The sequence below is a fragment of the Pecten maximus genome, chromosome 5 (assembly GCF_902652985.1).
Source record: "Pecten maximus chromosome 5, xPecMax1.1, whole genome shotgun sequence".
NCBI classification, from domain to species: Eukaryota; Metazoa; Mollusca; class Bivalvia; order Pectinida; family Pectinidae; genus Pecten; species Pecten maximus.
In genome coordinates, this window is record NC_047019.1 from 25,111,106 (window position 1) to 25,174,019 (window position 62,914).

A 62,914-nucleotide genomic window follows, 5' to 3' on the forward strand; every position below is an offset into this window, starting at 1 on the left:
TAGCAGCCAAATTCAATATTATGACTTCTGGTAACGAAGTTGGTCGAGTCGCGTCTGGTTTCGCATTTCGTTCCTCACCTTGGCCGCAACGATGTGGCTTCATCTAACCCAGCCTCTATATTTCTGCTCATAATAATCAATTTTAATACTCTACTGCCCTGAGTGGCTATTAAAACAGACAGAAGGACATTTACATTAGCATATGTAAAACAGATGATATGATGATTACAGTGACTATTTAAAGTACAAAAAAATGTACTTCGTTTACAGAAGCCCTCTGCAAAAGATAGATGTATATCTATAACAGTGCCACTCTGTAAGAGAAAAAAAGTATGGCATGGTGTTTACAGCGACATTCTGTAAAAGATGGATGTATATATATATAACAGTGCCACTCTGTAAGAGAAAAGCATGGCACGGTATTGACAGTGGTACTCCGTAGAAGACATATGATCTATCTATTACAGTGACATACTGTAATGTGTGCAGGTAGCACGTAAGAATTGTTTGTAACTCCTACCCCCTCCTACTCCCATGCATGAAGTTACTTTATAATCTTTGTTTTTCTTTTCTATACTTTCTGAACAACTATCTTTATAATATCTCTATGGACACTGTTTCGTATTTGGCCTTTAGTTGAGCGTTTGCACTTATGAGAGAGGCGTTGCGTTCTGTCCCCGGCCGAGACATACCCGAGTCTATAAAATGGTAGTTGCTACTCTCGTTGAACTCTCAGCAGTTGAGGAACAGAACGACTGGCTTAGTTATCATTATAATATGACCGGGAGTTGTTGAGTGTATTCGACGGTATGCATTAGTGAGATAGCACTATGGGGCACAGGCGCTTGCATAGAAAATGCGATTTTCAAAAAAAAAAAAAAAAAAAAAAATTTGATACGACAGTGGTATGTGTAATCTGATAAGCTCAAGGAGCTTAACAGATTACACATACCACTGTCATATCATTTTTTTTGGTTTTTGTTTTTGTTTTTGAAAATCGCATTTTCTATGCAAGCGCCTGTGCTATGGTGTTGACATCAGTTTCGCGCTATCACAAGGAGACAAACACGAATATACCATCCGTAAGTGGCTGTTGTTTAGGGGTCTGTAATGTCCTTGATTTCAAGTCACATGATAGTTCGACTGACGTGGTCACTAAAGTGATTGCTATTTTAAGATGATATATCTATCGTCTTGTAGTACCTTTAGGTGACATTGACGAACTTTGTCAATGTCTCTCTTCAGTTTTAATCAGCCTCGACTATAGAATGACCAACAAGGGACCACAGTTTGTTCCAATGAGTATGTTACTATTCTGTTGGAAGATCTTAGCTCAAAAGGATGTTATCAATGATAATCTTCAATTTTTTTTTTACTATTTCACCTTCTTTGTATACTTTCTATGGTCGTATGTTTAACTATACGTACTAATATATTTTGTTCCTAAAGTTTGGAATGGTAGTATAAGAGTGGAAAAATCAATTTTACATTTCACAGCATACACAAGGAACATAATTCCCTAAACAATATCAATGGACATTATGGGACACAAATACGAGGGCTGATTGATAAGGTGTGAGCCTCGTTTTGAAAGGATAGTCCTACTATTATCTGACCATATAGGGCCGTGTATCCAAGGACTTGTCTCATTTGGTTAGTTTATATCGACGAGGTAGCGACGAGGTAGCACTCTAAAGTAAACAAGACAAGCGGCTTTTGCAAAATGGACAAAATCGGTAAGGGTTAGGGTTAGGGTGAAATAGTCTGTCATTGCCATGTAACCATTCACGATTGTGGCTTTAAATTGATCGAGCATCTGCCTTATTGACGTGATCTCGCTCCATCAGACTTTCATGTATTTCCAAAAATGAAAACGGCTATTTCAGGCACTCTAACCCTAACCCTAACATGCTGTGGATGACTTTCTGAACAGCCAAGACAAGGAGTTCCATAAATGTGGCATTGAGGCCTTTAAACATCGCTGGCAAAATTGTATAGATACTGAAGGGGTTTATGTTGAAAAATAATACAATATGTCCGGCAAAATTCATATCCTTCAATATGAGGCTCATAACTTATCAATCAGCCCTCGCAAAAGGACAATACAAACCTGAGACATTTGAGGGATGAAATATATTTTTTTTTATTTCTAAAACAAGACAAAAGAATTAGTGATAAGTGAGATGATGTCTCCTATATATAGATGAACTGGTCACCAAACAGTCATGATACAAATGAATATTTGATATTCTATGTCTGTTATTTGTATTTGTCAATAAAAAAAAAAACCCACAAAAAACCCATTTTAAATCTTAAATTGAATAACATGCATACATTACATACATAACTAGACTGTTTGAGAAGGTACAGCGATCTTACTGAAATCATGAACATAAATCATAGGAAAGCTCAATTGAATTTCACGAATGTAAAATATCGAAACAAAATGTGACCAAACATGATAGCATATCGCCGAGATCGTGTGAGGACAGAGATGTTAAACGTGGTGATTTCTTCTGAATGATAAGTTCTGCTGCCAAATCGAATTTCTGCAGATAAGCGTACCTGTCGTCCCATCATCACCATAATGGGCGTCAAACTTTGTCGAGATCTGTACACAACAGCTACGCACTCTAGCTATCTATCCTAACCTATCAAGATTTGATCAGTCGAACGAGGGTATGGTTGAATACCTCGACATGTCCGTTTATAAGGGGTGTCTTCTTGATTTATACCATACGTCATCTTACGAACATTAACTGTTTATCATTTTTACAATCCATTACAATGCCCACCAAATATAGCACGGTCGTAACTCTTTACATGAAACGTATTGAAAGAGGATTTAAAAACGACTGGTTATCGTTAGTATATCTTTGGTACAGGTTGTCACATCTAGACATATCAACATTTACATGACTCGGCTAAGGACTGCATTCAACCAAGCATTCAAAACTGACAGGAAGGCCGTGTTTCTAACCAACGATATGTACTACTATTCAACCATACGAATGCATGGTATATGTTATGACTAAAATCCCCCCTATCAGATACTGACGGGAGTAAACTTATCATATCTCACACTTCTCTTATTGGATTATTTGGACCAATAGCAGAGTTAAGTCAATCATCATTGTTTGTCATGGACATAATTTCTCTATCAAGTCATTCATATTAAGATGTGGCGCACTGTCGCTCTTCGCTTGGCGGGGACGCCAGTACCACATGGCCGAAATCAGCCACCATACATTCTGCAGTCAACATGGGATCGTATTTTTCAATTTTTCGTCCAATACAATAGGCAATGTCTTAGCCATATGATTTTCTTGCGACTGTCCTTCTCTGTACCTCCAGTTCTGTACTATATTTGCTAGGTCTTTGATAGAGGGCCCAGTATAAATGGTATGATCTGCAAAGAGAGAGCAACTCCTAGATCTGTACCATTCTAAATATCTCCATTGATGATATCACTGTATATAGTTTCGGACCAATGCTCGTCAAGCGACCATAAGAGAGGTCATCCTGTGACACACAGATTCAGAAAAAAAATCTGCATTGTTAGGAATTTTCTCTATATGTTTCTGTCCCCTGTGTGTTGTTTTGACATTCAGTTGAAATGATATTTTCCTCCGATATATAATTCCGTATCAGCTCACATTAAAAAAAAGTTTTCATACCGGTGGTGGTCTCCACCCTTACCTACAATTGTACTTGGCCAAGATTACAGCGTTTACTTCTACATGATAACAAGGGTACATTTCCTCGCCTTGGTATGGATCGCCATTACTACGTTAGATGGCTGTATCTTTCTGATTCCCACTCCCTCGATGTGATTTGGGATGATCCAACTAGATGATGTATACCTCCATGACTTGATAAAATGGTTGTACCTTTCTGATCTCTTCCTGTAATTAAGAAAGCCCCACCTGGAAGGTGTTTATATCCATAACATAATGACGTATCTGCAGGTGAACTATGATATTAACTGTGTAATAACTGTGGTATTAACAATCGTTGATTGTCGATTCCCTTGATACTAATTTGTTCGCTTTGCTGCCCTTTTCAGAATCACAAGAAACCTTATCTACTGTCGGGATCAAGATATGCCTACCTGACACTTAATCTATTTATGTAGGCGCACGGAAATACAAAGGAGTGTCATATACACCAATATAAAAGGACACACTATATACAATATATAGAGGATATCTAACAGTTTCTAATTGTGGCTAATAATTTGATATTTTTCACGAGTCCATAGCACGGCGTTTACCAAGACTTATTACAGACCCACGGAGTTCCTCTCTAACGTAATTGTATGAATGCATCTTTGTTACCAACATATTAGTACATGTTGTTAAATGGAATATTTGTGTATATATGTGTCTTGTTTGTAAATTTGTCGTAGTATATTCATTCACAACGTCTTAACATCGAAAACGACCACAGTTTTGCAAACCAGATGTAGGATTTTAGTATGTTAATCAAAACGAAACATTCAGACAGATATATTTAAAAGTCACCTCTGACTTCGAAGCGGTTGCCGATATTACTAAAAAAGAGGAAATGTTCAAATATGATCTTAAATGAGTATTCATTTCATATTGGGTTTTATGATAAGAGTCTTAGAAGTTTTTATTTTAGACATGCCTTTGTGTTATTACATTACGTAGAAAACCTACATTTTGACAGGTTTAAAGCGAAAATGTGGAGGTTAAAATCAAACGGAGGTATTGGATAACAGGCCGATTGTGTGGTAAACTTTGACAAAGCATAGCTAACGATGTTTATTAAATCCGGTATCGAGTCTCTTTTAAATTAATTTTATCGGCAAAAGTACCCCCGGCAGTAAACAATCATCACACCACAACTGTGCGTGTTCTTTGATTTAAAAACTAGCGTTTAGCGGGGGAGTTCTTTTTGATAAAACAAAGGTTCATCTGTTTATTTCACCAATGATATATCAGATTGAATTATTCTGCGGTATATAGAACATAATGGCACATCAATCGATATGTACGACCTGGATACAACCAAAATGACATGCATTATTGATGTTGAATACATGTGTTTACTTTGTATTGTTACGGGGTTCTGAAAACCATCGACAAAATGTTCGTCAGTGAGAAGGCGTCTCTAGAGGGACATTTAATATACAGTCAGGCAACCAATATCATGCTCTGAAACCATACATATCGAATAACAGTTGTTAATCTGACATAATTATCGATTACTTAAATGCCCCGGATTTATTTCACGAACTCGTTATTGGATTAACTTTCAGAGTCTTATATCCATATTTTTACGAAAACTATTCCCTCTATAGGATTCCACGATTGTGTAATGAACAAAAAAATGTAACGTGCCTGCTTCATGTTGCCCACATAATGATTCTAGTACAATGACATATTCAACGATTTGAGTGATGTGAGGCAGCATAGATTTTAAAATATCTTGCACGAAAATTCCAAACCATGTAGTGATAGTGTTGAAAGTGTTAGCCAATCAGCAAATGATAGACGTGATTCCAAACTCGTAAATGACACATCTCTAAAGTCATGGTAACAAAGCGCAGATTGTTAGTGATGATCTTGAAATTGACCACATATTAGTTAATTGGCAGAAATTTTGAGATGCAGCCAGCAGTTTTCCTTCCTAATTACGTGCATGTACCACACCTAAATAACCCATCTCCGAATGGAACCTGTAGCAATGCTGCATTTATTACTCTTCCTTTATCTGGGATGAATTAACATGTGTAAATCTTTTGCGAATAGATATCTACTCGAATTTAAACTAATGCAAAGCAAGTATATCTCGTGTTGGATTTTGAATAAAGTGAGTGTGCTACTTTTATTCTCAATTAGACATATTAAATACAATATTGAAATATGAAAATAATAAATATAATAAATGCGTCTCGAGAAAATAGTTCGGGACGGACAAAATTGCTATCAGACTCCAAGCCAAACCATTATAATGAAATATATCACAAAGTCAAACACACTACGTCTGTATTCGAAGTACGAATACTCGCATACTGTATTGTCTGTATGATGACAATCCCATTGATGTTAGAGACATCAATCATATGTCTGTTTCGTACTTCTAATACTTATCAGTGATGTTAAGGACATCATACAATTATTTCATACCTCATCTACTCGTCAGTGATGTTAAGGGCGTAAATAGGCCGAAAAAATATCGATAATTTGGTGAACTGAAAATGTCTATAGTGGAAGTTATGTTAGGACTCATAACATACACGTTACTCGCCATGAACATTATCACTGGCTCTTTCGATAATCCTGATATCGCAAACTGTCTACACGAAAATTAGTATCTTGGAACATATATATCTACCCAGGTTATGCAGATAGATATGTAACAAGAGCAACATTAATCAACATGTATGTTGGTGTCGTCTTAATCAATATACCCCGAGGTTATTTACTAATGTTTCATTCAGGTAGCAGTGTACAGTAAAAATGCCAAATTCTGAAAAATATGGCACATGCTTTAGATATGTAAACATTGCCAGTTAACCTTACATATAACCTCTAATAAAGTATATATATTTGAAATCTGTACAACATTTGCAATTTTAATAGAGCTCTGAAGGATAAGTAAACTGATATTTTCTGTGATTTTTAGAGCTGTGAATACCATGGTAACAGCTTAAAAAATTCTCAAAAATTGCAAAATATTATGATATTTGACCCAAAATGGCACAATTCTCTACACAATTTTTTTTCTGAAACCTATTTAAAATTAAATATCTCTATCCCAAAGACAGAATTAATCTTGTTTGGACATATGTTGTAAATTAAGTTTTTCCGCTATCTTACCTTTTCTGTGGGCTTCCATTTTGCGCTGTAGGCGAAACTAAATTTCCTGTGTAAACACACGTTCGGAAAATCCGGATATTTAAAATCCGGAACCAATTTATTGATTTTTGTTTTAATAAATGTGAAGCCTGTATGTACTACTTCATACTGGATATACCAATTATAGTGTACATTTATTTTTTCATTTTTTATACATATCATAATACAGGAGTTATTTGCTTAACAAAAAAATTGCCCATGGCCAGGCTGTCTTACTGTGGTGTGCTACCTCAGATATATCCTATACGATATCAACACTTCGGATATACCGTTACTGCCACCTGCTAACATTGTCGGTATCAATTTTCTTTCATCATTCATATGGATGTGTCCTCTTGCCGTTCTGCTATGTTAATGTCTATTTAGGTGTATCTAGTACTTTTTCTGGATTACAACGTAGCCCCTAGTATCACCCAAGAACAAAAGAATTGTATAATGCAATTTGAACCCTTATTCGTCAATACGTCTGCTACTACGTGTGTATCTAAATGCATAATGTTTTGATATTAGTAATAAACTGCCGTTTGCATGCCACATTGTATAAATTCTAGGAAAAGCGATGTCGATTAAGAATATATACACTTAATTTAATGAATTTGAAACTCTTTGAATTATTTATAGAATTGTAAAAAGAATATACATAATTGAAAATCACATTTAAAATGCATTCGGTATCAGAAACAGTATACGCCTGATATAGAACATACAGCATATACATATGCAGGTCTTGTAGGAGTTATCACTTGTAATAGAAGTCAGGAGAAACAAAGAAATAAAATGAACAAAATCGGTCTAATTAAGGTTTGAACTACACTCAAACGTCACGTGACCGCTTAAAATTGATTAATTGACGAATATATGAGATATTGGATAGCCTTAAAAGATCCTGAAATACACGTGCAAATAATGAAATAGTATTTATAAGAATTGTAAGACATGGTATATGCAGGGTAAGGGCCAGTCTTGGGAACTTAAGCTTCGCCAGTTTTTCATAGCCTTAACATTTTGGTAACTAGTGCACATCATAAAATACTTTTTGTTATTTTTCGATATATTACCGGCTGTATTTCGATACTTTTGGTCGTACTGCAGAGTACCAAAAGAACGACATTTGAACGCTGCACTTTCATTCAGAGCATATTGCATCCATATAACGAAGTGGCTTTCCCATGCGCGTGATTTCTGCTTTGTTATGATACAAATATAAGTTATTTTTTAATGTCCAAATGTACAAAAGTGCTATGTACTTATGTTTTTGTCATGGGGAATTACAACATTGTGATACTTTATATCTCTTTTATTAGCTGTCATTAGAATACACATACTTGTCTTTCCTGAATTCCAACGAACCATGTACTGAATAGATAAACATCATCGTGAAAGTAAAACATAAGTGACTTTTTGATAAGATATTCCTATTAAGGTTTGTGATATTCATGATAACATTTCTTAGAATAACAGGGATTATTTCAGAAAGATCCATGTATGCTGTTGGAAAAAGGTATATCAGCACAGAATGGTTATTATTTTTAATTATTTATAATGAAATGTTGGAAACTGCTATAAAGTATTAATGTGTAGGATTAAATTGGAGAATACATATGCTATGATAATTCTATAAACAATAAAGTACAAACTCTCAAATGACATTAAGCCGTAGAAAAAGTGATTGTATAGGTCATTTGAGAACCACAATCAGTTGGTCTCAAATAACATCGATTGTCAGTTTGAAATAAGTAAATTAATATAATACGCCATACACATGCCATGGCAAAACAAATAGCATTACGGCCCGTGATCGATTCCTGCTATGAGCGTTAAGTTTTTAGATATGTTTTGTTCCGGGACTGTAACTCATTGTTTTCTGCAGGACTGTCACTCTTTTTATGTCCCGGCATTGTAACTCATTGTTTGCCTCGGGACTGTAACTCATTATTTGCCCCGGGACTGTAACTGGTTGTTTGCCCCGGGACTGTAACTGGTTGTTTGCCCCGGGACTATAACTGATTCTTTGCCCCGTGACTTAAACTGGTTGTTTGGCCCGTGCCTTAATCAAATTCGCCTCGGTTCTCTATCTCAATGTGTGCCCCGGGACTTTAACTGATTCGTTGCCTCGGGAAAGTAACAAATTGAGTGTGAAACTCAGTTGTTAACTAACTTTTGCGATTCCAAATGCCCGTATGTATTACTAACGGGTTGCTTCAATTATGATGCCCCTCAGTTATATTTATGATGAATACATGTTTCACCTGCCAGAGTACAGGTCGTGACCTATAAATCAACATTACATCGATCTTGATCGCATGGGGAAAAGGTTAAAAATCAAATATAAAATGATATACTGCATTGCGTGGTCGTCGTAGTTTGCTTTAATACATCATCTTTGCATTTAAATCCAGTTACATATAAATATTCAGAGAATCGTCCGGCAGATATTATCAATTATAAAACATCATAAATACGTTTACATTTTCTTCAACTCAAATTACTACCGGAAAATGGGTATACTGGTAACCTATATGGACTTTTCTAAAATTTTACATGATTTATCCATAGCGAAAGTGCTGATTCAATTTACCGCATGTTGTTCATAGTTACACAGAAGTTGTACGGTAATCAGTAATCCCAGAAGTAAACACGTGGTAAACATGTGTTGAATGACTCAAAATAACATTAGTTAGCATGTTTGTGGTTATTTTTATATTGTTTATAAACCAACTCTGTTTACTATTCATATTTTAATCAAATATATACAATAACATTCATCATGTAACACCTCTGGTCGACATTCACATCTTGCTTTTGTTTAAATTGTAGTTTTATGAATGAGAAAACCATATACAGCTCACTATAGTAATCATCACACATCTACTCGGTAATTAAAATGTCACCTACGATGTTAACGTTTGGACAACACCATGGAATGACTGCCAATCTACTCTGGGAGTGGTAATGAAATTACATTTACAGCTCGATCAGCCAAATAGGGATTTCTGGCAAAGGGATATGACAGTATTAGTGCAACAATCGCGTTAAATATATAAAATAAATAAATACAAATATGGGATGAATGTACTAGTATGTCTCGATTAACGTTTGTTGAAATCCAAAATGTTGTTTTAATTTCCACTCAACTGTACTTTTACAGAACCAAACATGGTATTTTGCTTGATAAAGAAGTCAGTAATTTGAATCTAAATACTGCAGGGAACGTTAAAATTGCAGTAATGGAGAAAAATGATTCATTATATAACGTCAATATAACTACGGTAAAGTTACCACAAAATATTATAATCGACTCACAACATATCTGAACCTTAGCACTAGTATTGGTTGGTTTGTTTGCTGGGTTTATCACCCCGTTGACAGGCGGATTCCTCTTGTAGAGGGAGGCCCGTCGCATGCTTTCTCGAGCGAAAAGGGTAAAGTGACTTGCCCATGGACACAACCAAGACAGCACAGACCGGTGTTATACTTAAAATGTACCTCCTGCATAAAAAGTACCCGGATACTTTTTATACTCCTACCAAAACGTACTCCTTGCATAAAAAGTACCCCCTATCAAATATCTTTGATATTAACGTTATCAACCTAAAATAGTCAGTTACAATGTTTCTGACCCCACCCTACCAAATCCCCGCCCCAGAGCCAAAAAACAGATTTTTTTATCCAACCTCCAAATATGACTAAGGATCAACATAGGGAACCTTCATATGCATATAAAAGACATCTCGACCCCCCCCCCCCCCCCCCCCCTATAAAGGTTTCCTATGTTGATCCTTAGTCATATTTGAAAGTTTGGAAAAAAAAAAGAACATTTTTTGGCCCCGGGGTGGGGATTTGGTGGAGTGGGATCAGAAACATTGTAAATGAACCCCCCCACCTTATGTTGTTTATTCATATCTTCACTATTTTAGATTGAGATTGATAAAGTTAAAAACAAAACATTTTGGTAGGGGGTAAATTTTATGCAAGGGGGTTACATTTTATGCAGGAATAAAAAGTATCCAGATACCTTTTGGTAGGGGGGAGGGGGGGGGGGGGGGGGAGGGGGCATATTATACAAACTGACATGGGTAGGGAAACGTCGAACCACACACCTCGGATGTCCAACTGAGTTTACGTGGCCTTAGCTCTTAATAAATATCACAATGGTATTAAAGTTCTTCTCTAGCTGAAGATATTGACTAAAATTTACATTTCCTTCTTACTTATAAATGAATGCTTATTGGTTTCATACATTGGATTACTGTAAAGTGTAGGAATATGACCAAGGACATGGAGTTTATTTTCGATTACCGCTTCAGTGAGACATAGCCGCATATTTTGTTTGATGTTGACACATAAACGTGGTCTCCCTCGCATTTCTTGTTGACATATACATACAAATGTAATTTCATTAAAGCATCAATAAATAACGTTACCTTTGGTAATGTTTTAAGAAAACTGCACATCATTTCACATGATCATATAATATGGTGATTGAACTAAATTTTGTCGTGTTAATGGTGGTATGAACGCAAAGAGATAAAGAAATATTTTGTGCAGCGAAAGCAAAAGTTGCACACTTTGTACACGCGTGTAAAGCTAATTGTCTGTACTATGATAAGTTAGTTAACCTGAAAATACTGAACAGATAGTTTCTCAATTATCTAGCAGTTTTCGTTTGCTTCTAATTAGAACCTTTGCAATTTGTTTTGAAACCAGACCCAAGGGTAATTCGCAGTGATGTAGGATATCCATTTAATTTGAAACCTAAGTTTAACACAAATCCATAAACAAGGAGTTATTAGTGCATTCTGGTCAATGTACGCTCTACAAGATACATCAGTGAGTACTGTTACTCTCAGCGCCGAAGTCAGTGTGGAGTGCTTCCTGTTGGAATGCATAGTATGATGACTGATGACGCAACAAAAGGTGCTGTTACATATGACTCCCACGATGTATTTTGAATGTATTCTTATCATTCCTTCTTAAAATCAATCTTCCTTCTGATAGCAACTTCTATGACACGCTATGCAATTTCACAGCCGACTTAACAAAAGTGACATTTGCTATAGAAAAAAGCCATTCATGAATCTTTTCGAAAAAAAATTCTAAAGAATGGGCAACATGTTTGTCACTTTTGTTCCATTCTCGTGGAAACACGATATCATTCACAGCATAGGTCAAAAACTTATTTTCTGCACCGACGTATTACCGGATGAAATACCTTGATATTTCATCGGTCCGACAACATTTTCTTAAATCATCTTTAAGCAAATTCCACTAGGCTTTCCTAACACAACCAAGCACATCGATTATAGCGCAATAACCCAATAGTCTAAAACATCAATTCTTAAATAACACCTGTTTCCTCCACTTACTGTCGCGATCCTGATTAAAGACAAAAACCAAATAATCCTCCTTCAGAAATGGCTATCACACTAACGTTATAAGACTCGTCAAATGATTAATGGTGCATTTATATACATTACCTGGAAACGCCTAAAGGCTCAGAGAGACAAGAAACAATCGCTCAGATTGTAAATTGCATGGATATAAAACAATTGAAGAGAAAGAAATGAAATAGACATTCATTAATACATGATGGATGCCCTCAAAGTCCTTATATCTAAAGTAAATTCGTTAGTCTGTCGGCTCCTTAGTCAGTTTATATTAAGCATAACTATTTTCACCTGCGCCCTCATATCAACTTACATGTACTCATTTGTTTCGGTACCGGACAAATGTTTATTTCAACAAAGATCATGTATAATTAATTTCCTATCTGAAAAGAGAAAAGCGAAAAGATCCTGAAATAGGTGAAAGAGTTGGCAGAACTCTCCAAATCGCAGGCAGAACAATTCGATTTATGTATATATCATGTAGTAACATTCGATGTATAAAATAGACCTTCTTGTGTATCGTTTTGTATCTATTGATGTGATGGATTTTATTGATTTATTAGTATTCACGTGGACTAATCAACATCAGTTGGCCACACGTACTTTATAAAGTCATGGACAATTGCTGTAATACACTGTACATACATGAGTGGTAATGGAAATAGCTTCCGGTTTACTGTAAATTACGAGTAACCTCTATATTAAACTTTTGTATTGTCGTATGATGATCAACCTTATCTACATCTGTGTAATGAGATAGGTAACAAAGGTAGCAGGATTTATGTGAAAAAATATTAAAATGGAGACATTGATGTGTATGACGGTATTGTGAAATACGATATAAATCATCTGGTATATAGATGTATGATAAAGAAAATGATAGAAAGGCTGACAGAGTGTTATGATCCAGTATGTATGTACTCCATATAGTAAATACACTTAATAACCCCTCACACCACACACTAGTTCACATCTCTAGTTATTACTGTAATAGGAGGACGACCACGCATACTAATTATACATAAACAATTGTTTTGTAAACAAGAATGTCAATTGTCGGTATTGTTGCCCTAACTCTGAAATCTATATATTTATATGGTGGCTTTACACAAGATGTAAACTCATGGAAAATCTATGGAAGGCATCAGGAAGTGACATTTGGTTGTGGGAATGGTACAATTAGATTGACGTCATCATACATTGAAATCCTAAACCGAATTTTAGACATAGCTTCTGAACAGGATACAAAATCAGCTCGAGTCAAAACGTACCCATCCTCCAACCACCTACCTAATGACTCGATATAGTCAAATTGACGTGATGTCCTGTTGGGCTACTTTCTGTTACTGTTGTGGTAATGACATCATATCTGTGTATGGTATTTACCGGTAATAATGCCATCACATTAATGTAACTCATTATTCGGTCAGTAATGTCCGTGCACTAAAATACACCGGGTAAGTCAGATGTACAAGTCAAGAGGCATTTTTGAAAATAAAAATAACACCAGCGAATAGCATCTTAAGATATATACTTCGCGATAACATTAGTATATGTCCTATAATGAACAAACATTCCATCATACTGATGTTTCGCCTTTCAAGCAATGTTTAATTATAATGTGTGAAAATCCACCGGGGAAATCCAAATGGTCATAACAAATAGTTTTCGGTAGGAAAAGGAGGTGCATTACCCCCCATTTTAATCCGACCAACGCACATGTAAACCTGGCGATTTTCTATATTTCTATGAACTGACAGCGACTAACCAAAGTACTGTTTAATTTCATTGAAGAACTCTCGCAACAAAACAAGGTAAAAATCGTAAGTTCTTTTTTATACCAGTGCTAAAATATTTCATTTGTAACTGTTCAAGTACTCTCATTTTATTTACTGTTTTACATAGCAAACTTAATGTAACAATCAAGTAAATACTAGCGATGTCAATAATTATATGGATGCAACGAACAATCCTTCTTTTGCTATAAGCTATCTACTTGAAAACCGTCGGCGGCCATATTGCATTTTTAAAACCCGTGCTTCTGACTGTAAAGAATATCTCGAAATATATTTGCGCACCCTTTCGCTAATTAATGTCCAATGGCGACAGTACACGTTTATGATATCGATTACTTTCACTGTCTTGTTGTCTAACGTCATATACATACGATGTCAAAGATCATGCTACTAATTTTTATGATTATTTGATACATCCATAATTTGTCACCATATTTCGGCGTTTAAACCTAACAGATCAATTTATTTTATTTTTAAAAGAACGTAACGACATTTTTCTAATGAACTATCAAACAGGAAGTTATTAAATATCATCAATATGTACGATAACTCTGGCATACTGAGTTTCACGATAGTAACCTTGTATACACCGAAGTATGAACACGGAGTATCGCTATATTGAAATCGTAGATACAGTAACTGTTGTACACTATGATCCCTAGCAGTAACATAATACACACGATTAGAAGGGCAGGGCATTCCATCATACATGGCAATACCGTTATCATGTTGAATTTCTGTTCCATAAAAATATCTAATAACTCTCTTCCGCAGGGATACAACTACATCAGAATGGCGGGATTGTTTAGATTAGAAAGCACCATTGGGGAAACATTGAAACGCTGATTACAATCGCTAACGTACGACATATTTCAACACCAACAATACGCATGTCCCTGTCAAACACGCTGATTGCCGAGTGATTCCTGACTATTGATTACAGGAAATTGATATGAACAATTCCAAGGAAAAAAGTGTATATATATATCCATATGCTTTATACATCCTAATCGGGGATTGTCATAGGATTGAGGTGAAAATCTATTGGTTGTAGAGCCAGCAGTGATTACCGATAGGTCTATCCTCCGCTGATCGATTGTTCCAATGGTGTGGCCCGCAACACTACCCGCTATATCTCTCTGACGTTGCTTCATCACATATATCCGGCTCAGATTGCCATCCCGTCACATGTTTCTTTCAATAGGCCGATTTTCCGGGTAGCCGTATTTTAAATATATACATATTGTATTGTTCACATGAACAACGTCGTAACAATATTTTAATGTATGCCGTTAATTGACGAAACGAATACATACGACATTAACGGTGGTCTGGCAGGGATAGGGTGTCAGAGAATACTACGACAACTTCGCGATAGGGATAGGTGGGTGTCGGTAGTGCTTATAACCAATGTGGCATAACAAGTGTCCTCACAACTAGACATCTGCTTGACCAACGGAGAGCCGTGCGTGACTACAGTCCGATGCCTACCAACCCTGTGGGTTTGTGATGTGACTTTGTGCGTTTTAAGAATTCCTCAGTGTGATGAATACGTCTTACTTTTCTATTAGTTTTTACTTAGTACTTGTGTTTCTGCAGGGGGCAATATACGGTGCTATGGCCTATAGACAGCGACACCAAAAACGAGTGTCTTGGAGACTCACACTTCTGAGAAAAATTTATAAACAGTTCGATAATGCTGAGAACCTTCTCAGAATTAATGACAGAAGGCATTCATTACAGTATTCTGAAAATCCAGACAATAAAGCGAAGATGTATTTTGATAGTTACTCCGACAACCATTTACCCAGTATAGGTAAGTGTCATTTATTTAATTTACACAGACAACCAGTTATAGTATCGTGATCTGTAAAGGATGTACGTAAACATGCTATCTTTGTTTTTATTGTTACATATCGTCTCTCTCGTCATATTGGTGATGTTAAATAAATATAATATACAATTATGTTTAACGCTGATCACCCAGCGAGTAATAATTACGCGTGAAAGATTGTGTGCTGTAATTTATGGAAGATAGATATTGAAGTAATTGAGGCATTGTATGGTGTAATAGGCGAAGAAGATAAGTGTTGTATGATGTAACATGTTAGGAAGATTAATGTTGTATGATATAACATGCGTGGAAGATTAATGTTGTATGGTGTAATATTCGTGGAAGATTAATGTTGTGTGGTGTAATATGCGAGGAAGATAACTGTTGTATGGTGTAACATGTTAGGAAGATTAATGTTGTATGATATAACATGCATGGAAGATTAATGTTGTGTGGTGTAATATGCGTGGAATATTCATGTTGTATTGTGTAACATGCGTGGAAGATTAATGTTGTGTGGTGTAATATGCGAGGAAGATAACTGTTGTATGGTGTAATATGCGTGGAAGATTCATGTTATATTGTGTAACATGCGTGGACGATAAATGTTGTATGGTGTAATATGCGTGGAAGATTCATGTTATATTGTGTAACATGCGTGGACGATAAATGTTGTATTGTGTAACATGCGTGGAAGATTTATGTTGTGTAGTGTAACATGCGTGGAAGATTAATGTTGTATTGTGTAACATGCGTGGAAGATTAATGTTGTGTAGTGTAACATGCGTGGAAGATTAATGTTGTATGGTGTAATATGCGTGGACGAATAATGCTGTATTCTGTAACCTGCGTGGAAGATGAACATTGTATGGTGTAAAGTGCTTGGAATATTAACTTAATTTGTTGTCACAATGGCGTAAGTTGAATGTTGTATGGTGTAACATGCGTGGAATATTAATGTTGTATTGTGTAACATGCGTGGAAGATTAATGTTGTATTGTGTTACATGCTTGGACAATAAATGTTGCATGGTATAACATGCGTGGACGATAGATGTTGTATTGTGTAACATGCTTGAAAGATTACTGCTGTATGGTGTTGCAAGTGTGGAATATAAATAATGTATTGCAACTATTTAGGAAGAAATTATTTTGTTTCAATATTTCAGAAAGACAAAATTTGACAGCAGGTTATGTCCGGAAAATAAATGCCGTGTTGTGATATGTCAGAAAGATAATTTTGTCCGTCTGTTAAACTCAATTGGTTGTTAAAGGTATACCCTATATAAATGCACCTTCATGGTTTTATAGTAGCTGAAAAATAAGCAATATGTTGTTGTATACATATTGTTGTTTAGCGTCGTTTCATTTCAAGTAGCACTGTCACCTACACCATATACTTTGTCCAATAGACCGTGTTTAAAAGATGAGTTGACAACAAAATAATCGAATTCCATTCCTTGGGGAGTTAGTCTTGAGTCTGAAAGCCTAATTAGACGGCAATGTTAAACTTTTTCTGCTGAAAATCATACATACTGCATATTTATTTCCAATGGTGTCATTAATAAGTGACAGTGAATTGGTGTAAACAGGTACATATCAGTCTTTTGATGATATGACTGGTGCTTCAGATTGTTGATTTAGTCAGGATGTGGCCAAGTGACGAATTAGAGCGCGTCTTCATGTCCAAAACACGTCTATAAAATACCCCTTTCATTTGAGATTTGAGATCATATTTATAATATGACCCAATATACCACTCTTCCAAAAGACTAACGAAGACTTCAACATAGAAAATAGTCTTTCGATGAAAGAATATCAAAGTAACAAAGCCCAGTTTTGTGTAAGGAGCTCTGTTAAAAGCACTTAATAAGAGAGGGCTCACTCAAATATATCAAACGTACTGACTATAGTAGTGAGAGTTCAATAGTGATGTGTTAGCTTTATGCTGTCAAACGCTTGATACCGTCCCGGTTTGAATATTATTGATAGATTATGTATCTGATGACCAATTTTCGACATCTCCAATCTTGCTAGTATTATTATCCCAACAAGCTTTATCGGGAATTTGCCGAAGGTTAAGAAAAAATATGACGGAAATCAAGTTATTTCCTTCGTAATATGTTATTTTAGTCTCAGATATATCGCTAGATACACGAAAAGTAAAGTCAAGATTGTGTCTCTGAATGGGTATTATCCATGTGTAGGAGGACAATCAGAGATATCTTGCAACAGCTCGACCTGTAATTTAGTTTGTGACTGATATACAAATACAGCCCATTCCATATATGAGATGCGTGGGTAATACGCTGAGCAGGGAACGTCGTATCACTGATAATCTGACGTATTCTCGTTACTCTCACAAGAACCCTCAAACAAATTCCATCAACGCTTCAGCGAAAATAGAATAGAACGTTGTCACACACTGTCAGTTAGGTTGCTTGTAAGACAAAACCATGACACCAATTTTGAATCCTGATCAATATGTCTGTAGTAAGGGGGATAAGTAGATACACCCTGTCCCTATCACGTGTCTGTTAGAATCTTCTTTCGGTAATGCAGTTATACCAAAGCGTGACTGATACGACAACACAAGGCACACGGTTAGGGACAATACAAGGAACATAGTTTGGCGAAAATACAAGGAACTCGGCTTCAGGGCAATAAAAAGGAACACGTCCTCAGGACAATAGCAGAAAAAAGGGGTTTTGGAACTGTACAGGACGATACACGAAACACGACTCGGGAACAATTAAACAGCTTTGGAACAATATAAGGGATGGATGCTTCAGGACAATACAAGAAGGGGGGGGGGGGGGGGGGGGGCAATTTAAGGGACCTGACTTGGAGACACACCACAGGGTATATAAGGTTCTTGAACATGGAATAGAGACAATACACCTGGACATGGTTATGTGATAATAATCATGGACATGGCTAACCGTCAAATCTTTTTAGAGGCCACTATTTTGGGACTTATTCGTGGGAAAATCAATGAAGAATTAACCCGAACTTGGTTTATGGCCAATTATCTGCAAACTTTAGGGGCAAATATCTGTAACACATTGAAGGGCTTAAGACAGAAACTATATCACTAATTGCACAGTAACGATGTCAGAGATTTGGGATAGAACTTTTTTTTTAATGAGAATCTGAAGGAAACGCATTTTTTACATGGACTGCAAACTATTGGTGATTATATATAGATGATAGTTATAGTGAGAGTCCCTTTTATATAGCATCTTTGGTTAAAAAAATGTGATTGAATCTTTTTAACAACCAACGCTGTCAGCTCTACTGTCGAAAATATCCCCATAGTACCTCCTTATTTATCTATCTGTTGCATGCGAGACAAAAATAGAAACTTTTAATAGTGAAGTAATGCTGTTATCGTATTTAACTGAGAAAAAACAACTCTCTATGCAGAAACTATTTATACAAACCTTTCACCTCACTTTTTTATATTGTGACTCAATCATTGAACTGAACACCATAGCATAGGCAATGTTATAACACAACAACCCACACATAGACGTCGCTAATTCCTTTCTGCTTGGTTACTGAAGTGTTAATTATTTACAGACTCTCTTATGTCAATCGGAATTCCATGACAATTACCCATATTGACAGATTAAAATCGATTAATACAAATAGAATATACTATTATATGTAGTGTTCAGGTCATGTTTCATTATTAACTTTCTGACAATATTTAATTGTGTTTTGCACAATAACGTTTAATGTATAGACTCCCACGCAAAGCTTAAACAAAGGTCTATATCTGTCCAAACACTACATAAATGCTGCCAACATTTAAATATCAATATCTATAAACCCAAATTGAAATAAAATGTTTAGCACAAGTAGGTTATTTTCTGAGTACCTCAAGATCGATGATGCTCGATACACGACATCCAAGCATTGATGAAAACTACAGATTCTACAGCTTTAATATATAGTTTATTCAAGGCCGGGAAATGCTTATACCTCCTCAATGGAATAAAGCTGGTAATGATGTATACGAATCGGATAAAATGTATATTAGCTTATTAGTACTATATAAAAATAAAGGTATAGAGAAAAAAGTATCTTTATATTCTGTAGCTTGATCAATATGCAATGTTATTTGCGTGTTCTATGCCGATAAACATTCAGGAGAAAACCAGCTGAAATCAAGTTTATAAGTTAGGCTGTAGATGTTTATATGTAATTGTAGCGGTGAACCTACACGTCAAACAATATGTTACAAAAATGTTTTCTTAAGCTTTGCTCGAGATTTTGAAACTTCACAGGATAGATACCCGATTCCGGTATAGATAGTTTTTAAATTACATGAAATCTTTCCTTTTTGATTAACGTTGATCCACATTTAAATGTTGCATACCTCTAAAAAAAAAATCCCATTTAAAAGAAAATGATGGTTTAACACAAATTAAGCATTGGCTATCTTAGCATATGGTTATTCCCATTTCTAAGGAATCTTATCTAATACTGAAATTTACAAGTTTTCCCCAATTAATATAGGAGCCTGCTGATGATCTTAAAATTAGACGAGTCAGACAAGCCATCCATTTATGATCAAATGAAGCTTCACAGGATAGAGACCCGATCCCGGTATAGATAGTTTTTAAATTTCATAAAATCTTTCCTTCTCAATTTATGTTGATATACAAGTAATTCATTTTCCCTATTGTTCATATTAACGAGCTTCATGACCTGGTCTCCATTATTTGTTTTACAAGTAACTCGTAGTTTTGATCCTTTAAATAGTGTACAATAAACATACTTGTTTTGGCGAACACAGATTTTAGCGCATAACCGGATCAAAACAAATTACAGATGAAATGGCGCTGTCACAATTCTTAACACAGACAACATTGTACAGAAATTGAAATTGGTGAAGCCGTTTGCAGCATTAATACATTTTTTCTCCTAAGCGAGATGACTTTTTTAATTTATATATTTATTTTATGTGCTATTGTGATGTTGTCTGTCGACCATTTACCTTTCCTTTATGTGAATGTTTGGTTTAGGTTCGAAGTACTGAACGTGACATCAACATTATAAAATAGTTTAACGAGGCCAACATAAGGTCCGCTGTAACGTGCCATTCCAATGACATATTGATATATTGGCATGCCATTTCTCCATTGTCTATTATTCTGCTTATATGTGCATCCCTGTCATTGTCTAATGTCAAGCATAGGGCATCGAGTCCAATTTTGCTAACAGACGAATAATACGGGCAAGTGTTAACAGAAACATAGGGAAGAAAAAGAGAGAAAAAAAAGAAGTTTTTTTCGAAGAGAAGATATAAAAACACTTATCATCTAATGGGAAAAACAATTCTTACGCCATTCCTGTCGGGCAAACAAGAATAAAAAATCAAACCACGAAATAAGGATGGCATGATTTTGATATACGGCATGTAAATAAAGTGTGTTGTATAAATCAAACATTACAGCTCCTGACAATGATAAAATATATTTTACCCCAATATCTACATCGCTAACGATTTGTCGAAGCCGAACCCTCTCTTCTTGTAAATGTCATTTGATTCACTTGATGTCGCCTAATGCCCATCGGAACAGGAAACCGAGAAACACTATCATCTCATTACCGATATCTTCTAGTAATGTCGACAGTCCGGGAAGCCCTATGCCTTATTTTATATGGATTCAGTGCCTAACAAGCACGGTTTCCACTTATCCGTTAGCTTACATGCAGTCATCTAAATGCCATATCCTATTTTGAACATATTGTTGTCAGAATGTTAGTTACTGAGATTTTATCAGTATACGTCGGCCTGCTCGTGTTACAAAGGGCTATGGAATTAACTTAAATACAGTTTTCCTTTTAGGCTATCTTTCGTTTGGTAAATAGTTTAAAACATTTTTGTAATTATATTTGTAGTTGCCGCATACTGGCTAAAGGCTTATCTAAAACGTGATGATCGTAGCTGACAACTGATGTAGGGATTACGGAAGCGTGTTAGCCTCACGATTTTTGATTGTGAAAGCATTGTATCTGACGGTCTGTTATACAATTTTTTTAACGAAATATCACCGTCCACTCTATTTCTTTTCCAAAATGTATAGAATAAAACAATGTAACATGAAATGTTTACAAAATTCTACTGCATGTAGCTGTTTTTGTTGGTACATTAATTTTGTACCTCTACTATGTATATACTGTCATAACAGTGTATGCTTGTTTTAATGTTGGTATTCAACATTATTCTTGTATGTAAATACCATGCACTATTTATGGATAGTGTCAGTGCCAATGTACTAATTATAGATAGTATCGGTACCAATGTACTAATTATAGATAGTATCAGTACCAATGTACTAATTATAGATAGTATCAATACCAATGTACTATTTATTGATAGTATCAGTACCAATGTACTATTTATAGATAGTATCAGTACCAATGTACTATTTATAGATAGTATCAGTACCAATGTACTATTTATAGATAGCATTGGCACCAATGTAATAACGGTATTTATAGAAGTCATTTATAATGATATTGTTGATATTATTCAGAATGTGCTGATGAGACCCAGATACCTTGTCCAACGCCTACAACAGGAAATATCTATTACTGTATTAGCCGGACAGCCTTTTGTGATAGCAGATTTAACTGCCCCTATGGTGAAGACGAAAATCCTATTGCATGCATGTTCTACAAACTGGTAAGTATCATTCGTCCTATTGTCCTATTGTTCTCTGAATAAAGAGAAAATAAATCTTTGAATTGCACCAATAATCGAATAATTGTATACTGATTTATCAATTTAACAGGGGTTTAAATTAACAATCTATAACCTTTCCTTTTCGTTTCCTTTGTATACCCAAATGTTTAATATGTGTTATTCCTTCAATTATGCTACATTTCGCCACTGTATTCATTTTGCTGTTCTCATATTGATAGGTATCTATGATATATGGTCTACTCGTTCCAAAGTTTCCCTCGATATTGCCCAGTGCTGCTTTCTTACAGATCTATAGGAATTTAAACACTGTATCATTGATGTAATTTGGTTTTCTTTTTCTTTACATTTCCTGTGTTTTTACCCTGATAAGGGCAATTCATACAAATTTGGGATATATTTTTCGTCATATCAAATGTAATTCATTTTCATTTTCCGTTTTCTTCCATTGTTCAATAGATTTGAAAGTAAAAGATGATGCTCTTTGTTCTTGTTTTCCCTTTTCTCCAATACTTTCTAATAGACATTAAATTATAAATATGTTGCTAATTTAATTGATTGCTATTTTGAATTTCATAGATAATTAAATGTTAAAGATAATACGGCGAAGTAATTAACTTAATTTATGTTAATAACGGCACAGCAAGCATTAATTGTGCTCATTAGGGTTATGCAAGGACTGGTCACTGATTGGCCAGCTAAGGTCCATGTTCCCTTTCATATGTAGCAGCCATCTTGGTATATCTTAGATAGCATCAGAAGCCCCAAAATGTTGTCAGTTCTTTCAAAAACCACCCACAACCTACCCGTTCTTAGCTGATTTTAGCGTCTCCTTTCAGTTTTAGCATTTCTATGAATGTTATGATATTAAATAATATGTTATGGCGATTTACCTGAAATTGATCTTCGGTTATTGTACTTATGTAGTAGTTGCTTCTATTGTTTTTGGCGATTTTAGCACAGTAGGTTGGCTTTATGTTTTTTTTATTTTATAACGATTAACGTTTAGAAATACACACAAAAGTAACAATATAACAATGTATATTTGATTCACTTTTACGTTATCGACGATAGATATAAAAGTATAGGCTATGATTTCTTGTTTCTACTTTTTTCTGACAGAAAAGTATAAATTTAAACTGATTTTTGGTTATATTTTATTCAAATTAAGACATACAGTATACATGTATATTTCATGCTAGTAATAGTATAGATACGATGCTGTGATATATTAAACGTATATGTTGCTGTTTCCCTTTTCTCAATTTTTACGTTTTGGCTTACAGATAGACATGAAAGTTAAAGATATTGATGACGTCCTCATGGCAATGCAGGAAACGCATGATACTAGCTGACGGCATTCCAAACGTGACCGAACTGGGCCTGTGCAATGTGTCCGATAATATGTGATTGTCTATGTCGACACCAGTCTGATGTATATGTTATCTGGAAACCGTAAATCACGTGATTCTTCGCCGTCTTGTGATTGGTTATCTGACATAAAAGAAAAATATAATGACATACCTCAATATGCTTCCATTGAATAATGGAATGTTTGGTGTGAAAGGCTCCATAGATGAATCAGTCCAAAACAGTCTCACTCAGACAACCAAGTGATGCTTATATCATCAAACTGATTAACTATTCACTAAAACGAAATTAATTTGGATGATGAAAGTTAATCGATGAAATATTCAGACGAATATAATCTAATGAAAATATCATGAAATAGCTTTGTTCCCGTTACACTACCATTCCTATTGTTTTTGAATTATTCTTCTTACTGAAATAAATTGTTGGAAATTCTGTAGAACAACCTATTGTAACTTCAGGCTCATCAACAGTTTTGTTTTGTTACAAATGTATAATGAACTGATGAAATGTTTATGTTGCGTGAGAGTGTTTGTGATAGAAAAGTCTCTATTGTGCCCTTCAGAGGCAGCCAAGTGAGTAGCATATGCTGTACCGTATGTAACTAGGTGTAACAACGTGATCAATGAAATTGTCGGATATACATCTCAAACATATTTTTTCCTGGTTGAATAAAGATAATGCCGTTATCAATGGAACATGGTGTTTTGTTTATCGTATTCTGTACACGGTTAACTGATTCTAATCGGGAATGAGCGAAACCGACCGAAGAAATCTAAAATACACCCAAAAGCCTAACTGACGTGATTTATCTTTACCGTTGTGATTTTTCCGCCATTTACCGATTTTATCCTATTTTTCCCGTTAACGATTGCAGACGTTAACCCTTTGAATTGCGAGTGATGTAACAATATTTATCGAGAACAGTTTAAAAATTTGAAGAAATCAGGAAATACAACAGAAACAAGTTTAAACAGTCTTAATCACATTCAAGTATTTTTTTCTTTTCTTACGTCCATGCACGTTTATTAATCTTCTGTCACGCCAAGATTGCATCCTTTTGGCGATCCTGCGACGTCCAGAAAAAAACATATACTTGACAATTTGGGGTCGCCTAGAACACTATCTGATAGCCTGTACTTTGAGCGTGCACAAAGTACACGTCGTTGTTTTCCGTTCTGATATGCACGCAATAGGAACCGTGTGACATACTTCTCCTATAGCGCCACAAAAGTGCCATGGGCGTGCACAGAGGGCGCACGTGATCGCAGTGCAGACGACCTGGTTGTCAGTGGCTCTTGCACGGAGACTCATGGAGACCTACGACGGAGACCTCACGACGGAGACCTCGCGGAGACCTCAAGACGGAGACTCCGCGGAGACCTCACGAAGGAGGCCTCGTGGAGACGTCACGACAGAGACTTCGCGGAGACCTCGCAGAGTCCTCACGACTGGTACCTCACAAAAGAGACCCCACGAAGGAAACCTCGCGGAGACATCACGACGGAGACTTCACAACGAGACCTCAAGACGAAGACATCACGAAGGAGAATTCGTGGAGTCCTCATGACGGAGACCTCACGGAGACCTCACGGAGACCTCACGGAGACCTTGCGGAGTAGCACTTGGAAAATTTCACTGCGTCTCCCTTGGGAGCTGACATGGCACTCATTGGTCTCCCACAGCGCTTCTACCTCTTACATCAGCAATCAGTGTTGGTAAGGCGTCTAAAAATGATTCCTCAGATCCGTAACCCCTTAACATTCTTGGTGTAATAAATACATAATTACAAAATGTAACGTTCTCTAAAAGAATAATGCAAAATACAAATGGACAGGACAGGGATATACCACCGTGTCCTGCAGCAGTTAGCGTTACACGTAACGGTTAATTTGGTTTTGTTTAAAGTCCCATCAAAAGATAATGTCACTTATTTAAGTGTCATCTATATATGACAGTGATGTTGATTATCTAAAACCGAGAAAATACACATACAGTTACATAAACCTAATAGTGTTACATGCTAAAATGTTTTTCTACACATGCAGCTTTTCAAAATAATCTATAACTTGTTGTAGATGCTGACAGATTCTACTGGAGAGGTACTTTGTGGTAAGATGTAACAGCGAACATTTACAATTCACAAAAACAATTAAGCTGCAACATAACAATTCCGCTATGCTCACAAATGACTATTACGTATAATAAGAGCATTTGTTTGACTTTGATTTCAATTATATATATGTATAAAGACTTATTTTGTTTTGACCAAAAAATGCAGATGGCGGCTATAAATAAAATCACACAAATATGGCACAGAGGAATGCATTTCAGTTAATAACACAATTCTTTTGGCTGTTTTTAAGACCTCTGATCATAATAAGGAGGATGTATACAAGGCAAGATAGAATCAGTGCTTACATTTATATAAAGTCAATCTGGTCAAACCAATGCTCCTACTTGTACGCTTTACACACTTGTGAGCATGATGGTATGGCTATTTGTGCCATATATGATTTCTAATGTTTTGTCGGCCTTTTAAAAATCCGATATGGACCAACATACATCAGAACTCATGCCATATTGTAAACGGCGTAGCAAATAACATGTCTACAGCAAGTCCCACGGGTAGTCACGATATATACTGTCACTTAGGACATCATCCCCTGTATGTGAGATGCATGCGTGTGGTGAATGTATGTGTCTTGGAGACCGCGGTATGTTCATGTTTATCTCGTTGTGGTTGCGCAAAGCTGATGCCGACTTTATAGTGCCACCTCTCTGGATCATGCTGCCGGAAGAACGCCCAGAAGTACGCATCACCCGGTAACAATATATTGACAACGGCCGAAGCAGTCATGCCGCTCACAAAAATGATTAGTGCTTAACAGAAGTAGCATATCTCGGCCAGGGGACAGAACCCAAAGCCTTCCATACAGGGACGAACGCTCAACTAAAGGCTAAAAGGACACGTAAATGAGTTACCTTCAACATATCACACATATTACAATAATCAATTACAGACATGTTACATGTACATTAACAAGTACAAAGAATTAAGTTTAGTTTTCAATTACGCCTCTTGGTGACAAGATGCTTATTCTGAAATTGCTTTAAAATGGACATATTGAAATAAAGTCGAACTCGTCTTTAACGTCAATGTACATGTATTACCTATTCTGTTTCTGATATTATGATATCTACCAACTTCTATATTCATCTTACGAAAAGCAATATACATTTGGGTAACATGTATGCTGATATTTATTTTTCTATGTGTCTACGTAGATAGAGTTGAACACAATTATTATCAATTCAATGATGATACAATGGACCTTTTGCTGAATCAGATTCCTAAGATAGTGTATGTTGTTTGGTCATATTAATCAATCTGTGTTCTGTTATTTTAAAAGTAAATTATCTAGTAGGACCGTCACTAACTTACATGATCCTTTATGATACATTTAACATCAACAGGAAGATACAACAACACAATCAATGATTGCGAGAGCTCACCGGTGGCAGCAATTACACTATGCATTCATTGTTTATGTATGTATAAGCATGTCATTTTGAAATTGTACGTCACATAATATCGTTCCTAGACCCCAAATAGATGTATAAACCAAATAAGAAGTGTGTAGACTTACAAGCTTTCCAAAATTTTACCCCCAAATCCTTAAAGTGAGTTTTGGTGCCACAAAAAGTCCACAAAATGGTAAAATGCGACAAAATCACAATTTTTTCTGCATGATTTTGCCACAACATCACTCCTAGACCTCTAATGAATGTATAAACCAAATTAGAAGGGTGTGAGGTGTACACTTTTGGCCTTAGAAGCTTTCCAAAAACTGACCCCAAAAACTGACGCTGACGCCGGGGGTACAGCATTAGCTCACGGTTACTCGTTACCGATGAGCTAATAATTGTATGTACAGTAGTCTGTCTGACCGCTGATACCTGGTTTTAATTAATAATAGTGTCCCCCACTACTATAACTAGTGCTTGACTAATAACAAATATTTGCTAGTCCTTGCCTATGACTATTGACTCGGCCCGTACTAATTACAACTTTACTGGTCGCCGGTCTGTGTGACCACTTACATGGAGTTAGTGAATGTAGTTAATAGTGACTAGCAATATATACCATCTGTCATGATCTGACGCTCTGACTGTTACAATCTATAGTTATCTGTCACTTTACCCCTGGTGTTTGCTGCTAACCTATGGCTAATTAGTTGTTGACCGTCAACTCTACTTACAGCATTGTCGTTGACATGCCTGCCGACTACATTGTAGTCACTGACATGCCCGCCGACTACCTTGTAGTCGCTGACTTGACCGTCGACTACCTTATGCTTGTAGTCGCCAACTACCTTGCAGTCACTAACCTCTCAAGCTTCTGTCAAACAATCTACATACAAGGAGAAGATCGTGGTCACATCTATCTTTCAACCAACTATTTACCTTTTCATTGGTGCATCTCCGCTTCTGCCCTGTTCTGTCGGCATTTATTTATCTATTTAATGGGTTTTACGTTCTCTATTACGGCCTTGCGGCCATTCAGCTGACGAGAACAGAGTGAAAGAGGAGAGTGGGATTTAAACTTAAGCAAAGGGATTCATAACAACATGATCATTTACATTGAATGACCAAAGCCGAATTTGCCTGATAATTGTTGTTTCTGTAAACTATGACTACAATTAATGATGCTATGGACATGTAGCAGATGTTCCGTATAATAGTTTTTTATGTTCCTCAAACTTAAAAATAACAAAATACATATAGACATTGAAATGGCCACTATAAGTGACATTTTAATAATAATTCTAGAATAGTTAAAACAATTACATAACAAAGCATAAATTCAAAGTAAAGTTTTTCCCCCCACAAGTAAGTTACATTTCGCCTTAGTAGGGATGTACAACTCCGCCATAACTAACACACAAGTTAATTCATTTATACACAACACTAAAGTTATGTATATTGAATGGATTGGCAAGTGGGTGGGTTAATAAAATTGACTAACAGGCACTAAATTGATGAAAAACTGATGACGATCAAATTGGCGTAAACAAAGGATTTCTCTTTTCTTTATATGAATGCGCATACGGCGAAGGCTGTAACATTGAGCTATGATTTTAGACCAATCGGATTAGCAAGAATCATGTACCCTTTTGTTTACAAATATCTCATGTTAAAGATGCTTAACCCATACATTTGTGGCAAATCAGTAAACAAATTAGAACTGGTGCATCATTACATTATACATCAAACTAATAATATTAATCTCGAGTGTATCAATAAGTTAGTATTCTTAGTTTTTGTAAGCATGAATTAAGCTAAATAATTAGCTGCCCTTTATTTCCCTCAAATTTAAAAATAACAAAATACATATAGACATTGAAATGACCACCATAAGTGACATTTTGATAATAATTCTAGAACAGTTAAAACAATTACATACCAAAGCATCAATTCAAAGTAAAGTTTTTTCCCACAAGTAAGTTATATTACATTTCGCCTTAGTAGGGATGTGAAAATCCGCCACAAAAGTGTGTTTATCTGTATAACAGATAAACACAACTTTCCCCATGGACATGTAGCAGATGTTCCATATAATAGTTTTTCAATCGGGTCTTTCTAATCAGATTATAATCTGGCATAACAAGTTACATATAAGAGTAGTTATGCATATGGAGATGAACATTGTATGATCAGTCAGCTGTTTGTACATATATATTATCACTATCTAACAAAGAGACAAAATTACCAGATTTCAGTTTAATTTTTAGCAGCACAAACACCCACCAAGTTGGCCCCGGTTCCGCCATTGAAGACATTACATTTCTGGCATTTAGGCCACATAACTTTCTTTCCCTTAATCAAGCATGCCGGTATACCTCCTTCTTTCTGCAGATTTTCCTCTACCCAGGCCCAAAGTTTCTATGATATCTGGAATGTTTGATTGATATATCAAATAGGTGTAAATGGAATATCTATATGTTGTGAACATAAATTGTGGTGAATTTTCTCACTAAATTTGACATAGATACAAAAGAGTACAATTGTTTAGATAACATATCTAATTAAACGATACAATGAATTAAATATTCATATTCACTGACATATTACGTAAAGGTGGGGTCAGCATTTGGACCCTGCATCAATTTCTTTCATATTTTCCTCATATGTAAATATATGAAAATAAACCATAACCCCATAAAGGATTAGTCATTATCACTACGGATAGTCATACTGGACCTCCTTGCACAAAACGCTAGATATTTGTCACAGGTGAATGTTAATTTTCCAATAACTGATACCATTGTATAGTGTATAAATTATAATACTTATTATTTGAAATGATCTTCAGAGGTTATAACATTAGAAATATGCTTTTTGTAAAAGTCATCTATCCTCTAAACAGGCTACCTTAAGGCTGACAGTTATTGTGATACCAAATATGTTATATTGGCAAACCCGAAGTAAGCGCAGTGACACCTTTACTTAAAAAAAAATATGCGCATTTTTCTTAAAACTAAATATACATCCAACATTGTCAACATGATTTTGTATGGTTTTAATCACAGTCTACCTTTTATACTTTGATACTAAAAAAACTTTCGACATATTATGCTGTATACAGACAAAAAATAATCTAATTTCAAAACCGGTAAGATGCTTTTTTGAGCACGCCAAACATGCCCTTTGCATCAATACCAATAATCATGAAGATTTGTCTATTAGGTTATTTATTTAAATACTACTATTTTTCTATTTTTATGACATACTAAACCACGTCAATTATATTGCTTATGATTTGAAATGATCTTCAGAGGTTATGAAATTAGAAATATGCTTTTTGCAAAAGTAATATACCCTCTGAACAGCAAAATTGAAGAAAAGAAATTGATAAATATCTATCAACATGTTAATTATCTTTCCATTTTGCTTTATTAAATAAAACATGAATGGATATTGATAAATTTCATATTTCTAATTACCCCCTATAAGATAAAGTGAGAAATGATAACCTTATCTGACACCTGACACAAGCTATGTTCTCAACATATGTATATAAACTCTGAAGCTTACATTTATGGGAGACATTCTTAATTCAATTTCAACAACTTCATATATCTCATTAAGTTCACTTACTAAAGACCTATGTCAGATAAGATAAATTTACCAGTTTTCAATTCTTTTCATGAATCATATATCATCAATCATACATTGTGTTGCTGAAAGATATCATTAGCAGCCAACTTTTAACCAAGTATAAAAGGTAAACTAGTGATGGAACTATGCAAATTCAGTTGTCCAACATGGGACTTTTCTTATTTGTAATGGAGTTTTGCAAGGATTTTTGATTAAATTCCCCTTGAAATATCGTAATATTTGGTATCAATATGTTCATTTAATATATTATGAACACAATAATGAAATAATTTTAAGGTAATTGTGTCATATAATACTCTGGGGGAATTATATATCAGCACCTCAGACAGTGACACAGATGTTAGTCAAGGAGGTCCCATTTTTCTCAGAATTAATTCTGAAACGAACTTTTACAGCTTAAAGCTTCTCATACCCATACCTTTTTGTATTTAACATGTTTTGAAAATCCAAGCGGGGCCGATGCTAATGTTAAATCTCCATATATGTTGACCACCACACCTTTGTACACGAGCTCACTAATAACTAATCATATTAATTGGTAATATAACAGCAAACACCTTTTAGCTATAGACAGGCCAAATTTTGTTTTAAATGTTGAAAGGATCACATTCAGTGTATTAACAGAGAAAAGAGTGTACATGCCCAATACTAAAATCGCAATTCTAACTGTGTAAAAACAAGTCTGAAAAACTAACAGAACGGCATATTGTTTACAACTATATACTTGTAAATTGTAATGTTGATTACAGATCGACTAGTGTATATGTCGACACTGAAAATTTGAGAAAAAAAAACAACAAAACAAACACATGTTGCCATAACCAATTCATGCAGGTTACTTAAAACGGGATTTGATTACTAATACATGCAATGTTTACTTACTGATCCAATTAGCGTATTATAATGCCATGAAACGTTGGCATTATAATAAATCCGTTCCTATATGGTAGACACACAACTTTTCTTGTCAATGTCTCCTGTTCCACAACAAGCTGCCGGACATCTCTGTGCATGGACCTCTCATTCACAACAGCAATGTTGATTAGTTTTGAGTTACATGGTGTTGTGAAGGAATTTTCCAGTTTATTTATACTGTGGACATCACATAGATACTTCGAGCCGTGTTGTTTACTCCGCACACTTACAAATGACTCATTGTCTAAGAGGAAACAGTTGTCTTTCTTTCTTGGGAGAAATCGCGGACGACTTGGTGTCATCTTAACTTTGCAGCTATCAATATCTTAGATTCGTTTAGCCAGCTGAGCAATGGGATTCTTGGAATTCCGTTTTTTTAGTTCATGCAAAAACTTTTCAAACTGGAATGCACATACATCGTTAAATGAGGAATTGAAATGTTTATCATCTTCTGTAAGGTGTGTTAATGCATATACATTATAGGAGACAAATGTTTGGGTGTACAGATCGCTAGAAAGTTGCACATAATAACAAAGCAGTTCTTCTGAATAGTCAAGGTTAATAAAATCTATTACCTGTAAGTGATCTCGATAACTTACAGGTAATATATTCTTTTACTCGCACCTCTTACAAAAATGTACATATATCTAGTTGTGTAATAACAACCCATCTATATATGTGTTTAGAGTGTAAGAGTATCCCGTCTGGGGCCTCTCGGTTCAAAGCCGATTAACCACTTCATCTGCGCTTCGAATTCAGTCCTTTCGCGTGAAAATATAGTTCGGTTATATCAAAGAAGAAAAACAATGATCAATCGGTACATTTTATTTTAATGATAAACAACAACCAACCAAACAATGCATAGTAATTGAATTCATGACAAAAACAGTTTGAATGCACAAATCGAGAGTGTTACGTCACTTGCGCGGATGAATACATGAATGGGTTAAAATTCCGCCAAAACTCACGTAAAGGTACCAGACAGATCGGACGAGATAGAAAAATCTAGCACTGGGTATCACGTGAGATTTCCCTGTCCGAGGTGCGAGAAAAGTATTTCTGGATTTTGTGATGGAATCCATAAGGATTGACATGGCAACGGAAGGGAAAGAAAATGACTATAAACGTTATGGGGCAAAATGGATCGCAATACCTCGGACCAGTATATAACACGAACTGACGATATTCTGTTGCTTTCCATTTGTCCATTTCATAGAGAGACCTTGGTTGTCGTGCAAACTCTTGAGGCATTTCCCCATTCAATGACAGCATCTTTTTAGATACCTGTCTCTGCGACAACTTGCATTGTCTAGGGCCTTGCTTTAAGGAGGTGAGAAGACGCTTGACAATTTCAAGGCACACTTAATGCATGTAGTCCAATGCAAATGCATGTATACAAGACAAACCAGCGGCAATCAATGGAGTTTGCTTAATGTTCAGTACGGGGCGATTCTGTTAAATTCGTCTTCACTACGGGGCGATTCTGATGTATTCCTCATTGAGTTAAAGACGACTCTCACATCCCATTGCCCTTTTCATATACACCTCTAGCAACTGAAGTAGGCATTATGACCTTTCATGCACTTCAGGAAGGATCTTGCAAGCGCATCACCTACAAAGGCATGGATATCCTTGTTTCCAAATTGAATATTAGCTCCCTTTAATTTCTTTATGTCTGCTAGGAAATCAATGAGGAAGTCTTCGACAGAATTTGGCTTACTTGTTTCACAAAATAATTCTACAATAAAAAGGTCAAATTACAGCGGTGTATATAGGTGTTATTGTGAGGTATGAGAGGTGAGCCCAATGATTGGTTGATTGTGTCACATTGACCCATATGACCCTATACCCGTCGACGTGGAAAACCTTATATTTAAATACAGTATCATAGTCTCGTTTGGTGTCAGTCCTCGTTTGTCACACTCAGGTCATGCATTAATTCTAGATAGGGTTGTTTTCCTTCATATTAACAGCATAACCAAATAAAATGCATAGAATGTTATCGTTTTATTGCATTTTATTTAGTATCTACCGTTTGTTTTGTGGGAAAAAGTCCATTTTCTGGTGAAATTTCAAGCAATCTTCTCTCGCTTGTCGTCAGTCTGCCATCACGTTTGATTCAATAATCACAGTAGTGTCTACCTTTTCCTTTTTGGAGTACATGCGGCTACAGAACAAAATAGGTCCAAATCTGATTTGGGCACGTGACCTAGCTGAATCTTCTATTTTGCAAGATCCTCCCTCTGGTGTTATCAGACACCAATCATGATGTTTCGGGTTTCCGCATGTTTTTTTAAACCTACCTTTGCCAATAAATGACATAAAGCACAGAGGCAGAAACCAGAAGAAAAATACCTTTTTTTTTTTTTTTTTTTTTACATCAATATCGTATGTTGGCTATAAAATATTGCTTACAAAAAACACAAAACAAAACATAACAACATATTCTTTAATAGTGTATAAATCACGATCAACACGTAATTTCGTGTTTTCTCAACGTTCAAGTATTATATAATGTGCCTGGCATTTGTCGGTTTGTGCGTGTACCTATAAGTTGTGACCCGGGTACAGATACATCTGGACGTGACCCCGGGTACGGATACACCCGCCCGTGACCCCGGGTACGGATACACCCGGAAGTGACCCCGGGTACGGGATACACCCGGACGTGACCCCGGATATGGATACATCCGGACGTGACCCGGGTGCGAATACACCTGGACGTGACCCCGGGTACTGATACACCATGACGTGACCCGGGTACGGATACACCATCACGTGACCCTGGGTACGGATACACCATGACATGATCCCGAGTACGGATACACCCGGACGTGACCCCGGGTACGGATACATCCGGACGTGACCCCGGGTACGGATACACCTGGACGTGATCCCGGATACGGATACACCTGGACGTGACCTCGGGTACGGATACACCCGGACGTGACCCCGGGTACGGAAACACCCGGACGTGACCCCGGGTACGGATACACCTGGACGTGACCCCGGGTACGGATACACCCGGACGTGACCCCGGGTACGGATACACCAGGACGTGTCCCCGGCTACGGATACACCTGAAAATGACCCCGGGTACGAATACACCAAGACGTGACCCGGTACGGATACACCCGGACGTGATCCCGGGTACGGATACACCAGGACGTGTCCCCGGATACGGATACACCTGAAAGTGGCCCCGGGTACGGATACACCCGGACGTGACCCCGGTACGGGTACACCCGAGTATTTTCCCGCATATCTGCTGTATAACTCATATAGATCTATATTTATCTATCTGAATTTACAGTCTTTTACATTACAATGACAATATACTGTACAAAAAGTCATCTTACATGTGAATAAAAAAACCCTGCACAGTACGTTACGTTTCTACGTTCAAAAAACGATTAAAGCCATTTTAACCCTGTTCTGCAAATTGTTTCTGTTTGAAACTGTCAACGATTTCTATATTAAGATAATTGAATTTCAATGATTCATTAAAACAAAGATTTTCATTTTTATCGACATTGACCTCCAAGTTCCAATTTACAGATCATGTAGTGAATTTAACACACATTACAAACATTATGGAGGATATATATTAGCATTATCTAAAAAATGCTTATAGAGGATAAAGTACCGACATGTAAGATAATATGACACCTGGCTCATTCGGCTGTTTACTTAATAATTGATTACGTAATAATCAATAAAACCAAATGCTTTTCGAAACCCCATTTAAACAACAACAAAGTCGCTCCCTATGTTGAGGACTTGTAATCTATTCACTCTTTGAATGGTACATCTGAGAGGCCGTCTGTAGGACGTGGAAGTGGGTTTGAGCAAACCACATTAAACGACACGTGAGCCATCTTTATCGTCCCATTTTACCGTGACTGTCCTTATGCATGTCCACAGGTACCGGATGATGCAGATGTTGTGAACCTCATTCGGGGACGAAGACGGAGGAGAGCACGAGGGCTTGGGAGGCTCTAGGATAGCAGTGAACAGTAAAAATGCCAAATTCTGAAAAATATGGCACATGTTTTAGATATGTAAACATTGCCAGTTAACCTTACATATAAACTCTAATAAAGTATATATATTTGTAATCTGTACAACATTTGCAATTTTAATAGAGCTCTGAAGGATAAGTAAACTGATATTTTCCGTGATTTTTAGAGCTGTGAATACCATGGTAACAACTTAAAAAATTCTCAAAAATTGCAAAATATTATGATATTTGACCCAAAATGGCACAATTCTCTACACAATTTTTTTTCTGAAACCTATGGTGGCTCGTTAGGGCCAAGTATCAAATCTCGCATTCTCGCACTCTCGACCTTAGGTCGAGAACGCGAGAATGCGAAAACGCGACGGCGAGGGAGCGAAAACGCGAGATTGCGAAAGAGCGAAAACGCGAGAATGCGAAAACTCGACGGCGAGAATGCGAAAACGCGACGGCGAAAACGAGAGATTAATCTCGCACTCTCGCCGTCGCGATTTCGCTCCCTCGCCGTCGCTCTTTCGCAATCTCGCGTTTTCGCTCCCTCGCCGTCGCGTTTTCGCATTCTCGCGTTCTCGACCTAAGGTCGAGAGTGCGAGAATGCGAGATTTGATACTTGGCCCTAACGAGCCACCATAGAAACCTATTTAAAATTAAATATCTCTATCCCAAAGACAGAATTAATCTTGTTTGGACATATTTTGTAAATTAAGTTTTTCCGCCATCTTACCTTTTCTGTGGGCTTCCATTTTTCGCTGTAGGCAAAACTAAATTTCCTGTGTAAAAACACACGTTCGGAAAATCCGGATATTTGAAATCCGGAACCAATTTATTAATTTTTGTTTAAATAAATGTGAAGCCTGTATGTACTACTTCATACTGAATATACCAATTATAGTGTACATTTATTTTTTCTTCATTTTTTTATGCATATCATAATACATGAGTTATTTGCTTAACAAAAAAAATTGCCATGGCCAGGCTGTCTTACTGTGGTGTGCTACCTAGGTACATCAGTGTCTGGACGCCAGCAGAAGATTGAAGCATAGTCATAATCATCAGCAAGACAACAACTTATGATGCTGTTTCTACACTGGTCACCCAGTGACAACTCCTGGCGTCGTAAGCACTCTAGGAGACCGAAGTCAATCGGCAAATTAAAATTCACGGGAACGAGGTAGCACCCAACGGGAGCTCCCCTCAGTCACCGCAATGACACCCTGACATTCCTACTTTGTTCACAATTTCAATAGAGTGGAATGGTTTCAGAATTTTCCTGTGATCCCTACAGGCGCTGTGCCAACTCCGCGGAAACGCGGTAGAGTGTGACAGTGATTGTTTTACCATTGCCCATATTGTACGTTGAAGACGTCACAATAAACGTTTAAAGGTCTAGAATCTTGGTGTTCTAACCCCTCAGGTTACACAATGCAGAATAAGATTTTTGTCCCATCTATTTCAATAATGATGTATATATACCTGGATTATTTCGCTAATGTAACAGATTACATAATTGTGTACAAATGCTATTGAAGTGAGTATCTGTGTACTGATGTTACTGACGTGATTATCTGTGTACTGATGTTACTGACGTGATTATCTGTGAACTGATGTTACTGACGTGATTATCTGTGTACTGATGTTACTGACGTGATTATCTGTGTACAGATGTTACTGACGTGATTATCTGTGTAGTAGTGTTACTGATGTGATTATCTGTGTACTGATGTTACTGACGTGATTATCTGTGTAGTAATGTTACTGACATGATTATCTGTGTACTGATGTTACTGACGTGATTATCTGTGTACTGATGTTATTGACATGATTATCTGTGTAGTAGTGTTACTGATGTGATTATCTGTGTACTGATGTTACTGACGTGATTATCTGTAAAGTAATGTTACTGACGTGATTATCTGTGTACTGATGTTACTGACGTGATTATCTGTGTACTGATGTTACTGACGTGATTATCTGTGTAGTGATGTTATTGACGTGATTATCTGTGTACTGATGTTACTGAGGTGATTATCTGTGTACTGATGTTACTGACGTGATTATCTGTGTACTGATGTTACTGACGTGATTATCTGTGTAGTAGTGTTACTGACGTGATTATCTGTGTAGTAATGTTACTGACGTGATTATCTGTGTACTGATGTTACTGACGTGATTATCTGTGTAGTAATGTTACTGACGTGATTATCTGTGTACTGATGTTACTGACGTGATTATCTGTGTAGTGATGTTACTGACATGATTATCTGTGAACTGGTGTTACTGACGTGATTATCTGTATACTGAAGTTATTGACGTGATTATCTGTGTACTGATGTTACTGACGTGATTATCTGTGTACTGATGTTACTGACGTGATTATCTGTGTACTGATGTTACTGACGTGATTATCTGTGTACTGATGTTACTGACGTGATTATCTGTGTAGTAATGTTACTGACGTGATTATCTGTGTACTGATGTTACTGACGTGATTATCTGTGTACTGATGTTACTGACGTGATTATCTGTGTAGTAATGTTACTGACGTGATTATCTGTATAGTAATGTTACTGTCGTGATTATCTGTGTACTTATGTTACTGACGTGATTATCTGTGTACTGATGTTACTGACGTAATTATCTGTGTACTGATGTTACTGACGTGATTATCTGTGTAGTAATGTTACTGACGTGATTATCTGTACTAGTATGTTACTGACGTGATTATCTGTGTAGTAATGTTAATGACGTGATTATCTGTGTAGTAATGTTACTGACGTGATTATCTGTGTACTGATGTTACTGACGTGATTATCTGTGTACTGATGTTACTGACGTGATTATCTGTGTACTGATGTTACTGACGTGATTATCTGTGTAGTAGTGTTACTGACGTGATTATCTGTGTACTGATGTTACTGACGTGATTATCTGTATACTGATGTTACTGACGTGATTATCTGTGTACTGATGCTACTGACGTGATTATCTGTGTAGTAGTGTTACTGACGTGATTATCTGTGTACTGATGTTACTGACGTGATTATCTGTGTAGTAATGTTACTGACGTGATTATCTGTGTACTGATGTTACTGACGTGATTATCTGTGTAGTAATGTTACTGACGTGATTATCTGTGTACTGATGTTACTGACGTGATTATCTGTGTAGTAATGTTACTGACGTGATTATCTGTGTACGGATGTTACTGACGTGATTATCTGTGTACTGATGTTACTGACGTGATTATCTGTGTAGTAATGTTACTGACGTGATTATCTGTGTAGTAATGTTACTGACGTGATTATCTGTGTAGTAATGTTACTGACGTGATTATCTGTGTACTGATGTTACTGACGTGATTATCTGTGTACTGATGTTACTGACGTGATTATCTGTGTACTGATGTTACTGACGTGATTATCTGTGTAGTAATGTTACTGACGTGATTATCTGTGTAGTAATGTTACTGACGTGATTATCTGTGTACTGATGTTACTGACGTGATTATCTGTGTACTGATGTTACTGACGTGATTATCTGTATAGTTGTGTTACTGGCGTGAGTATCTGTGAACTGATGTTACTGACGTGATTATCTGTGTACTGATGTTACTGACATGATTATCTGTGTACTGATGTTACTGACGTGATTATCTGTGTAGTAATGTTACTGACGTGATTATCTGTGTAGTAATGTTACTGACGTGATTATCTGTGTACTGATGTTACTGACGTGATTATCTGTGTAGTAATGTTACTGACGTGATTATCTGTGTAGTAGTGTTACTGACGTGATTATCTGTGTACTGATGTTACTGACGTGATTATCTGTATACTGATGTTACTGACGTGATTATCTGTGTAGTAATGTTACTGACGTGATTATCTGTGTACTGATGTTACTGACGGGATTATCTGTGTACTGATGTTACTGACGTGATTATCTGTGTAGTAATGTTACTGACGTGATTATCTGTGTAGTAATGTTACTGACGTGATTATCTGTGTAGTAATGTTACTGACGTGATGATCTGTGTAGTGATGTTACTGACGTGATTATCTGTGTAGTAATGTTACTGACGTGATTATCTGTGTAGTAGTGTTACTGACGTGATTATCTGTGTAGTAATGTTACTGACGTGAGTATCTGTGTAGTAATGTTACCGACGTGATTATCTGTTTAGTAGTGTTACTGACGTGATTATCTGTGTAGTAATGTTACTGACGTGATTATCTGTGTACTGATGTTACTGGCGTGATTATCTGTGTACTGATGTTACTGACGTGATTATCTGTGTAGTAATGTTACTGACGTGATTATCTGTATAGTAATGTTACTGACGTGATTATCTGTGTACTGATGTTACTGACGTGATTATCTGTATAGTTGTGTTACTGACGTGATTATCTGTGTACTGATGTTACTGACGTGATTATCTGTGTAGTAATGTTACTGACGTGATTATCTGTGTAGTAATGTTACTGACGTGATTATCTGTATAGTAATGTTACTGACGTGATTATCTGTGTACTGATGTTACTGACGTGATTATCTGTGTACTGATGTTACTGACGTGATTATCTGTGTACTGATGTTACTGACGTGATTATCTGTGTACTAAAGTTACTGGCGTGATTATCTGTGTACTGATGTTACTGACGTGATTATCTGTGTACTGATGTTACTGACGTGATTATCTGTGTACTGATGTTACTGACGTGATTATCTGTGTAGTAGTGTTACTGGCGTGATTATCTGTGTAGTGATGTTACTGACGTGATTATCTGTATACCTATGTTACTGACGTGATTATCTGTGTACTTATGTTACTGACGTGATTATCTGTGTACTGATGTTACTGACGTGATTATCTGTGTAGTAGTGTTACTGGCGTGATTATCTGTGTAGTGATGTTACTGACGTGATTATCTGTGTAGTAATGTTACTGACGTGATTATCTGTGTAGTAGTGTTACTGACGTGATTATCTGTGTAGTAGTGTTACTGACGTGATTATCTGTGTACTGATGTTACTGACGTGATTATCTGTGTAGTAGTGTTACTGGCGTGATTATCTGTGTAGTAGTGTTACTGGCGTGATTATCTGTGTACTGATGTTACTGACGTGATTATCTGTGTACTGATGTTACTGACGTGATTATCTGTGTACTTATGTTACTGACGTGATTATCTGTGTAGTAGTGTTACTGACGTGATTATCTGTGTAGTAGTGTTACTGGCGTGATTATCTTTGTAGTGATGTTACTGACGTGATTATCTGTATAGTAATGTTACTGACGTACTAATCGGTATAGTAATGTTAGTTACTTGATACCCTGATGACCGTCTCAGGATCATCACTGACATGTTTCAACTAAATTCCATCGGTGGAACTGGAGAAGTTGAAAATGATATTTTCGAAAGTATTTGTCTGCCTCCCTTCCTAAATATGTCCTCCAATTCTTATCTCAATCCAACCATGCAGAGGAACTTGATGGGAGTTTTTTTTTACAAGATGGCTGACATGGTGGCCATCTTTGATTTCGGATTAACTTAAAAATAACAACACTTGACCAGGGCCATCTCAGGATCGATTCAGGCTAGTTTGAACTGAATCCCACTGGGTGAACATTACTAATGTGTCTTAAAATTATTCCAATAATGTGTGGGTGTTTAATAATGTTTCAAAATAGCCGCCACCGTAGCACTTCCTTATTCCCTTGGCATAATCAACAATGTTCGGTTAAATCTCCACAGTCGGGCTTGTGGTTTTCAAGATGGCCGCCATGGCCATGTTAGATTTGGGACGACCAGAATATAACAACGCTTATTCAACATCATCTCAGAGTCAGATGACCTGATAGCTAGTAAACAAAAACAGGCGTGGTATCTGTTTTTCACGTTTCAAGTAATTTGACATTATTTTGAGATGTTTAAATCGTCTGTTCATCTGATGACGTACGGTATATAGCGACAGAATATCGACTTGTTTACAGACACGACACACTCTAGTATTGCCTCACCTATCCATGACAGGTGTAGTGTGATGACGTACATGTATATGTAGACAGTTACGTGACACTAACAGTGATCAGGTAGTGGGTAACTGACGTGGCAGTACACGTGTACAAATCACTTGTTAAATCGTTATCACTCTACAGTCCACCGTGCAGCTGAGCTTGCTACGAAAAACAAAATGAATTAAATTATCTGGTATTAATATACATTTAATCATAGCTGTAAACAAATTAGTATTCAATACTGATGACGAATGTTACTACAAATGTTTAAAACCCATATAATTCTCAAAATGGAGGCCGAGGACACTGTTATAGTACAATCTGTTGGGGATTTCCCTTAGCTAGCATAGAGAGCGAGGATTCGATGTTTCGAGAACCAGCAGGGATTTTATTCTGAATACTCTGCGCTATTGCATCAAAGTATTGTTATAAACAATTGTATCGTTTTGTATAATCCTTAAGCCACGATATCACATGAATTTTTATTTAGAACTCAATCATGGACAATGATAATGAGACACTAACTAACAATCTATATATAAGTGTAATATAGACGAGTGATGTTACGCAATGTTTAGAAGGACTTGGTAGGGTAGTACACACTTTACACTTAACACAATATTAATACTAGTGACGAGTTAAATTGATTGGACTATTGTTGGCCTTTTTCTTTCAAGTATCCTCCGTTTATCTTTATCTAATCCCGTATTAAGTCCTTAGTTACAACACATCAAAGAACGTCAGTGTCATTATTAAAGAGTGATGATATATCGCATAACCTGTCAAAACTCTAGATACGGATCTCTATATCAAAATCCTGATATTTCGCATTTTTTCTACCTTATATCATAATAGTTAAAATCTAGCTCACCAGATTAATTTTGAAAACCGTCGTTGTATTTTATTCTATTTTATTTTTGAACAACCACTTTTTATCTAATATCAAATTTCTGTTGGAACTCTGTAAAATAACAAGTCTGCTTTACGCTGACGTCAAACGGTAAAATACAGCTGATTTTGATTGCAAAATATCCATAGTAAATATCAATGTAAATTAAAAACCAATACCATAAGTGTTATATTATGCATACCATGGACAAATTATATGAGCATTGCTTAAAAATATTTCTTGTAGTGTTTAAATGAATGTTGCACCGTTCCGTACACACAGATATATGCAATGATGACGTCTGTCGATTCCCCATAAACCGGGTACATTCTTAAACCGACAAAACAAGGGCGATAACTCTTTCAGGTTTAGCGGATTTATCGCCAATCATGACATCACTACTGTAATTACACACAGCACGATTCATCTGAGCTATGTAACACGATAAAGCTATCCTAACACACGATAATGTTACCCTATTATATAATTACAGCCCAACTGTCATTTAATCTATCACGTTTATATTCCCTGGGTGATATGTATCAGGGTTTTATTATCGTTTAACAATAGTATAATGGCTGGTCGATTCACCAGAAGTCCTTAAATTGAAAAAAAATCTACGGGGAAAAAAATTACAGGAAAGCATTACAGAATTTAAAGAACGCCTTTAAATAATGTCCCTTAATTTACCAAGAAGTTTTCCTTAATTCCTATACCATACAGAAGTTTAAGTTTATAAATTTCTTTAAAAATGATAAATCGCTGACAAAGAGTAATTTTGATAGAATGAAAACAAGAATAGGCCGTTACATATCCTTTATACAAATCCAAAAGTAACACACTTGAAGCTATTACCACCAAATCAGGTTTGGCTCCTTATTTTATCTGTTAGATTTAGATTTTATAAACTATCGTGTTCTGTCACTATAGTGTATGTCACATTCGGTCTTAACGCGACCGATTTTCTTTGTTGTTGTTTATAAGATACATTTCTCTACCAAGGGTGCCATTTGGTAGAAACAATGTATACAGTGTCGACAATGTAGAATTTGTAAGAAACGCTGATAAGACATCTTGGTTAAAACACTGGAATTCACCAAACAGTCGGCTAGACCTGCAGGAGTTATCTCTCTTGGTTTTGAATGTGATCAGCTGATTATTTCTGTTCATCGGCTGTTTGCAACATCTTCGTCTCGAATGAACGTTAGAATTACAGTAAAGCATTTCTTAACTGAATGTCACTTGTACAGAAATAATTGACCGGCTTAGACTACATACATCTAAATATAAAAAAAACACACGGAATGTCACCGTAATGTAATCCATTTTCATGTGTTATTCATTAAAGTGATATATTATATACCAATAAATAACATTTCGAAGAGGACAGGTTGACACATGGATGCTGAGACACACATAAGTCATACATGCAATTGATAAAATCTATAAATATGTAGACAAACTTATAGAAATTACAAAGTAAATAAGCGCAAAAATGTTAAGATTTTAGTGTTAACGCGTTTATATTGCCGTATATAGCAACCGGGTATACATGCATGTGTAACATTTCGATGACTAGAATGACAATTTCACCAGGGAAGCGTTTGAATGTATCACATCGAAAGGTTATTTAGGTTACATGATATATGTATGAAAACTGGGTAGTTAAATTGTCTGTTAAAAAATCTGACTGAAGTTGTGCAAAAGTCTATGCGCCCCCTCGTCCGGATTTTGAAATAGCTCTTCTACAACATTTGAGAAAGTTGCTCTTTTTATTACCCCATCAGTGTTAATAAGTGCAGCCGAATCGACTTTCGTGGATATTTGCACTTTTTACAATAACTATAACAAAAATAAATACAGGCAGGTCGTTGTAAACATAATATAATGACTGCTTTGCAAGTAAACAAACAAATGGTTCAATGTATTGCCAATTATATTTTGGACATCTCAAATCACCTAACTCAAATAAAAGGAAATCAGGTATCATTAACACAACAGAACGCAGAAGTTCCCCAATTTTGGAGTGAGGAATGGTTGTACAGGAGGAACAGGTACAGGTGAAATGTTCTTAAATACAAATATATTATGTTGTAAAGATGCTTAATGTTATCACAGCACTGCAAAATCCACTTTCTATTAATTCCTACTTTGATTAATATTGCTGTATTTATCTCTGACTTGTTCTGATGATAATTATATACATTGAGAAGTGAATGTCTACGTTGGTCTGCTTCCTGAAGGGCTTACTCCCGTCAATACCTGATTGCAAATAGTCAACATATAATTGGGTACGTGCCTCTCCTTTTTCAGCTGGTTAAGATTTGTCTATCCTCACCTACATGTATGAAGGGAACACTCCAAATTCTAATGCTCGCAGAAGAATACTTGACACATAAGGATAAGGAAATTTGAATGACTTGATTGGCCTTAGCCAAGCGGAACATCGACTTAACGTTGTTAATTACGGATTCTTATGGGATCTAGGAATAACATATGCTTAAGGTATGTCCCCAGACTTACCATCTGCCGACATTCTAAAAGGTTGTTGTGTATAAGGCGTGATTAAAGTAGCTGAATACCAGTCTTTCTAAAAATGTGAAAATATCTAGGCAGCCAGAAATACAATATTGTTCGTAGGGATTTAAGAAAGGTTTTAAAACATGCTTTTAACTCATTGTCTTTATCCTCAACTCTAAGGCATGCTAAGCAACAATTATGTATTTCAAAAACCTGAAAATGCGCACGTAAGGTAATTTTGGTATGTGGCAAGCACACTTCGCTTTTGGAAACAGGACTTGTTATAACGTTACAGACAAGTGGTCAGCATTAGTACCTATATTGGCAAGCAACACAGACTCGTCTTCATTTTTATTTTATTTTGACTTCAAGTTGATAGTTCTTTATAATGCGGAGGTTTTTCTTAGTTCGGAATTTGGTATGGTATTGTAAAGAGAGGAAACGAAAAGTCTGAATAGAGGATAAACTTTGAGAAAAGGATTTTCAATATTGACTTAAGGATATTCGAAATTCACAATCCACTAAGTGCAGTTTCTCAGTACACAATGTCACATTTCCTGTTGTTTACGATTTGGGTTTCCGGTGTTAATTTCAAGTAGCTTAAAATAAAGCCATTCCTTTGATAACTAAGAACGTAATATATTTTACCAGCTTTTAAAGAAAAATCAAAACTTATCTTAGTAAAGTGTCTTGATAAAAATCGTTGCTGGATAATAGTGTCTTAACACCCAACCCTGATAAATAAATGTCAATTACATTAGAAATTTTCAGTTTATATTCAAAGGAAAGACATAAGTTCGAGATTCCAAACGCCGAGGCATTTCATGTCTTTGTTCATAACACAGTTACTTCTTTGATATCTATATATGCACGTGTGCTTAACCAAATATCTATAATACATATCAACGTGGGAATCAAACAGGCATGTTCATTGCCGACCCCGCCCGGGTACGGTCAAGCCAAAATCAGTTTTTAGGAATCCTCACAAACAAATAGTCATTATTGTCCTAACAAAACAGATATTGATAAGAATCAGATGACCTATCCATCCTCATCTTTATCCGTTTTTGAATGATACGTGCTTTAGATACGGTTTCAGGTTGATTCTAGCGTACTCAATTTCTAACACACGCATACTTTTATATCATATTGAGATGCCGAATACTTCATGTTGCCCGGAGTAGGCTAATATATGAGTTATATAATACAAACAAGATGAGTAGGCTGGTATATGTATATGAGTTATATAATACAAACAAGAGGAGTAGGGTGATATTTGATATGATACAAACAAGAGGAGTAGGCTGATATCTGAGTTATATAATACAAACAAGAGGAGTAGGCTGATATATGAGTTATATAATACAAACAAGAGGAGTAGGCTGATATATGAGTTATATAATACAAACAATAGGAGTAGGCTGATATATGAGTTATATAATACAAACAAGATGAGTAGGCTGATATATGAGTTATATAATACAAACAAGAGGAGTAGGCTGATATATGAGTTATATAATACAAACAAGAGGAGTAAGCTGATACATGAGTTATATAATACAAACAAGATGAGTAGACTGATATCTGAGTTATATAATACAAACAAGAGGAGTAGACTGATATCTGAGTTATATAATACAAACAAGAGGAGTAGGCTAATACATGAGTTACAATGTATATAACACAAACAATAGTAGATTGATCGTAACCATTAACAAGAAATGATGTACACGAACCTTCGACACGTTCAGTACCTGTGCCTCCTTGTTCAGACAAGACTACTTGAATATTTGTAAAGATTGTTTGCATGGCTTGTGAATATAGGGACAAGTCATGACATACGGCAACATTTAACGTAAATAGGGCTTTGCTTCTGGACTTGCTGACTGAAGCGTTCTTGCAGGTACTGCATCTATTACTAAATTCCTATGTAAAGGTGCTACTTATATTACAAGTATGTGACGTTTGTACATTCCTGGAAATCACTTAAATTTGTTTATGAATCCTTGTATATGTTAATAGTAAAAAAAAAAAATTAAAAAAAAACCCACCTCAAAACATAGCCAGTATCCGAAATGCATCATATTCATTGAACTAACGGCGTTAGTGTATATGGCTAGAGTGATTATGTAGCTAAACATTCCTAAACTTCCGTGCTTTTGTCCTTAAGACACTAAGCATTACAGAGAAGAAAAAAATAGTTAGCCGTATGATGCAGTAATAAAAAAATATAACAAATGTTTTATATAACAATTATGTGATATGATATTTATCAATTAGATGATATTGTAATTTGTTCGTGATATAATAGTTATACATACACCTACCCTGTTGTGGTTAAACTAATTGTATGATTAACGTAACAATTGTACTACAAATATAACAATTGGATAACAAATGTAACAATTGTATTTAAAATGTAAAAGATAAAATATCATAAATATAACGATTGTGTTATTGTACACTGCATTAAATATGTAACAGTTGTACTACAATTATACAACTGGTATTTTAAATGCAACAAATGCAGCATAAATGTAAGAATTGTATGGCAAATGTTACAATTGTATGGCAAATGCAACAATTGTATGGCAAATGCAACAATTGTATGGCAAATGTTACAATTGTATGGCAAATGAAACAATTGTATGGCAAATGTTACAATTGTATGGCAAATGAAACAATTGTATGGCAAATGTAACACTTGTATGGCAAATGTAACAATTGTATGGCAAATGTAACAACTGTATGGCAAATGTATGGCAAATGTAAAAACTGTATTATCAATGTAACAATTGTATGGCAAATGTTAACAGCCCTATTGAGGATGTGAAAATGTACACGTATATTTGTGTACGGAAATGTAAAAAAAAAGAAATGTTTAATAAATATCAAAGTGCAAACTAATTAAATGTACCAATGGTATAACAGAAAAAACGACATTTTATCATTGATTAACAAAAATATATCTAATAAATGGAAAATGAAATCAATCAGAATAAAATAACAAGTCCACACAGCTCGCCAATCTTTGGAGTAATACAATTCATCAATTAATGGCTTCATCAGGACGATAGGGGATATATCGTTAGTTACATATTTGATTTTAAATAAAGAAAATGAATGAAGATACTTGATAGTTGTTGCGGTTCAGGTGCGCCACACTCGCCAAAGGATGACTGTGTTGGGAAGGAAAGGTGTGATATTAGAGTACAGAAGTTGTTCAGTAGTGGGATTAGACCTCAAGATAGAAATATCGTCTCAGTTACAAAAATACTACTGCACTTAAGATAATAGTGAACTACGAAATCGGTCGAGTGCGAAAATATAAACGGGATATAACAGTTGTAGTTATTTACGGGCTGAGTTCGATTCGGGGTGGCTATTCTCTATCACACAAATGAGGTATAATGGCAATCTTTTTTTGTCTTTGTAGACCCCTGCGGATCACGTGATAGCTTAACAAAGAGTTTTATTTCTATTTACAATGTTGAGTGTAACCTACAGGTAAGTCACGGAAGTTAATATTGAACTACCTGTGTACTACAATCACATCGATCTTAACTGCCATTCATAGCTTTCGACTATTCCCTTATGCGTGTGAGTGTTTATGATTATCGCACTATTTATCTTGCTTTAACATATTCACCTATGGTATTTAAACTCATTCACAAATTCCCTCGTGTTGTAATCCTATTAGCGCACTCCGTTGACCGATCTTACCGGGGGGCTCGCCCACCAAGGCTTCTCTGACTGTACATGGGGTAACAGACACCCTCATAACGTGGCGAGGTTGTGTCGGGGAGGTCCTGCCTGCTACATCTCCTTATCTCTAATCTATTTCCTAACCTATATTTATTTATATTACATGAAGTAAATCAGCAATTCATCATTGATATTAAGTCTTCTTCATTTTTTTTCACGAGCAAATAAACGATCATACTATATCGAAGCGTTTACAGAGTACACCAAAACTGAATGACACAAAACCTTAAACCTGACTATATTCGACACCTAGTTTTCAACGAACAGCACATTATTATATAATATGACACATTCTCGTCAACAACAAACATGCTATCACTCGGTACGACACCTTCTGGTCAACAATCAACATTTTATCACACAGTACGACACCTTCTGATCAACAACAAACATGTTATCACTCGGTACGACACCTTCTGGTCAACAACCAACATTTTATAACTCGATACGACACCTTCTGGTTAACAATCAACATTTTATAACTCGATACGACACCTTCTGATCAACAACAAACATTTTATAACTCGATACGACATCTTCTGATCAACAATCAACATGTAATCACTCGGTACGACACATCCTGGTCAACCAAGCGATATGAGATATTTCACACAACACGACATATTATTTTCACTACACTTGAGGCAGCTATCACTTCACGTTCACACGGATTTCTAGCCGTCTTTTACCAGATATATTTCCATTCATGTTAATCAGTTATGTTTCATAGCGCTCACAAAAATACAAGAATCACGTAAGATTCAGCTTTCATTATATATGGGAGATTTAACCTTACGATAACGACTGAACTGGAAGCGACCACGTGGAGATGCTTTGCGGTGTGTAGCTTTACCATGTTAAAATACGCTGTAAGGGAAATCAGAAAATGTTTTTCAGTTGTGATATCTATAATTGGATATACTTCACAAGAAGTTGTGTTATAGATTTAATGAGATGAACTAACGACAACAGCACCATCCTTTCCTTTTTGAATGTAAGGCTTATTATTTTTGGAGTTACAAATTCACAAAGGTGAAGTTTTAAATGAAGCTTCAACACAACAGTAGACTGAAGATTTCGTTGAAAACTCGGAAGACTTGAGGTTTCCTGTAATTGTGTGAGAACTATAATGAGACTCTCAGGGAACCCTAACGATAATAGGTTTTATCCTATTGTTGGCGAAGGATAAACGTTTTGTTGTTGTTTTTAATATAAAAAGTTCGTCCACATTGTAGATGGATTATAATGAGTTTACTTTAGATATAAGAGGTTTTGAAACTCGAACAAAAATATCGGCTTCCTATTTTATACCGCAGTGTATATCCTCGTCAACAAGACGATGTCAATAAAATAATATCAACAAATCATACTGTATTGAATGGGAGGTAAATCAATCATATACCATACTATATGTGGTAAATTTAATAATTGTATACCTTGTTTTATTTGAAAAAGCAATAAAAACACATTAGAATGACAAATAAACACGACTTTAATCCTCAATACAGCATATCCCGGATAATGAAAAAAACCCAATATAGAGCTGTTTCGTCCTCTTAAGTGATGCTTGGCCCAAAGTATGAAGATACAGAAAGGAAGTAAAGAAAATTATGATCGGTCTAAAGCAATACCGACCTATAGAGATGCATCGATACTAACCTATGTTATAAATGTCTGATAGTGAAGGATATGAAAAGCAAGATAATATATCGACAAATATTTTCATATTTTCCTTATTGTCACTATATCATCTTACCACATCGTATGTTTAATATATTTCCATTGGTGTAGTAATATAAAAAACAATGTTCGTGACGTCTTCCTAAATGAAGTCGTTCTGTCTGATATCACTATATTCAGTGTGTTTTTGAGGTCACGAAAATTCGGGCTGCCGGATTAAAATACGCGATGGATCGATGCAACTTGCAATAATAGAAATAGTTATAATGTTTAAAAGGTGGTTATCAACATGGTGGAATATATCGATTAAAATATTGAGAAGTTTCATTGATGATTTTGTGCCTTATTCCACCAATTGTAGCTTTTGCTGAGAACGGCCGTGTATGTTTGTGACGTCACAAAAGAGGTCCCACTGACAGCGAAATCGAATTTTGCAATGTGTTATCACTTTTACAGGTTGAATATAAGACAAACGTTTATTAAAAAAAAACCTAAAATATAAGTAATAAACTTTTTTTTTTGGAAACGTATTGTCCTATAATTCTCATAGGATTGAAGATGAATTAATCTTAGCTCGTTATTTCAATTTGTCTGCAATGTTGTGACAATTATAGGACAATTACACGCCAAAGAAGGCAGTTCAATACCCAATTACAAGTATACGAAACGTATATCAAACTTAGAATCGATATAAAGCGCACAAAATATGAAGAGATTGTAGATTAACAGAGAGACCCCCGCACGTAAATATTCCAAACTGGTGCGATTGTAAGTAAGAATCGTGACATCCGCCACGAGAGCAAACGAAACAGCAATGTGAAAGAATTGAACGACACACAAGAGTTATTGTATTATGACGACATATTGTATTGTTTGTTACGACGTCTTGTGTTTCTGTTTTATGTTGTTGAGGTGCTACAGGGCTGCTCGGTTCATTTTTTGTTATTTTTAGACTTTTGATCTATTTAGGGTTTCAATAGTCCTTAAGCATCATTACTTTACACTTGATTTGTACCAAGCATTGTTGTCTCTTTGTAGTACCCAAGAGGAGCGGGCTAACATGGCAATGAATACATAATAATATATTAGAGACACCAACGTACATTTTTGATAGTTAGGTCACCCTGCTTCAGAACCTCGTTAGTCATTAGGACAACGCTTACATATTTGTGGTAGTTAGGCGTTATAGTGAGTGGGGATGTGCTCTATCATAGCTAATAAGAAATGGTATGTCCTTCACTCTTTAAAATGTTTATCTTCATCAGTACACCCCAGTTATAGTTTACGGTGAAATAATATAATATAGTTGTAGACTAATAGAATATTACATGCGGATGATATATCCCTGTCAACGGTACAAGCCTATGATTTTTTAGTTTTCTCACATACTTTTTAAAAAAGTAGAATATTTTAGAGGTGTGATTTTTGTTATCGCACTATCATCATTGTCCTTAAGATGTGTTATTTTGTTACGTTTTTAAGCAACATAAAATATTGATGTTACGCTATTGTGAGTGACGTCATAGCGCGAGTGACCTGTATTTTCTATGGTCAGAGTTATTTTTCTATACCAAAAAACAGAGACTCGTCTGTGAAGAATGGGAGAAAAAATATATCGGACAAAACTGCAAAATACAATGATCATGCCTTGATGCGACCTACTTTTTCCGAACTGACAAGTCACTTTCTTCAGCATTAACTGAAATATATATAATATCTACATTATTTTAGCAGTCTGTCTACTAGTGTTTCATGTTTATCATCCAATTGATTCGGTTATAGATAAGTAGTGCATCATTCCTTATATTATATTTCAGATATTGACAACTTAGTTCCGATATCAATCTTGTTATTATACTAATAACTTCTTTTTAGCAATTGATACAGACATAAATCTTAATGTTCTATTTCCTATTTTACCAATAAACATTTAACTCATTAGTTAGGATAACAATCTCAATAATTCATTCTATATTTTACCAATTAATTCTGATATCACTTTTAATAATCCATTCTGTATTTTAACAATTAATTCTTATATCAATATTTTTCAAACATCGTAATTCCGATATCAATCTTTATCTGTTGATTCTGATTTGATTTTCAATCATGTAACTGATATCTGACATATTCATTATGATATATTTCTTGATCAATTCTGTTTCATATGCCGATAAATATATTGAGATATCAATCTTATTGTCAATTATATATTTCACTAATACTTTTTATAAACATTTACATTTACATATTAAGTTACCAACCTTTACCAGTAATATAAGCGTGGACCTCTTAAGTCTATAATAATGCCATATCAAATATTTCATGTGTTTACCAATTAATCCTTTTTAATAGTTGATGTGCTTACCGACAATTCTGATATCAAACATCAAACTATATTGAATGGATTGGAATGTTATCTGTGGAGTAAGGAAAGACAGCTGTATACAATTTACAAATGAAAGTGAATGTTATTATCATTCAAATTGCGATCACTTCCTTCGTTCAGTAAAATATCAATCCTCAAAAATCTCCAACCATTCCTTGACACAACCATTCTTCAATGCATTCCTGTGGTAATTCGACCATGTAAGTAGTGCTTCTGTGGTGTTAGGTACCAATAGGCGCACACCTGGCCATTGTGTCGACACACACTCATCCCTTACGGGAACACAGGTATGCTGATGTCGCCGATTTCCTAAAAATAAAAGATAAAAAAGAATGTGAAATGCACCTCATGCACTTGACGCATTATAATAACAGGTTCCATGATTTACATGTTTATCTATCAAAGTAAACGTATGTTGATGCGTGCATTTCCTAAAAATATAGAATTATCGTGAAGTTCGTTTGTAGCGTGCATTCCTCATGCACCCAAACAACCAGAATGCACAAATTAAATACATTTTTTTTTAAAATTTCAGACCAAATAGAGCTGTGGCAACCTGGTGCGGAAATGACAGATTTACCCTCGGTTATCATTGTGAATGACAAAGTGACTTAGATATCGGCGAGAATGTCAATGTTACCTCCGGGTATTATAGAGAATGAGTTATTTCAGGTATTTTTTTTTTATTTGGAGACGACGTAATGAACTTTGTGGCTAAGGATTTATTTTATAATAAATATCAATAAATGATAAGTTATTTTGGATAAAGAATGTTCACCTTATAGCGTCTATATAAGGTATTTGCTTTTTGTCATAATTAATCTGAATAGAGTTTGAATAACCAGTCGATTAGTAATTGAATCCGATTAAACTAAATGTATCCAATACAAATATGTTCAAAATATGACACAAATTCAAAGGGGATTAGATGGTCGATGCCTACCATAAACCTTTTATTACATTTTGATTGAAGTTAAATATTCTTTTTGTGTCACAGTTTGAATAAAAACAAAAGACCTATTACCATTCGAACAAATAGAATCACTAAGAGTTTTTTCTTCAGTTTTGTAATTAGTTGATCCAGATCAAGATAGGCCACTTAATTCGATAATATTAGACAAAAGGTACATACATTTATTTCTTTAACATGCTGTATATATGTTATTTATGCTAAGATACAAATAGTTTTGTTCAAGTGAAAGATTCGCTAAAAGTCGGGTCATACACTTGCATGAAAATATCCCTAAATACTCGTCCTTCTGGTGAGCATTGTTTAATTTTATATTATACAACACAGGAGGTTAATAGAAATGATCAGAAAGCTTTTCCACATTGTAGCAAGTCTCAGATTACACAATACTTACAATTACATTAATATAACCTTGGGAGCAGCTAATTAAACATTGTGACATCCGTATTGTGAAATTAACTAGCACGTGAGGACCACCAGTTGCACTTAATGAATCTTTGTAGATATGGGATACCGCGATGTCCCCAAGAGATCTCACTAATATTATCTGTTTAAACCTATTTACCTTAGGTATATAAAAGAATATATGATCAAAGACGTCTATTTACCACAAAATAGTTAATATCTTCAAGGAGGATTCGTAATAGTCTTTCAGACCTCATCTCAAATACAATTATAATCAGATATCACAGATGATTAAGTATGCTGCTGCTCGAAAATTTGGCAACATCATCAACGCGTTGATGTCATCTAGATAAGTTTTTATTTATACACATCAAAGACTATATGATCTGTTTTTATAAGTTAACAGCGTAAAAGTCGCATTGCTGTTTTGTTACAGTATGACATAGCATTTGTGTCCTATCGGGTAAAAATAGACAGTACTAAGTCACCCAGTGCACGGCCTTTCACCCAATTACTTACCTGTAACATTCGGCACAACTATGCACGGTGCGACCTACATATTGTTTAAAGGTTTTCGTTAGAATTGAACATTAACTACAATTTACATCGACGTATACAAAGGTTGTATATCTTATGTTTACTTAAGTGTCAATATAGAAAGTGTAACAGTAGCAGGGGGCGAATACACATGACGATATGTTATTTATAGACGGATAAACAGGTCATAGCTACCACATAGCTACGCCCACCACTAACACAGTTTCATTCATCTGTTTCAACAGGGTCGGAAGTAGTATACTACTGTAGTATATTTCTTTGTAGCCTTAGGGGTGTTCAAGGCATTTTTTCTGCAGTTCTTTGTAAAGAGGACAATCCCTTATAACACTCTCAAATGTTTTACCTTGGGAATCTGATGGAGATTAAAACAAAATATATTAAGGATTACATTGTTAAAAGCTGTTCTTATTCTAGGGTGACTGATTAAAAAGGAAAGAATTTATTGGTACATACTTAACTATTTCCGTTATTTACATTTTTATAACACAGTGGTTCTGGTCGATATGAAGACCCCCTTAAAACGTTATCCCACGCAGGAGCATATATGTTATGTAATCTTGAATATGTAATCATCTTGAAACCTTACATTGTTCGGTATTGAAAAAAAAATTCCTTGACATTACAGACGTATTGTTCATAGAAAGGGGGGCTTTAGAAAACAAAATTATCTTAAAAAGCGCCCTTTAATGACTTTTTGCGAAGATTCAGTTTTAAAATTAGGTATACCAAACTTCAAAATGAATTTTTAGATTGTATGAGTAAGCATGTAGTGACCTTTTTCCATAGACGATATATTAACCTGTTTACATTCGTTCTATGGCTTGTACTTGAAATATTTCGAAATACAATATCTGCCAAACCGAGAAAACGAATTTTTCAAAAGTTAGTGCTTTTGATAAAGATTTATTGATCACGGTTGCAATAGTGTAATATAAACTAATGATAATAAAGCTTTATCTAACAAAAGGACATAGGTAAAATGTATGGTTTCAGTAAAGATGGCTTGATATAAAGAAATATTAATAAAACAATATGTAACTTGTCTCAATTTGCATCACTAATGTGGAACTAAAATTATTCCCAAAATGCAATGCGTGTAAGGCAGTTGTCTTAAAGCACGAAACACTAGCTGATCCAATATCAATATTCTGAGATAAAAATCAGAGTAAGGATTGCAATAATCGGATAACAAAAAAATCAAAACATAGAAGATATATATTTTTTCATATCTAGATGGTTATCATAAAAGCTACCACAATTTCCTCTATTAATAACACTTTCAAGGTCGATGTGTCTATTTCCACTGATCATATTCATCTTCGAAAATAGCAACTATCTGGACTTATTGAAATAGCCACTTTAATTCAAGTATCCGATAATAATCTAGGTTTTCGTTATAACTTTTCCGAATCAGCGAATATTAACATAGGCTAGATGTTTGTCAGTAACAATAATATTTTATTTTCTTTAATTTAAATGAAGTGATAATGTTTGCATTGTTTCTTTTTCATAATAAATAACTGCTTAAAAAGACTACAGGGAAAGGTTTATACATAACAACAGTCGATGTTGATTATGTTTTAATACAAGCTTTCGTCGTAACACGATAATCCTATAAAACGTATCAATATACACAGATTAGTGAGAAGGGTTCATTCATGACCAACCGTTCAAACATTTTGCACACAACTAAATTTCTTTTCAAACTTCAATATAGCTCCATTATAATATTATATTGTATGACCTCCAGTGAGGCGCATGCCAAGTACATATCACACAGGACGGGGTCACTCGAGCGACTAAAGCACCACGCGACGAACGAATGAATAATTTCTATTGAATACTTATACCACTCCCTGGACCCTCTAAACATATAAAAATGGTACTTTTGGTTGTTCTTTTCATACAGCCTCTGACACCACGACGAGCGACAACCTCCCAATACCACTACAGACAGGGGACTAACTATGAGGAATTTATGCGTAGTAATACTATTTATATTGTTGGTGATCCCGACAAAGGCCAATGAGTGTAGTAAGTACCACGTGTATTCACAACAAATAAAGTTATTATATATATATAAATATTTGAATGATAGAAAATATCGCTAAAAACAAAGCTCTTTACACGTCAAATTTTCAGATTAATACCTTGAATCTTATTTTATTTTTTTTAATTTAAATTGAGTTGCTTGCTCTGGTTCCTATGGCGAGATATACGCTAGCGTCGCCATGTAACCATTGTGTCGTCGTGTACAATATTGCATAATCAATTGATGTAATGTGGCGGATAGCTCTGTTTAGTAATGTGTGCTGATATATGATTGATGTATTATTCTTTTAATCAAAGGTTTATTTTATATCCACACGAAATTATTTGCGTTAACATTAGATACAACACGTTTGATTTAAAAATGAATTATTTTTGTCAAATCTCAAAGCAATTTTAAATCGATTTTCATATAATAATCATACGCTTGTTTCAGTACTAATAGTTGTTTTATACATTATATTTTTTGTTTTAGATGATATAAACCTCGACTTCGCAGAGCTTACAGATGTAGTCCAAACCAGAAGAAATGATCGATTTTTGTTGCGCAATTTACCAAGAGTGCTAGATAAGGTATGTATACAGTATAATAGATTAAAAAGGAAATGCCTTCGTTTTCTTACTTGTTTACGAAGAACGCCGACAAGAAATATTCCTATTAAAATCTCAGACTTAAACAAACAGAAGCTTAAAGAAGTCGACTGTCTAAGATTGGTAAATGAAATACACAAAACCCGTTAATTAAATTGTAGTAAAATAAGAAACATTTTAATATTCTTTTTAGTATATAGTATATATTGCACCCATCAATACTTAGTTATAAATAGTGGAATAAAAAACATCGAGTATACAAGTATCCGTATTAGGCACATTTTTAAACGAAGTAATAATGTGTATATTAGAATAAAGTATATATTAACATTATAAAATTGTACTTAACTACCCCAGAAACGCAAAAGTCGTTTTGGGACAAAATCAGTTTAGATATACACCGAACCTCTATCTTTAGGGACATTATCAGTGAAACCTGCAAAAATCTGGATCGAGTAACGTGTACCTACCTAGAACTAGTAGAGGTCAAACAGATGCAATTTTATAGTAAAGAATAAGACAAAAATTCAAGAAATGCGTAAATATTAGTTTAGAAATTAGAAAGTCTATAAATAAGATTAGAACCGATTTCAATTGTTAACAATGACGAGGCTTTTAGTGTACAATAAGGTTTAAGTGACTTTTGACATTGACTGTATATATACTTTAGAAACCATGTAGAATTTCTAGAGGTGTCAATGGACTTGGTGGTAAGCGTATAAATCATTATTTATCGTAAAGATTCTTAGATATGTCAAACATCAAAATTGATTAGAACAAGAATCATTATCCTTTGATATATTAAAAAAAATATATCAACCAGTTTTAATAATGAGGATAGTTGAAACAGCGCACTTGCAAATTTAGCATAAAAACGATGATCGATATTTTTATATCAATATTATATTACATAATATGCACACTGCTAGCTACTGCTTAATATAGACTTATATATTGTCTTTCTTAACTGAATAAACTATATTTCATATGTAATATATGAAAAGGAATCAGTCACGATTTTACACACTATCAAAGAATAATCTAGAAAAGAAATTAAAATTGGGACCCATTTCAACTAAATAATATTAATTGATTCAACGAACGTTAAGCATTATCAAAAACATTATATGAGGTTATGAATTGACTCATTCATGTCTCCACCTTTTTTTTAAATGGACATTTGTATAGTCATGTCCATTACTATTTCAACATCTACACGATGGAGTATTGACAGTCAACACATTAAGGTTCGCCTACATAAAACTAACATAATGATATCCAAGGTATCTCATCCTCACCACACCGTGACAACAGTGTATCACTTTTTTTCTCTGTTGGTTTTTACAGATACGGTGTTTAGATATGAAGCTGAACTATCTGGTCGAGGAGGTAGAATCAATGCAGCGAAATCGAAGGTCATCGAACCATCCACTGCAAAGGTCAACAAGTACAAGGAAATTTATACACAGGAGGAACCGCTACTGAGTGAATGTTGCAGTGTTGTCGTTGATATATGTCTGTACGTATAAACGGAACTTTATATACAAAGGAACCGCTAAGATGTAAATGCTGTGTGAAGGAACTGCTATGATTTAAATCGTTTAGTGTTAGCGTTTTTACGATTTTATGTGTGTATGTTTGCAGAAATCGCTTAAATGAAAATGATGCAATAATCTTGTTGAAGTTATAATCTCCGCAATGTAGAGTATGTGTAGTGTATGTGTACAGAACCGCTAAAATGGAACTGATATGATGTAAATGATACAGTGATCAGCGTTAAGATGTTGTGTAACGTAAATGATCTAGTGTAATCGTTGATATGAGTAGTGTAAGCGTTTACATAGTGTATGTGTGTAGGAACCGCTGTAATATAAATGTGGTAGTGTTAGTGTTAGCGAATAATGGAGTGTCAGCAATGTTAAATGTATGCGTGTTGTGTCTGGTTATACACAAGATGATGGCTATACAATGAATTTTAACTTTAATGTATGTATGTTTGTGTATGCTTACGTAAGCTACTTAATTTATTGTGAGACCGTAGAAATCGAATAAATGTTTGTGATGCTATTGTTTATAAAAATTACTATGCAATATTTTTTATAAATTCATCAAACAGGCGATTTTATATCTCTATTTTTTACAAATTGTTATATGAAATATTGTTTTCAATTAAAACTATTTTTAACACACGCATATTTTTTTTTCTTTTTTTTATGACTTGCTTAGGCAATTACTATAACAGCTCTTACCGTTTATATAACATACGAGGGCTGATTGATAAGTTGTGAGCCTTATATTGAAGGATTTTAATTTTGCCTGATATATTGTATTATTTTTCAATACAATCCCCTTCCGTATCTATACACTTTTGCCAACGGTGTTTAAAGGTCTCAACGCCACTTTTACAGAACTCCTTTTCTGGCTTTTCAGAAAGTCATCCACTGCATGTTAGGGTTAGGGTTGGGGTGCCTGAAATAGCTGTTTTCAGTTTTGAAAAAAAATCTGATGGAGCGATATCAGGTGAATAAGGTGGATGCTCAATCAAGTTAAAGCCACACTCGTGAATGGCAGCCATGACAATGACAGACTCTTTCACCCTAACCCTAACCGATTTTGTCCATTTTGCAAAAGCTGCTTGTCTTGTTTACTTTAGAGTGCTAACTCGTCGATATAAACTAACCAAATGAGACCATTCCTTGGGTACACGGCCCTATGTAATAGTAGGACTTAAAAGAACATCTTTGAGTACCTCATTCAATATGAGACTCACAACTTATCAATCAGCCATTGTACTAAACATCAAACGTTTTAATGTAAACTAGTCTCTCCTACTTTCTCCCTGTCCGTATTTTGGCATTTTTGTTTTGCCTCGTTTCGTTTTTGTCGTCTCCTTTGCCGTTACTGACGAGTCCTAGAAGGACAAAACAATTGTATGGTGCAGTTTAATCCATTTTGGCTCCACTGTATGAAACTCTTAATTCTTTTGAAAGGAGTTACTATCATGTGTTTTTGTGTACTTGTTACAAAGCGATAGTATTTTAATACATTGATGTTAATGACCTGCAATACCTATTTCACCTCTATAGTAAATGTTGGTATTTCCTAGAGATTTTGCTTTTCATTAGATTCGAGTGTAAGATAAAATCGTGAATAAACAATTGCTTTGAAACCCACTCCCCCATAAACAAAAACAAAAAAAAACAAAAAACGGCCCATCATAAAAGTATGTATTCTTGTTTTGCTACAACCGTTTGAAACATTATTACATGACCATGCGTTTACTTACTTGCTAATCTCTATAAAACATATCTTATATGTGTCAAAAAACATTAGATAATTAGATGCATGATATAATATACAAAACAGTAGATACCGACATTAAAACAAAACCGTGATACTACCTCAAAATCGGCTAAACGAAGCCAAACTATAAAAAAACTATAGAATTGTACAAGTGAGGAGATCATTAAAAGAACACGGATAATAAGACGGGGTGTTTCGGAATAGAGAAAGCATCACCAGCTTCATCAACAACAACCGCCATAATTATATAGTACAAATTTAAAGAATTGTTTATAAATTTGTGAAAATTTTGTGTAGATTCCAATCGAAAGTCATTTCTAAAAATTAGAGCCAGGCTGGTGACAACGGATGACCAAACATCCATATGGAGAGAGATAAAAAAAACACACATTCAAACTATATACACATATTGTAGTATATCCTTATATTGCTTGGAAATAGATTGATGGTAGATAAAACACAAAGACTATTTCAGTCTATACATATCATAAAATCATATGCTAATTACTGAAAGTAACATATTTAAAACGAGATTTGGTGTCTTGAATTTTCAGGCTATTTATTGCGACCTTTCGGAATTATAGTAATGGTTTAAGAGAAAGAAGATGCTTAATCTGATAGATGCAAAATGTACAGAAAAGATAGACAGACGAAACCGCAATCCTTACTCAAAAGGCATAACACTACGGGGAAAATCAACATAACCGTTCACAAACGGAAAAAGTAAAAGGGAAACTTTGATCAATCTGGTAATTTTTCTTTTGTTTAGCACTTGCGTAAATATCAGTATCATGTGTTATCTTCATATATTGATAGTAGTAGGTTGATCTTATTTTCAGAGAAAACAAAACATTTAAAGTGAAACGAGAAGAATTCAATAAGAATATATATGAGAATAAAAACATTTTTTTATATGTAGCTCTCTGCAACCATGTTTAACAGGACGTTCATTATTCGTCAAAACATTTATATCCATAGCAGAAAATATTAACATACGAGAATAATTAGTGATTTTTAGATTGCATAAATGTGAATTGTGAATAGTAACGAGGGATTAAATGTGATCTTACCTTTTCTCCTTTTCTAGCAACTTCTTTTTTTCCCCTAATGTCTCCCTTGATACTTCCTCGCTTTTGGTCTTTAATTTAGCATTTGTCCTTATAAGGAAGGCTTTTGGCACTGTCCACTAACCGATACATACCAGAGTATATAAAAATGTAAGGTGCTGCCCCCTATAGCATTTTTGGGAGTGGGACGACTGGTTAGCCCGTTATTTGTATAATGTGACCGGGTGGGTTGTTCTGCTGGGTGTCTTCGGCAGTATGCTTCAATGAGGTAGCACTATAAAGTCGGCATTAGTTCCGTGCAAACAAGAACATGCCACTGCCTCCCAAAACACACACACTTACTATTAACATGCATCTCCCACCAACGGGAGCCGTCGTCAATGACCATAGCTATTGAGAGGACGTTAAACAGTATAAACAAACTAAACCAAACTTAAGTACACACTTATGGTGATGTAATGAGCCATATTTTGATTAATTTTGAGTGTTTTCATCGTTAACGTTTAAATACTTAGTAGTTTACACAGTGAATTACTTGTCCTCAAGACCTAATGATGCATCATTTACAATTTTCTTTGAAAAAAACCCACACTAATACTTGC

General features: G+C 35.3%; 2 protein-coding genes across 2 annotated transcripts; both read left to right on the top strand.

Moving 5' to 3' along the window:
• Nucleotides 1–15,228: 15,228 nt before the first annotated feature.
• Nucleotides 15,229–24,690, top strand: LOC117327634. The gene is made up of 3 exons (XM_033884696.1): nt 15,229–15,886; nt 22,455–22,603; nt 23,908–24,690. Exons 1-3 carry the CDS (start codon nt 15,616–15,618, stop codon nt 23,974–23,976), a joined length of 489 nt encoding a protein of 162 aa, XP_033740587.1. The 5' UTR covers nt 15,229–15,615; the 3' UTR covers nt 23,977–24,690.
• Nucleotides 24,691–57,170: 32,480 nt separating this feature from the next.
• Nucleotides 57,171–60,123, top strand: LOC117327635. Its single transcript, XM_033884697.1, has 3 exons — nt 57,171–57,336; nt 57,827–57,924; nt 59,290–60,123. The coding sequence occupies exons 1-3, from the start codon at nt 57,270–57,272 to the stop codon at nt 59,425–59,427; spliced, it is 303 nt and encodes a 100-aa protein (XP_033740588.1). The 5' UTR covers nt 57,171–57,269; the 3' UTR covers nt 59,428–60,123.
• The last annotated feature ends 2,791 nt before the right edge of the window (nt 60,124–62,914 follow it).

What these genes read in the sequence shown, in the direction of transcription:
- LOC117327634 (XM_033884696.1), top strand. Translation starts at nt 15,616, where the DNA reads ATGAATACGTCTTACTTTTCTATTAGTTTTTACTTAGTACTTGTGTTT. An exon ending in CAACCATTTACCCAGTATAG is followed by an intron (nt 15,887 to 22,454) that starts GTAAGTGTCATT and finishes GATATTATTCAG; the next exon opens with AATGTGCTGATGAGACCCAG. An exon ending in CATGCATGTTCTACAAACTG is followed by an intron (nt 22,604 to 23,907) that starts GTAAGTATCATT and finishes TTTGGCTTACAG; the next exon opens with ATAGACATGAAAGTTAAAGA.
- LOC117327635 (XM_033884697.1), top strand. Translation starts at nt 57,270, where the DNA reads ATGAGGAATTTATGCGTAGTAATACTATTTATATTGTTGGTGATCCCG. An exon ending in GACAAAGGCCAATGAGTGTA is followed by an intron (nt 57,337 to 57,826) that starts GTAAGTACCACG and finishes TTTTTGTTTTAG; the next exon opens with ATGATATAAACCTCGACTTC. An exon ending in TACCAAGAGTGCTAGATAAG is followed by an intron (nt 57,925 to 59,289) that starts GTATGTATACAG and finishes TGGTTTTTACAG; the next exon opens with ATACGGTGTTTAGATATGAA.